The sequence below is a fragment of the Acomys minous genome, assembly GCF_964271855.1.
Source record: "Acomys minous genome assembly, chromosome: 9".
Taxonomy (NCBI): Eukaryota; Metazoa; Chordata; class Mammalia; order Rodentia; family Muridae; genus Acomys; species Acomys minous.
In genome coordinates this window covers 15,572,268-15,632,421 of record NC_140490.1, presented here as the reverse complement: position 1 = coordinate 15,632,421, position 60,154 = coordinate 15,572,268, and the positions used below count along the sequence as shown (strand labels likewise).

The following is a 60,154-nucleotide window of genomic DNA, read 5'->3' as shown; positions in this document are numbered from 1 at the left end:
TTAAAATACACTAGTTGATCAACAATAAAAGACCATGCCTACAGCCAGTATATGCAATCTCAGGAAAAAGTTATGATCACTTGGAAATATGTTCTTGCATTTAATATGTATATGTATATACACACACAGAGAGAGAGAGAGAGAGAGAGAGAGAGAGAGAGAGAGAGAGAAAGAGAGAGGGAGAGAGCACATGGGGATATAAAAATAGGCAATTGTAGAAGCAGAGCTGGGTGAAGGAGCAACTACAGGCTCAGGAAGAGCACAGGATAACTGACATTAACGGAAGATAACTGGTAACTTCATGTGAGAGGAATGAGAACTGTATCATGTTCTTTTCCATTTAGTATTTTCTAAACTGTCTCTTATGGATATGTGCGTTTACTAATTAAGCTAATGTTTCTCTAAGCTGCTTGAAGCTAAACACAATCGGCAGCCTTTCTATGCCTGAGTGACGGACCATGGGAGGCCTCAGAGAAGGATCCTTCAGTGCAGAAGGCTGTCACATTGAAGGGACTTGATGGCACTTGAAGGCTCGTAGCCCAGTGGAGCTGCCTTAGAATGAAGGGGTTGGCTGGTCTCCAAACACTCTCAGCGTGTGGAGTGTTCAATGGACTTTGCTACAGGGCATCCAGAGCCTCAGAATAAGCAGGATGAAGCCATTGGTTGGAGCTTCTCCTTGCTCACTGGTCCTGAAGCCTGACTGTTCCCCAGGGTGCGATAGGCAGAAAATGACCATAATGACCTCATGGCAGAACCCATGGATGGATGGACTGAGACGAGACCAGGAAAATTATATTCTTCTGCCCTGGCCTTATCCACAGAATGTGCACAGAGTTCTCCCCTCAGGGAAACATAAGAGGAAACGGAATTCTGGAACACTGTTGTGCCAAGGACTTGGGTAGGAACCTCTAGACGTGAGCCTCCATGCCCTCTGCCCCCTTTCCATCCACTCCCCGCACTCTGGCAGCCGCATTCCGCCTCCCTGGAGAGTAGATGGGAAAGCAGGGCTGCCCATGACAACAGTAACTGCCATTTGTGGTCTCTGGGAATGACTAGATCTCCTATGATCACATGACCTGGGAAGTCCCATGAAAGGACTAGCCCTGGACACACACACACACACACACACACACACACACACACACACACACACACGCACACACACACACACCTCTGATACTTAGAGTTTCCTATCTTCTTTGCATGGCTCAGTCTGAGTTTTGATTTTATGCCTGGCTTGATTTGACAGACAACTTTGAAATTATCAAACCGTGTGACTTTGAGCACACACACCATTGGTCCATGCAAGCCCCTTTTGTGTTTTAGTCTCTTTTTCTTTTGTAATAATAATCCTGTCCCCTGGCCCCATTAGTAGTCATCATGATGTACTTAATGCCATTCTTTAAGTCATATATCACTATATTACATAAGTGCTGACTCCTAGCTTCCTATATGGCATTGACAAAAATATTTCATTCTACTTTTTAACATCTATATTTTTAGATGTACCATTCTATGGATTTTGATAAGGACACAGAGCCAGGCACAGAGCCATTCCACTTATGTATGAGAAATGCAGTTCAAGGCTGCTGGCAGATGTCTTCAACCTTGGCTATCTGAAGGAAAGCTAACACTTCCTGGTGCAGCACACTATCACCAGACAGAGCACCTTTGCTGTGTCTCCCATCTGTATGTTTAGTTTCTCTTTCCATCTTCACTGCACATTAATCAGGCTCTACAGCTGAGGTGTGACAACACAACGAGCACAGATTTACCTTTTCTTCTTCACCATATTGTGGGTAGAAAATCCATTCTTATGATAAATCTTAGCAACTTTAGCGTGTGATTTTTTTTCCTTCCTTTAGTTTGATAAATTGGGTAGCATTTGCTATTTATTTAAATAAATTTTTTCTTTAGCATCTGCAAATTGCTAACATCTCAACTCTTGAACTTTGGAGCCATATTCAGTGAAGTAAAGGTTCCTTGATATTGAGACAGCTGATCTGATAACCAAGGGGATCTGCCATCTGTAGGCCTAGCAGGCAGGTAGTATATATAAGGCATGGAAACACTGGACAAAAAGGATGAGTTACAATCAGGAGAATGCAAGATCTCATCACACTTCGTATGATTTAAGAGTTACAAAGTATTTATTTTTGACATTGTCTATTCATTTTCGGCTCAGTTGTGCCCAAACCCAAAATTTCCAAATGGGACACTATATATATATATATACAGACACTCTATGGAGTTTCTCACATGCTACCATTATTAAGCCTGTGAACTTAATAATTCTCTCATGAGGCTTTCTTTTGGCCATTCCACCCTCCCCAGCTCTCAAAATGGCTCTTTTTTTTTTAATCTTTATGATTTTATTGTTTTATAGTTCACAAAAGTGAATTCTAACTTTTTAATTTAAGCTATATTTAAAGTCCATTTATATTGTGATGTAAGTCAATTGTTTGTTTCTGACCTGCAGACTTACACCAGGGTTATACCAGAGTTGGTTTAGCCATTGAACCATTAAAGGATACATTCTCTGGTTTGTGGACTCAGCTGCTATGAACATCCACAGCCTTTAGTGTGAAAGGGAGTTTTCCTCTCACCTGGGTAGGTTCCTAAGTGCAAGATGTCTACATTACCTGTGAGGCTCTGTTCAATTTTGTAAGAAATATCTGGGCTTTTTCCAAAACAGCGACACTCTTTTGTACTTGCACCAGTAACTAGTGGGACCCCTATTGTTTCACATCTTCACCAGCATGGGATATTGTTGGTTAATTTTTTTCTTTTTTTTTTTCTATTTTAGTCATTCTAATAGATTTAGAGCATAGTCTCATTTTGGTTTCAATTTTCATTTTTGGCAACTCATTATATTGAGCCTTATCCCACATGCTAAGTTTCCAAGCATCTCTCTTCCTCAGGAAAGCATCTTCTGATCCTATTTGTCTACTTGACTGTTTCTGATACCCAAACTATAAACCTCATAATTCAAGTTGAAAAAACATAACAACTCTGAACAGTCAAACAGACTTATATCTTAAACATTTGCCCCAATCTCCCACTTTACATCTTGTATTTTTCTTTTAGAAAGAAAGTCTTTCTAGAAGTTTCATAGTTTTAGATTTTTCTCCTGTGAGTTGAATCCTTTTTTGTTTACATCTGAATAGATGGTATAGGAACGAATGTTCTTTTTGTGAGTGCTTGTGGATAATTTTCTCAGGACTATGTTTTCTCTACTGAGTCATCTTGGTGCATTTTCAAAATCAATTGCCTTTGTGTATTTGTGGATTCTTGCTCTGTTCCATAAGTGTGTTGTAGTGACGAGAGTGTCAAGCTATTTTCGTTACTGAAGCTAAACTATTTTGGTTACTGAAGCTTTGTATGTTTTTAAATAAGTCCTTTAAACTGGTTCTTTGGCACAGCCTTTTGGTTATTCTAGTTCCTCTGAATTTCCATATCAATGTTATAATTAATTTACATGTTTCCAAAATAAAACCCCATTAGATTTTGATTAGCACTGCATTAGTTTTTATCAACCAAGGGACAAATGAGATAACGCGGAGTTTTTTAATCCATGGATGGTTGGCTCCTCAGTTTTTGGGTCTCTCACTTCTCTCTGTCATGATGCAATCACTAGGATTCTAATCTTTTGCTTCCTATGGAGATCATGGACCCTGGGCAGGAAAAACTATTGTTTCTATTGTTGTCTTGTTAAATGACCAAGTTGTCAAAGCTCTTTAAAAAATGGTGCACTTACGGCTATAAAGTTATATTGCTCTCAACTTTGGTCAGAGAAGCTTTCTGGTTTTTTTGGTTGGTTGGTTTTGTTTGTTTGGTCAGTTGGTTTTGTTTTGTTTTGTTTTGTTTTGTTTTGTTTCTGCATGGGTCAGTGGTTAATGCAGATGCTCATAACTGGACAGAGTGCTGAGAATAATTAACTGTGAGTGGTCCTCTATGGATTGATCAGCTGCATCAAGCCCCCCTGCATCCAAGGCTTGGGGGACACTGGAGAAGAAGCAGCAGAAAGAGTGTAGGAGCTGGCAGGTGGGGAGAAAAGCTGTAGAGTGCTAACTTCTGAGCATGGCATGGCTGTTGCACACATCAGCTCACAGCGACTGTGGTTACCTGCACAAGACTTGCATAGGATTAAGCCAATTAAACTTCCAGCTTAGAGGGGGTAGGGGCTCCTGAGGGCCCTAGTTGAGGAGCCATTGGCAGCTGTGACTTCTGAAGAAGGAAGAGTCACTTTCCTTTGGGGACAGAGCCCCTGTAGGTTGCCTATGCCCTATTGTATAGCACACACCCACATACGTACAGGTAGCACTGATTAGACTCTAAGGGTTATTAACACATAAAAAAAGGAAGACATCACGTTAGGAGGGAGACAAATTGGTGGTGATGGAAGGATCTGATCAAAATACATTGTATAAATGTATGCAGTTTTCAAAGAATAAATAAAAATGATATTAAAAGAAAATATGCATACATCATGAATACCTAAATTGAATTGACTAACATATAAATTGCTTCCCTATGTTACGATTAACTGTAGTCATTATATACACTAGTTCTCTTTAATTCATTGCTTTCATCTAACGCTAGTTATTTTTTTAAATATAGATACCTTCTTTTCAAAATGGACTACTTATTTATAACATCTTACTCCAGATAATTTAATAACCTTTTGTTTAGTTCATCAAAAAGTCTTTCAGAATTTTAATTACACTTGCTTTGGTTGTGTGCATTTAAGTTTGGATCACTAACATGATTAGTTATTTCTAGGTTAGGTTAACTTTCTATATATTGGTCTGCGTGGCTGCTTATTCCAAGAATGATTTTTAAAGCAAGGTCTCATGTAACCCAGGCTGGTCTCACTATGTAGCCAAGGATGGTCTTGAACTCCTGATCCTCTGAATCTGCCTTCTGAGCTCTACAAGCAAACTGAATCATGATTATTTTCATGGTCAAACTTGGCTAGACTTTCCTGGACTGAGGGATACCAGGTAGTTGTTAAAACATTATGTCTATGTATAATGGTGAAGATGGTCTCAGAGGACATCAGCATCTGCATTGGCCAGCTGAGTGATGCAGATGGCCTTCCCCATGTAGATGGGCAGTGATGCAGATGGCCTTCCCCATGTAGATGGGCAGTGATGCAGATGGCCTTCCCCATGTAGATGGGCAGTGATGCCGAGGGCCTTCCCCATGTAGATGGGCAGTGATGCAGATGGCCTTCCCCATGTAGATGGGCAGCATCTAATCCACTGTGGTTCTGAGCAGAGAGGAAAAGAATGATAAATTCATTCTCTTGGCTTGACCCTGAATATCAATCTGATCATGCTCATAATGTAGGAGTTCTTGGTTATTGGCTTCTGGGCTGTGGCTATTGAACTCTTGAATCTTGCATCTGAATTATACCACTGCCTTTCCTGGTTTCTGGCTTGCATGGAAAGTCAGTATATCCAGCTGAACCCATTCCTATTATAAACCTAAATACCTATCTATCTATCATCTATCTATCATCTATCATCTATCCATTACCTAGCCTCTTCATTTTTTTTCTCCCCTACTTCTGGTGAACATTGGCTAGTACAATTGCTCTTCATCATTCCTAAGTCCTTCTCTGTGAATGCCTTCTGATTTTCTGCATTCTCCAAATGAGTATTAACTCAGTCACATCATTATACTTTCCTGTCAGTTCTTTTATGTTTGTTTTATTTTGCTTTCTTTCATTCTGAAATCATTGCTAGTTGTCTTTTCAATTTGAATGAATGGCCGAGCATTTCAGGAAAGCTTGCTGCATGAAAGACAGGTGCCTAGTGAAGCAGAGGTGATGCAAGTAGAAAAATAAAATTCTAAAGACACTATTAAGTTTCTTAGGCACATTAGAGATAAAAATGCATTTCTTCACAATACAATAAGATATAACAATTAAAGGATATCAAGGGGGAATTATTACAAACAAACATATAATATGTAAGAGTTGAGTAAGCTGTCTAGGCATTAATTAAAGTTTTGTAATTCTTTTTAGTGGCCCGGGGTTTATTTAGTTCAGTGACAGAATGCTTGGCTTGTGTGCATGAGGTTGTAAATTCCGTTCTTATCAGTACATAAAACAATAAAGACGTATAGAGGGAGGGAGGAAGGAAGGAAAAAAGACAGCAACAAAACAACAAGAAGTAAGAGACAGAAAATATAAGAGCAGAAGGGGAAACTAAAGGGAGCAATACAAAAGACCTAAAAGAAAAGATCTAGAAAAATGGAAGAGAAAAAAAATAGGAGGAAGGGTAGGCATGACAGGGGAAAAAAGCAAAAACAAAAAAAAAACTTATTTTGGGTTGAAGGATGCTTCTAAGTAAAAGGTCTATCCATGGTCCAACAAAATGGATGGAGAAAAAGATACATTCAGTACACATCAGTGGTGAAGACTCAGAATACAAGGAATCAAAAGAAGATTCTAAACATTTTCTGAGTTCAAAACAAAGCAAAAGAAAAGATACAGAGAAGAGAAGGAAAAAAATCCACAGGACATTGCATTACTCAGCAGGCAGTTTGGAAGCCAAACTGCTTTCAAAGATCAATAGCATCTGAGTGGGTGAGAAAAGGGGGGGGGGTGGCAAGAAGAGATGTGCCAAACTGGGGTTTTAGGGACCCAAACAAAGCAGACAAAGCTCACAAAGCCATCAGACAAGACAGTGATGGGCTTGGTTCAGGCCTGGTTGGATGCTGCTCTGATGGCAATGGGCATTGGGTAGGATTTATACAGAGAGTGGATAAAGCAAGAGGACCTGCACTCACACGTCTCCTTTTAAGTAGGACTTGCTAGGATAAAAATCTAGGAGGGAAAAAAAAAACAGGAAAGGAATTTTGCAACACAGCCCAATAAACACAATTACAAAAAGCATCTCTAGAGCCTTCTTGTCTTCTCTCTTCCTAGGCAACAGGATGACTCTTACTGTGGAAACCTGGCAGAGCACAAGAATGCCAGCCAGCTTCTTCCTCCTTGGATCAGCCTGCCCTGTGACTTGTCACCTCCCACCCTATCACTCTATATGAGCAACCTAGGCATAGAGCCCTTTCCTGACAGGGCCGGGAAACCCCTAGCCTCAGAGGCTCCTCTCTTATTCCAGGTTTATAGAGCTGGGGCAGACTTCTCCTATAGGGACTCTAGTGTGTGCTTCTCCCTCAAGCCCCTACCATCTTGGACCTCTTAGGAGATAAGAGATGTGGAGATCTCAGCATCTGATAACGGGCAGGAAGTTCATGACTTCTATTCACATCACCACTGGCAAGAGCTTCTTTTACAGCCTCAACTCACACCGAGGAAAGGGCACAGAAACTCTAGGAAGGAAACGTCAGCTTTTACAGCCAGGCTCTTCCTCTCTATGAGGTAAGTTTTGGTGTCATGACCTTGGGTTCTTGGCTTCTACCCAGAGACCCCAAGATTCTACCTTGATCGTTCCCAGTGTCTCTTGTGCTTTACATTTGCCTGAGTCCATCCCTTGCTCCCCATATCCATCCTTTCTCTCCATCCTACAGTGTCAGGACAGTTCAGGCTCTGGAAGCTTCCTGCCTGGAACACTGTAACAACTCCCCCTATATGGGAGATGCTCCTCAAAGACTTCTCTGAACTTAAACTTGACCAGAATTTGTATTCTTCTTATCTTCACCTTCCAGGCACACACACACACACACACACACACACACACACACACACACACACACACACACACATCTTTTTTTCTTGCCTCTCTTGTCACAGCCAAACCAGCGTCCATGCAGAACGCCCCACAATTCCCAGGATGTACACGAATCTGGCATTCTCTCTACTGCCTGCCTCATACTGTATGCCTGGAATTACCCACACCTCCAAGAGGCGGAGCTTCGCATTGCTATCTCTCTGGGCATCCATGATTATGCTGGCATATAACTGATCATCCAGACAGGACATACCTGAAAATGACAGGTCAGTGGGTATGGATGGCGATGTCTCAGCACACTGTTGGGTTTTTTTTTTTTTGTTTTTTTTTTTTTGTTTTTGTGTGTGTGTGGTTTTTTTTTTTTTTTTTTTTTTTGCCAATCTAAGCAGAGGTCATCCCTTTAGCCTTTTATACTGTCCAGTTACTCCTACCTTCCAGTAATAGCTCTTTGTTCAAGTGCCTATGAGCCTCAGCAACTGCCAGGGCCTCCTGATTGTCCCCAGTCCACAAAGTGAAGTGCCCAACCTTCACCGAGCTTAGAAAGGCCCCAGAGGAGCCTGGTCTTTCTGTCCCTCTGCCACCTCCTCCTGCTCCACGGTTCTCCTGTAGCCTAGCACACCACTCTCCTGTGTAGCCTCACTGCTCCTTCACTTACTTTTGACAGAATAGTCTCCTTTGCTTTGTCATGTGTTGTCAGTTCAAGTCTCCTGCCTTCCCTGGAGCCCCCGCTGCCAGAAAACACCTTGTTACTTTTTCTTCCTCACAGACTGACTGCCATGACCCTGATCAGAACACCAGTTCTATGGTGAAGCAGAACTCGGCAGCTCACTCCTCACCCTTCAGAGATATGGCTGACACTAACAGGGAAAGGAGAATGTCCAAGAACACGCGGACACATGCACACACATGCACACTCACACATGCATTCACACATGTGTACACACACACACACACACACACACACACACACACACACACACACACTCCCCTTTTTCTATCCTCTGTTTTAGCTCAGCCCTGATCTTTTCACAAACAAAGTATCTCAAGGGTATCAGTGCTTTTTCCAGGGATGGCCTGAATTCCTCTTCTGCGGCTGGACCCAGGAGTGTATCCTCAGGGTAGCCCCATGGGACTCTGCTCTGGAGCAGTCCCAGCCAGTAATACAGATGCCATAGTCACTCACACGCCTCGTCAGACACAGATCCGCCTGGCTCCACCATAAAACATAACTAGGCACATAAAAGCCTCCTGCCGGCATGCCAGGTGCCTCCGCAGGCTCCAGAGAGGCGCAGATCAGCCCCCAATATGTTGAAGGTCTGGGACATGGTGGCACCATAACTGCACTACTGACTTCTCGGCATAAACAGAAGTCACAGGAAGCTATGGGCAGACAGTTTGAATGACACCATCTGTCTGGCCTCTCCCACTGAGAAGGAAGGACCCAGGATCTCTGAGAGTGAGATAAAGAACCATGGCAAAACCTCAGCATGACCCACAAGGCCCAGGCTCCGTGCAGACACTACCCTCTGCTCACAGATTTGAAGCCCTTTACTGTTGACTGGTGATGACACCTCCCTCCATACTCCCCTCCTTAAGCCCAGTCTATAGGGAACAAAAGGCTAGACCCTTCCCCAATGAGGTCAGAGGGCCACTGGCTCCAGGAACCCAGCTCCAATTAGACAATCAGTCCCAGGAGAAGGATGGAGGCAAGACCACAGCTTGTCTCGCTTCATGCATTGCCTTGTTGAGTGCCTCACTTGCAGCTAGGACCGCTTGCCTGTGTATGACGGATTACCCACCGTCAGTGGCAGCAGATGCAGCAGCCTCCTCCCCCTTCCATCATGTCCTCTCTCAGGGGTCCTAGTGGCTGTGGCTGCTTAAAAGTCTACTGAGGCCAGGTTTGACCTTGTTTATATCCGTCCTCAATTACTTGTAAATCCTGGGAAAATGGGTAGTTTCCCCAAAGGGTGTGGGCTAGAAGTGTGTTCTTCAGGGTAACCCTGTGCAGAGGTGCTATGGACCTTTAGGAGGTGAGGTCCAGCAGGAGTACAAACACACACACACACACACACACACACACACACATACACACACACACACCAGCAGGGCTGAAATTATTCTCCTCTTCCTCCTCCTCCTCCTCCTCCTGGCTAGTGGCGTGGGCAGTCCTCACACGCATTCCCTACCAATGCCATCAGGTCTCTCCCCAGAGGCCCAAAGCTATGCACCTGCCTGACCTTGGACAGGGAACTATGAATTAAATGACTCTCTCTCCTTACGTACTGATTCCTTCTGGAATTTCATGGCTGTACAATCATGCCAACAGTCTTTCTTGAGGAGGAGCCTCGCAGCTCCTTACCTCCATCCCGGGCTCACGCTCTCCCTTGTGTGTCTTCTAAGCACTTCCTGCTGCAGCCCCTCTCTGCTGGCCATCCCTTCTCCTAGTTCCAGGCTCCACAGAGGACCCCACCCCGATGCCTAGTATCTCTCTTCCTCCTGAGGACTACCTGCCCCTCTGCTTCACCCAGCATTCCCCACATCCAGCTGTTCAGACCATTGACTTCTGTGAGTATAGCTAAATGTCAGGAACAAGTCAGGCAGGTGCCTGTGCAGTGAAAGGAATTAGGGCCATAAAGGCTGAAGCTGTGTAAAGTAGACTCTGTATGGGGAGAGGATTTCTTTCCTACCTGCTGAAGGCCACACCACAGAAACCTTCCATAGACTTGGATTAACCAATGAATCGGTGTCTCTCAGACTTCTGCACCACTCATCTGAAAATACCCTAATTGTCTAACCAATCAGAACAAGCTTGGAGTTCAGGGTTTCTGCCCAGCCAATAAACTGCCTCCCAAAACAACCGCTAACTGCCATGAAAGTACGGAAACGCCCTATAAAAATTCTTCCTAGTCTACCAAGGCTGCCCTGACTCAATAAAGGCTATTTCTTTTAACACTTGTTTCATTTTGTCAATAGAGGGCACTTCTGAGAGGCAGCCCTTGGCATCCAAAGGCATGTGGATGGAGCTTGAACAGCAATAACCATTACACCAGGTAGCATAAGACTCAGATGTACAGTGAGTGCTCATGAGCCTAAGAGGTAGTAGTCCGAACCCAGTCTCGGGAGTAGCATTGCAGAGCCACAGTCATCATGTCAGGGCATGGCTTTTCCTAGGAGCCAGAGGTGAAGAAGCCAAGGCTGAGGTCAGCATATGGCAGCAGCTGGACTCTGGAGTTACAACTCAGCAGGCTGAGGGACTGTCCTCCACGGAATGGCCACAAGAGCCTTGAAGCCAGAACTAAAACAGTGCAGACATGGCTTGTGCACAGTGGCATCGTGGGATAGGAAGAAACCAGATGTAATGGCCTGTGGAGCACTTACCATGGCCACTGTGTGTTTCTTGGGATGGATGAGGTTTAAGTGCTCAGAGCATCAGGATGATTGCTGAGGGAGCTGGAGAGAGGCACTGTCTGCTCAGTGGTTAAGAGCATTGTCTGCTCTGAGTTCAATTCCTGGTACCACATGGTGGCTCACAGCAATCTACTGTGTGATATATTGCCCTCTTCTGGCATACAGGTGTACATGCAAACAGAACACTCATATACAATAAATAAATAAGATCTCACAATAAACAAACAAACAAAAATCCCCAAAAACCAACAAACGAAAAGCAGCAACAACAACAACTTATGGGAGAAAAGGTTTATTTTATAGCTTATGATTCTATAGTGATGTTTTTACAATTCCATCACTTAGAGAAGTCAAGGTAAGAACTTCAAATAACTAGTCACATCACACCCGCAATCAATTGCAAAGAGAAATAAATACATACATGCCTGCTTGCCACCTGCCTGCCTGCATGCTTGCTTGCTTGCTAGCCTGCTTGCTTCTGCTTGATTTCTCTACTCTTATACAGTTCAGGTCCCCCTTTTAGGGCATGGAGCTGCCCACACTTCACTGGGTCTTCCATATCATCTAACTTAATTAAGACACCTCACACCAGCAGGGGTGTAGCACACCAGCAGTCCTGAGGAAGAGGAGGCACTCAGCACTCATGAGACAGAGGCAGGAGAATCAATGTGAGTCCAAGGCCAGCCTGATCTACAGAGTGAGTTATAAGACAGACAGTGCTAAAGAGAAACCTGTCTCGAAAGAAAGAAAGAAAGAAAAGAAAGAACAAGGAAGGAAGGAAGGAAAGGAGAGAGTGAGGAGAAGAGAGAAAGGAAAACCTCCCACACACATGCATACGTGCCCACACGCCAACACAAAGCAGACAGTCCTTTATTGAGACTCTCTGCCCAAGCTATTCCAGGTTGTGTTGAGGTAGTCATTACAACTAAACGTCACAGTGACCTAGTTCCAAATAAGCAGAGCAAAACACCTGACCCAGTGATCTGCCCTCCAGGGCCAGCCTATGGGGTAAGTTAGTTGCCATCTCAATGGTACAGGAGAGGACTCTACTTGTCCTTGTACTCACTGCAAGATGAAACTAGCCATGGGACTTTGACAGTGGAGGAGCAGTGCTGCCTTAAGGCAGTGAGTATTGAGGATTCTAAAGTCATTAAATGAAGGGGTTCAGCATCTCCCCTAAAGCTGTTTGCTAAGGCCCATGTAGACAGCGAAGTGTACAAAAGCTGGCTAGATCCACAGGAAGAGACTGGGGAGAGGGGCTTCCATCAGAAACAAACAAAAACAGGTCATTGGCCAGCTTTAGCCATGACAGGATCTCATCTTATATGAGTCTGCCAGCATGTCCCAGAGTTGGAGGCAGGATTTGGGTCTTGGAGAAGGGCCACAGGACAGGGTAAAATGTCAACAAGCAGCTAGGCATGTCTGAGAAGGCCGATATTGTGAGTCCCTTTGGGACTGGAGGACACTGCTTGGGAGACACATGCTGTAGCCTGCAATGCGTTTATAAAGATTGAAAGGGGTTGGCAACAGATTGAACACCTAGGTAAGAAACATCTTCTGATGTGACTTCATAAGTGAAAAAAAAACCACTTGTGTTAAAGTCATGGGAATGATCAAAAAATGATTTCACGAAATCTGAGCTCTGGTCAGGGCTGTAGAATGTACTGGTGGTTGAATAGCTCACATGCTCCCAACAGCTCACCCTATGTCAAACAGCATATTTCCATCTCCAAAAGACAGCCAACCCTTTCATGGACACCTCCTGCTAAGCAATCCCAGGGCTGGTTTCATCTTGAGTGTCTACAGACACTCAAACGGTGGACAACTGAGATCATGCCTTTCTGCCTTGGCTATAAGTCACAGCAGAAGGAGCCCAGTGTGGAGGACCCATGATACCCCGCTCCTCCATTCTTTCACAGGCTACGATGATGCTAATTGTGTAATTAAGTTTAATTGGCATGCCCACTTATTGACCTGTTGTCTATTGTTGCTTTACCAAGCAGCCCTGAAAGAACAGGGCTCCCAAGTTCTATAATATTTACCCTCTAACCCACTACAGGGGGAAAATGCTGTCTGTGGTCAAAATAGTGACACAAATATTGATAGGTTTATTTTACACAATTATTTCTAGATGTTAGTACCTTTGAACCACGATTGGCTGAATTGGTGGTTATAAAGCACATGACTACAGAAACCCAGTTATACATCTTCCTCCCTTTTTATAGTAGCTATAACTATAGGAACAATTGACATTTGAACTTTTCATTTTGAAGAGGAAGGAAGGGAAGAAGGAAACTGTAATATTGGGGTCCCCATTCTTGTCCTGAAACCCACTCTTTACCTCCCGGGTATCTTCCATAGGACAGACGCTCAGCAGTCATCTCCCAGAAAAAGGAAAGCACCCATAGGAACTCTGCATAGAGAAGATCATTCCTGGGATGGAGGCCAGGGGTAAGGGTTTTAGAAAGTAGCAGGGCATCACGGTGCAATGAAATTTTGGCCTTGGGAGTTGAAGGTGGTATAATACTGATGCTGGTACCCTACCTTTTCAGGCTAAAAGAAGAGCCTAGAAGAAAGAGTGAGGGGGAGGAAGTAAGTGGTGGGTGGGGCTCATTTGCAAGTGTTTTACACAGAGGCAACCCTAAAGGGGAGAGGAGCAGGGAATGTCATCCTAACCGAATGGGATGGAGGGCAGGGTTAGCTCTGATACCAGGAAATCACCCTGTCTGTGAGGAGAGGAGGGTTAAAGTTTAAGACTGAGATGGGGACAAGTTACAAGAGAAGGCAAAGATGTAGATTTAAAAAGGGGGGGCCAAGGTCAAGTAGGGGGATGGATGGAGGTAACATCACAGACATCAGTTTCTCTGATCAGGCAGCTGGTTAGGGGTATGCCACAAAGCCTCAGATCTAAACCTTGTGCCACCACACAGGATATGCTGGTATGTAAGCAATATCAGGGGTCACTCAGGCAGATTTGACATCCATGAGTCCATGAGGAATACTGGCCTCTGATCTGGATCCAGATCTGGGTCCAGATGCTCATTCATCCCAAAAGAGAAGTGTCAGGGCAGAGCTGGATCACTCATCCTTAAACTAGAGGTGAGTAGTACAGTCTTCTGCTCACGTCACTGCTATGCAAATGATGCAACAATCATGACTTGAGGTGGAAATATCTACCAGGGAAATTCGTTTACTATGGCCAGCCTACTGAATGTCACAGCTCAGCATCACAGCACAGTGAGGAGTCACCCTGTCTCCCTCATGATTGCACGGCTGTCTGGGAAGCTGAGGATCACCACTGGGGGCAGCACTAAAACAGTTTAGAACTACATATTCAAGGCCTATGACAAGCTCAAAATTCAAAACTGGAAGTACTGTATTTACTGAGTGCCTTTCATTGTCACATGCACACCACTGGGAAGTCAAAACAATTTTAAGATGTTGCATCAGAAGCCAAGGTCCATCCAAACTGTGCCAGGCCATCGTATGTTTTCAGTTAGTTTATGACACAACAGTCAATAACTGCTACACTTGCCAATCCCCACTCCCCTTTCTTCTCATTTCTCTTTCTCTTCCTATTCTTCTTCTTCCTTCCTTTTCCTCCTCTGTTTTCTTCCCGCTCCTCCTTCCTCTTCTCTTAGGCCATCTCAGTTTCCTAATAGTACAGTAAGTTTCCTTGTGACACAAGGATCATGGCTGCCACAGCAGGCAGGAACAGGGAGTAAGGATGCTACCATGGTCGGCACACTGACTGACTTACCCCACCTTGGTGAAACATCAGGACCAACTAGTAGGTGGCTTTACATCTTGTTGGTTGGAAGTGGGCCTCATGGCTCAGGGTGGGTAATCGCCATTCTACTGTATTTTGGATCTTGGGTGTCTCCTCAAAGGATGAGTCCCAGAATGAAGCTGTTGGGAAGTGGTGGAGCCTTTAGTGGGTGGAGTCTAGAGGAAGGGATTAAGTCCCTTGGGGCATTGCCCTCGAAGGGAGTGGTAGGACCCCAGCCTCCTCCTCATTCTCTAGGGTCTTTTTTTTTTTCTTTCTGGCCACAAGATGAGCAGGTTTTTGTCATCCCACACTCTCATCATAACGAGTTGCCCCATCATACCCATAATAGCAACGTACACCTGCCATCAAGGTAGTGCTGGGCTGCATTCAGACTTCAGAGTATAATGTTCAAGTTCCTCGTGTCTGCATGACTAGCGATCCTGCCGTTCCCTGCTGTGTGGTCCTCACTCCTTTCATACAGTGCCTTCTTCAAGGTTATCAACAGCAGGCTATTTTCATTGCAAGGCCCAGAATCCCCACCCCACCTCCCTTTAAAAGCTCCCACTGAATTAATCCAGGCCTACCCAAGATAATCTCCATTTTGGTCAATTCAAAACTGAGTAATTTGGAGCCTTCATTAAATTGCCATATAAGGTAAGCTTACCATAGGTCTGACATGGATCATAGGTCAAGGTCTCAGCTCCACTCAGGAGGTGGGGGAGCATTGCCAAATCTTGACCATGATGTCTACTTCGTGTGTGGTTCATGGTGGATGCTGTTGCTGAAAGGCAACATTCAAGATTAAGACTTGGGTACCCAAGGCCCTCACTTGGCAGTTGCAGATTCAGACGTGGAAATCTGCCAATCCACACAGTGGGGCACATTTAATGCGAGGACATAACTATCTTTTCGGGGTTAAAGGCTTTCACAGCACACTGAGTCTTCGAGCTGGCTCCCATACACTCTTTATCCACTGATGCAAAAGGGAGCCATCAGAGAAGAAAAAACTGCTGGGGTGGGTGTTTTGCACATCATCATTTTTTCAGGTAATTACTTTCATGGACCCTCTCTTAACTATCATTTATTTATTGGTTTGTTTGTTTGTTTGTTTGTTTGGCTAAACCAGCTCACCCTGTTTGACTTACACTTATTTTAAACAGAACCTTTACATTTTGAGTGTAAAACAGAAAGCCAGCATTCCTTGTTAAAAATAGAAACTAACCATAAAATAAATAAAAAGAAACATGGGCTCATGAATTTCTTACAATCTAGCAGACTGCTCTTTGTTAAAAGTAGAAACCTATAAGCATGAGAGAGATGTTTAAGGAAATACCAAAGGAAAAAAAAAGACTTTTTTTCATAGAAAGGGTGACAGAGGATTTTAAAAAATGAGCAATTGTCATGTTGCAATGTGTGGACAGTATCAATGCCTGAAAGCTGCTGTCTCACAAAGCGCCCGAGGACCAGCCTGGAGGTGGATTCAGTCTGGCAGTGGATATGCAGGTACTTAGAACACTGTCAGCGAGAGGCAGGCTGCTCAGGGAGGGCACTGAATATGGTGGCTAGACAGGTGCTGAGACAGTTCCATAGGCAGTCCTGAAGCCAGAATGGATCCTCGAACTCATCCCAAATTCTCACAAGAGAGCCTAGGTCTTTCAAGGGCACCAGAGCTGCTCTGACTGGCCACCCAGCAGAGCTGGCCCTGGAACGTAGAGGTATGACCATGGGCTGGGCGCCCCCTTCAGGAAGCTAAGGCAATTCCCAGTAAGTGTCTCAGTCAGGAATCTGTCTCTGGTAACCCTTGGGGGAAAAGGGTGAGACAGACTGGAGGCCTCTCTCCTGAAGGAGCAGCTGAACAGCAGCAGAGTGTCCACTGTAGCCCAACTTCTCTTCAAATCGGGCTAATTTGCTTTGCATGACAACTCTATAGTATCTAGGAATGGCTCACCCAGAATTCTGCCTGTTTTATTCCTGGGAAAACTTACTAGGAGGTTACAAAGACAGATTTAATCCCCTGAAGATTTTGTATACTCATTGCTTCTCTGCCTCCATCACCTATTCTAGAATCTTCTCTATATCTCAGGGAGCTCTTCCTCTGTTCAAGGGGGATTACCTGGAAGGCAAGCCCAGAGTCGCCCCTGGGGATCATCACACACTGCTCAAGCTGTGACCACTGCTCTCGCCTCTTTGCCATGGGAATCTGGCAGGGAAATCAACTGGGACCAGCTAAGGCTCTGAAGTCTCGATGACAAACCTACCTAGAACACGTGATTCCACGGAGGATGACTCACTGGCCCTCCCAGGGCAGAAGCAACCTAACCAAATTCTCTTTCCACCAAGTATTCCACGTGCTCACCCAGGGACAGGGCCAAATTAGGGGCTGGCATTAGTCTCCTTCTGGCTGGCTGGACACTGAGATGACGCAGAGCCAGAGCAGACCTGGTTTCTAGACATGCCGCTGCTCCGTGTGTAGCTCGCATTCCTGACACAGATGCTCCACGGCACGCGCACATCCAGTATGGCTGAAAACAGAAGCCAGATAATGCATCTAATCGAGGCCTTCTATTTTGTCAACCACTGAGTGCATCTCTGGTGAGTGTTGGCATGTCATACAGAGATTTTCTCACTTTCTGCCTGGCCCGTTCATGCTTCCCTACATGCCTTGTTTCCCAGGCCTCTTTTTCTTATGTATTTCATTCAGTCTCTTTTTTTCCCCCAATTCACCATTTCCACTGCTCTTAAGTCCATTTATATCCTTAGCTCAGGTAACATTTTTTTCCATACAAAGTAGATGCCCGTGTGGGCCATCCCTCCACCAACTCAAATCAAAAGCTCCTCCTCCATTCTTCTTTCACTGCCACCCCTGGCAAAGAGGAATGTACGACTGAAGTTCATTTTCTGTTTGTGACAACAAACTACCCATCCATGAAACAAGCATAAATATTATCCTTCCCTGTCAGTTGATCACAGCAGGCCCCCAAGCAGCCACAGCTGTTAAACTCAGCACACAGTGAGTGCACAGTGGCATGTGGTGTGAAGGTCTTCATGCTAGCAACCTCCTAGCATGAAGCTTTTCGTCATACCTTGGAACTACGACTAGTGACACTATGCTATGCCCAACCTTGGTTGGACCCCGTCCTTCTTTGACGAATATTGCTGGGCTTTCCCAGGCCTGTGATGTGGTAAATACAAGTGACAAGCATTTTGGGTTGTACCATCACCTGATGTCCCATGAGCAGGCCGTTGTGCTTTTGTGCCTTTCAAATAAGATAGAGTCCTCTGCCACAGATGGACGGCCTTGCTTCACACACCGGCCAATAGCCTTCTGTGGCTCTCTAGGAAGGGGAGTATCCCTAAGGGTGGAACTCGTAACCTACCAGGGATTGTGTCTTAGGGCTTAGATACAATGAGTCCTCTGTACTGCATGAGATGGCTTAGCATGGTCATGACACTAGTCGCCTAATAGCCTCCCTAATATGGCAAACCCCTAGGTCTTACCAGAGTCTCCAAAGTGCTTGCCACTTCTTGCTCACTCAGGATGTCATATGCACCAATATGATTCTCAGTAAGATACGCACAGGCCATAAACCCATATGTCTCATCAGAGGTGGTAACTAACATAGCCTTAGATGGAAGAATGCATATACTAGTGACTGTGTTCTCATTTCAGGTCTGTGTACAGCCAAATGCTCTACCAGAGCCATTTGAATGACAACTGCTTCTTAGTCCTTCTGGAAAGAGATGAAATCCACACAGGGCCCAAGTCAAAAGCCACCATGCCACATACTCGAGGCCAGTCTGCCTGAGCCAATAGGCCATATCTGGTGTGTTTGCTGCAGCTGGGGCTATCAACGCTGTGCCTGATTGCATTTGCTCTTCCGCTGTGACTCTCTATAGGGTTTCTGTAAGGGTTAGGTTGGGAACTAGACGATGAGACTGGCAATGCCATCCCCGCTGTATACTTGATGTTTCAAAGGATGGCTGGTGGTCAGTTCCCCTGTTCCCCTGGGGAATTGCAGCGCTGATGTTAACACTGATCTGGCTGAAGCAGGGTGAGAGAGCACTTTCAAAGGCTTCCTCTTGGACCCACTCATATAGTATCTCTTACAGCGTTCCATCACCACAAAGCTTCAGCTTGCCTTCCTATGGCCTGGGCTCTTATACTACAGGCCACGAAACCAGTCCAAAGTTCTGATCCCTGCCAAGAATTCTTATTCCAGGTACCCACCTGAGGTATGAGTAAGTGGCTCTGGATGAGACCCCGGGGTTCGGGGTTCGACAAGCTGACTGTGAGAAAACATCCTTTGATATACAACTTTACTCTAACAGGATACTGATAATGATGCCTTAGCAGTGTGTTAACTTGGTCTCTGCATCCCTCTGTCCTTAAAGGACCCAGACGTTCCCTCTGTTCAGTTGCTATTTGAATATGCGACTAGAGGTCCCTTTGAGAGAGCTCATTAGCATCTTTCCCTGCTAAAGTGCTGCTGGTGCCTCCAGGAGCCTGGCCTCATCCCTACCCATTGAGCTCCAGGACCAAAAGCTGGCTCATCTGTCACTGAACAAAAGAATGTAGCTCTCATTGGCATGGCTGCCCTCTGCTTCATTCATTCATCTTTGACTTTAGCATATTTTTGACTGTATAAATGAAGAAATACCCCTGTTGCCTGCCCAGCGGCATGCTCCCTGGGGACTCTGCATTTAATTAAGCATCTTCATAGCTCTGTGCCTGGCTGTACTTCTACTGTGCCTTTTAGCCTGATGATTGTATCTACCTTGATTTGAACGGTTAAGCACTCCTTTGCTTTGGGATGCTTTCACTCTACAGGGACCCCTGTTCCCTTGAGTTTCCACCTACAGGCCATGGCCATCACTGAGCTTCTCATAAAACAAATAATCTCTCCCATGGATTCTGTGTCACTTTTCTGGGTGAAGGATCCTCCTAGATCTTCTGTGGAACATGTAGGCTGGTTAGTTTTCTTGGCTATGTACCCTTTTAAATCTAACCTTTTCACTTCCCTGAACCTCTCTTGTTTATTGTGGCAATGGGCATTTGTGCATTTAGTGCAGGCCATTGCTTTGTCTAAGTGTCCAAGAGCCAGTCCCTAAGCATATCAGCCTCAGTTGTTGGAACCCTGTCCATAGTATAAACCACACATCGCAAGAGAGTGGACATGTATTAAACCACCTCTTCCAGTTCCCCTACCCTTTATCCAGCACCATCCTGATCTGTCTTGATTATATGCTCCTATGCCCTGAAAATGGGAACTGGTCTACAATGCCTATCTCATTGGTGTACTCAATCTAGACTTGGAGGCCATGTGATCCTATGTTTCCCCAGATATAAGTAGTTCTATGAGAAACACACTATAGTTGCATCTTCTCAGTAAAGGAGTATGGTCTTCTTGGGCCCAGAGCACTCATAGATGTATAAAGCTTTAAGATTCCTTGAGAGAATACATCAACCAAAGTGCCCCAACCCTCAAAGAACCCTCCTTCCCAAGCAGACAGGCCCCTGACTTTGATACAACAAACTTGTTAAGGTTAAGAATCAGGAAATGCTGGGTCTCTGTCATCTTCTTATTTAAAACCTATGTCCAACTCTCAGCTGGATCATCTGCAAGAAATGAGCATTTATAGACTTACAGTGAGACCTTCAGATGTCCTTTGCCTTAAGTCAGTCAGTAATCAGACCTTCATATGTCATGATCTCTCTCCAATGTGACCAGGACCTCCAGCAGAGCCTGACATAGCTTCTAAGTTAGCCCTTCCTCCTGGACCTCTGAGAGATAGGTAGACATAGCTTTGCCTGCCATCAGACAAAATCTGCACCAGTCTGAGCAAGTAACACAGGCCAGACACCCTCAGAGTCTATATTCCCAGGTCATCCCTGGCACTAAGTGGAAAAGAATATACAGAGAATTTAAGAAAGTGCTTTGAGGGAGAGGTGGTTCACATCCGTTTGGGACTGGGAGGGACCCAGCATTGGCCAGGAAAAGAAGCCTCACGTGATAGAGCTATGACAACTGTGACTCCTGGAGTGTGGTGGCCCCGGCGCTGTCTGGGACCCTCCAGCCTGCATCTGCCTGTTGTACTTGGCTGACCCTGGGTGAACGAACAAACAAAGCCAGAGAAGAAACTGAGTGCTCCCGTCAGCTCACAGGTTTTCCCAAGGAAGGACTCGGCTCAGAACCCTCAGCGGACAAGACTTGTGGCAGACAGCAATCTCCTAGTAGTTAGTGGCTTGAGAGTCAGGATCGGATCCCAGAGGGACATCAGACGTGTGTGACAGCATCCACTGAAGTCATCTGAAAACAGCAAGAGTGGGACTAGGGGCAGGGGGCGGGGGGTTGGGGGCTGAGAGAAGCAATGTGGCCTCTCTGAATTCTGGGGCATGAGGACAGACAGGAAGAGATTGAAAAAGGCTCACACAGGACACATGGCAAGGGCCCGAATGCCAGCCAGAGGATGTAGGCTTTGTCTCTCTCTCAAAAAAGACCATCAAAGGTTTTGAGGAAGATTATTTGAGGGTTCTGTGGAGGCCGCACAACCCCAAAGGAGTCGCAATTTCCAAAGTGTCTATTTTGCTGCCTCTCCAACAGACTCCTCTTAGCTGGCCCTGGCCAACTCACACACACACACACACACACACACACACACACACACACACACACACACACACACATACACCACCCTCACCACCACCACCACCCCCTTCTCCAAATCGGCTCCCTTCAAATTGTCACTCCCCACAGGGCTGCATTCATGCATTGGTTCTAAATAGTCCCACTGTTCAGCTTTAACGAGAAGTAATACCAATCCCCGTGTTTGCTCAGAGAGCACCATATTTCATCAAACCAGAGCCCATGCAGGCTCAGATTACTGTCCGAGACAATGTTCTGTAATCCTGGTTTATTCACATGTCACGGGTATTTTAGCAAAACAGAAATGAATGGCCCTCGCCACCCTAGGAAGTACCCGGAGAGCTGGGTTCCCGCCCAGGGGAAGTCATGCTTTCCCTGGCTACGGTTCTCAGAGAAACTGACTCTGATCCTCTAAGCTCTCCCCACTTTTAGAAAGAGAATATGGGCTGGGGAGGAGTCACAGACTGGGTAGTTATTTCCCCCATAAAATGCGAACTCCACGGATGGATTTTGCCAGAGCAAAAATAAAATCTGTCATTGATTATAAAGTCCTTTGTGATTGTTATTTCACAGATTTATTACACTCTGGCCTGGCAGCCTGGAGAGGCCCTGAGATTCTTGTCTCTAGCGCCCCACAGCTCCTGCCCCAAATGGGGACAGGGACTTGCTGGCGTTTCTTTTGTCCTTTAAGGGCCAAGAGCTTTGGAAATTTAGATGAAGAGCCGTGAATCATGCCACAGACACACGGATAACAACAGCTCATTCTGGAAGGCTAACACTGCTAACCAAGGAAACATGTCCCTTTCCTCTTCGCTTTTGGCAGTGCGTGCCAACGAAAGTGATTTCTCTGCAGAGCCTCTCACCAAATCTCCCAGTGTCTGGCTCTTCTGCTCTGAATGTGCCATAGCCTCCTTCAAACCCACCACCACAAGAGCAGTGATGATGCCCTCAATGCAATCTCCTACCATCTCCCATTAGAAGATTGCCAGTGAACCTCACAATGCTCTGCTGGTGCCAGTGTATAGAACTGAAGAAACTGAGGCCCAGAGAAATTGATTGCATTGCTTAAGGTCACACAGCTAGGTAATAACTGTAATGCGACACAAGCCTAGTCCTAAAGGGCTTCACAGGGTCACACAGCTGCTCCCACTTCCACTGACTGGGTTCACGTGAAGCCACAGTCACGACACACAGCACTGGAAGAGAGGCAGCCTTTCAGGATTTAGAGGAGCCATGGGGCTGCCCCCAGAGCAACAGAACTGGTTAGAATCACAAACTGACTGACTGACTCACTCACGGAAGAACTGGACAGTGCTATCAAACAAGGACGGGAAGAACGTTTCATTTGCCGTTTACCCCGGGGGAGTGTTTTTTCAGAAACTCAATGGTCCCTGCCTTTTAGAGCCACCCAGATTGTCCCCTGCTAGTTTGAGGTGTGGTCCTTCCAATCACAGGCACTCCTTACCCCTTTCTCACCTTTTTCTGAGCTGAAGACAATCCTCCTCCCCACCCCCCACCCCCAGAATGTGTAGCACGGAGGCTGGGAGGCTGGGTTCCCCTAAACTACCATCCTACCTCTGAAGGGAACATTCCTACATCCCAGTGCATAAGGTTCAAGAGCCTGATCTTAACAGAATGGTCCCCACCCAAGAGCAGAATAACTGTGTGGGAAGTTACAGGAGTAGGAGATCTGAAGACTTAGATGCATAGTCAGCCATCTCCACTCGTATTATTCTGAGCTGCAGCCTGAGCTATTAAAAACAAAACATGTTCGTTGGCAAGCTCCACAATTAGCCTCATTTCCACGCTCAAACACTGTTCAGCGCGAGCTGCGTTTGCACAGATTGCTTCTTGTCTGCGCTGTGCTGCTTGGAGTGCTGTGCCCGGGGAGCTCGCGAGGATGTGACCCAGTGGTAATCTGAATTGCTTCACCAAACACATTTTTATCCCATCATCTCGGCCACATGAAAGGGGGCCACAGTGCTCCAGTGTTCAAAACTTTACAATCCCGCTGTTCGGCAATAAAACGAGGCAAGAAATATTAGCCGTCCCTGGCTGATGCCTTAATTCTTTCGGAACAATGTCAGAGAATCTGTACCCTACAGGTTTTAGTGCCTGCTAAAGCCTGACCCTCTGGCTGCCTTGAATGGAGGCAGAATGAGTTAAGGAGGCTGAGAAGGCTTTAATGGACAAGGGTCCGAATAGCCCAGCTTGTGCCGGCCTCCTGCGGGCTCACCCTCCTTTTCACAGGCCTCGATTGTGTTTGGCCCCAGCGGAGACAAAACTACCCCTGAGCAGAGGTTACCCCCAGCTGGCACAGGTCAGAGGCATTCTGGGGGAGAGGAGGGAGGCAAGGGGAAGTGAGGGCACATCAAGAAGGAGGGAAATGAGGTGGGGGCAGGACATTTATAAGGTCTAGGCTATTTATAAGGAGAGATTTCAGCTACAAAGCTGGGATTTGGTGGACGCACCTCCAGATAAGCCATTTTGGGAAAAAAAAAAACCATTCACAGAGCAAGTGGGAATTATATAGGGATGGCATGTTGAATGCAGTATGAGTTAATCTTCAAAATAACATATATTTGCATACATAATAAACACTACCCCTTAGCACTTCCAAAAACTATAGGACAAAGTTTTAGGGCTCTGGGTAGTACGGACTCTAACCTGACAGTCTGAGGTTTGGGGGTTTGTTTGTTTGTTTGTTTGTTTCTGCAAATGAGTTGTTTTACACAGTGGCAGAAGCTTTTCCTAGAAATTTTCCATTACTGTATCATGATCCCTCCAAGAAAAGTAACTATTTTGGCTCCCAGAGCCCAAAGTTACCAGATAAGAGGAACACTGGGTCCACATGCAGTGACGATATATCCAGCACAGAGAGTGACCATGCACTGGCTTTCTGTGCTGGAAGAGGGGATCCTGTCCTTCCCTCTAAAGCAGTGGTTCTCAGCCTGCAGTGGTTCTCAACCTTTGGGGGCCAACTGACCTTTTCACGTGGTTCTCTTAACAGCATTGGGAAACACAGATATACACATTATGATTCAAACCGGTGGCAAAACTGCGGTTACGGATTAACAGTGAAAATAATTTTGTGGTTGGGGTCACCACAACATGAGGAGCTGTAATAAAGGGCTGCAGCATTAGGAAGGTTGAGAACCACTTTAGATTCTCAAGATCCCTTAGCGTTTATGGTCCTGGATTCCTTTCTCAGCCTGCGGAATTCTCTGGACCTCCCCCCTTAAAGAGTGTTTTCAAACGCACAAAATGAAATGCCCAGGTTAACAAAGGCAACCAACAGCACCGTGATTATAAAAATATCTTAAAGCAATTATCTGCAGCACAATAACAGTAAAGAATGTTCCATTTCATTAATTCCTTAATTATCAGGAGACCCAAGTAACTGTAATTTCAACACAGTTTAGCAAAACCTTTACTTTGGGAAATCTGAAACACCTTTTCTGTAAAATGAAAATAAATGAGTGATGTCTATCTGTGAAAAGCCACACCACTAGCCACTAGGATTGGTTGCTTGGCTGTTTCGGTTAAAATTAGTAAAAATGACCAGATTTCCCCCAGCATGACCCCGAATTCTACCTATGGGGATGTAACTTTGCCAGAATGAAGCACCTTTGGGGCCCTTCTTCCCAGGGACTAAGCTGCCTAGCAGGGGTCAGGGTCACCCTACACCAGCACTGCACTGGAAATTCTTAAGAAAACCATAAGCTGTTTCCCCTGCTTCTCTGACGCTTTGGAACTTTTTATGAAGTAAACTGAAAGCATGTTATTTCGTTTTTTAGCAATCCTGTCCGAAGCTTTATACAGACCTTTGAGGTATTTCTTCAGCAAATGGAAACATTGTTACCAAATAAAAGGTCAGTTAATTCTAATTCTGTATTTTGATCAAGATCTTGCTTCGCTTGCCTTAGGTTGGTTGAGCTTTGGAACCACACCCCTTTTGTTGTTAAATCCAGGAGCTCCTGTTTCCAAGCCTGCACCTTTGCACTTTGAGCAGACACTGGCTCAGAGACAACTAGGCACACATCCCCTCTGGGGTCCTCATGGGGGAGCTGTCATCTTCCAACCACATAGCCATAGCATGCCATTGCAGGGGCAAGCCCTCAGGCTGGCCCCCCCTCCAAAGGCTGCCCAGCCCCCGCGACGCCGAGGCTCAGCTGCAGGCAGCGACACTCCGGAGCCGGCTGCCGGGCTGGGTCTCCGGCTCTCGGTGGGGGAGCAGGGAGCGCGCCCGCCCACACCCACGGCCCCGACACTCGCGAGCGCACACCCCAGCGCGCGCACGCCAGCACACCAAGGCGCACGCACAGCACACCGGGGCCACAGACGGGCTCTCAGCCGCCGCGAGTGTGGACGCAGCCGGATTCCCCACCACCACCGCCCCCGAGGGCGCTGTCGCCACCGTGCCCCGCCCCGCCCCGCCCCGCCCCTCGAACTCTCCAGTCGGGGCGCCGCTCCGTGGGTTGCAAAGTTTGTAGCGCGAGGCAGTCAAGGGAGCGCGCCGGCGCGGTCTCCGCTGGGCTCCACGAGGCTCCGGAGAGCCTTGATCTCTGGCCCGGTGGTGGCGTGGATACCCGGCGCACAGTGCTACAGCCGCGAGCCAGTCCCGCTACCTCGAGTCCCCGTCACCGGAGTGTCCCACACGGATACTCCAGCCGAGAGCGAGGAGCGCAGCCAACATTGAGGCCTCCCTAATCTGTCCTCCTGGGCTCAGACCCTTCACCATCGTCACTCAGCCATGGCTCCAGGTCCTGCTCGGATCAGCTTGGGGTCCCAACTGCTGCCTATGGTGCCACTGCTCCTGCTGCTGCGGGGCGCAGGCTGCGGCCACAGGGGCCCCTCATGGTCCTCACTGCCCTCGACAAATGAAGGTCTTCAGGGGGACAAGGAACCCCAGCAGTCACCCGGGGACGCAGCAACTGAGCTGGGCCCTGGCGCCCAGGACATGGTCGCTGTCCACATGCTCAAACTCTATGAGAAGTACAACCGAAGGGGCGCTCGGCCAGGAGGAGGCAACACCGTCCGAAGCTTCCGTGCCCGGCTGGGTAAGTAGCGGATGCACCAGGACTCCGTGTCCTCCTTATTCAGCAAGGTTGCTTACCTGTCCCCTCTGCTCCTATGCAGCTCTGCTTCTCCCCTCCTTTCTTGTCCTGATTTTCAATTCATCCTTTCCACCGACAATCCACTAAGTCAGAGCTTAGTACCAGGCCAAGAGCTTGCAGTTGGGGACACCAAAGCGGCACTTGGTGGGCAGACCTCCTGACCCCGGGAGCTTCCGCTACTGCTGGACAAAGGTCAGCATATACTCTAGGCTTTAGGCACCAAGTGGAGATGGACAGGGGCTGAGGACGTCATAAGTTGTGGTGGCACTTGCAGTCGGAGGAGGGAGCATAGTCAATGGGTCACAAGGCAGTAATAGTGGAAGTACCAAGCGCTGAGCCCAGAGAGCAAGCCTGATTTGGGTAGCAAGGAAGAAAAGTGCACTGAAAAGGGCCTGTGTCCCCAGGACTGAGGACTTCAGAAGACAGGATTCAGAGAAGAGCCTTGCCCCTCTCCTGGCCCATGGTCCACTTCTCTCTCTTCACACCTAGGATTGAGCTTGACAGAGGCCACTTGACAGAGGCCCTCTTCTTAAGGACAGTCGCTCCAAGCTCCTGCCCACTAACTTTAGGCTGAGCAGCCCTTGCAAGGTGGAGGCTAAGTGCAGAGGAAGTGCAGCCTGGAAAGCAGGTGGCAGGAAGACCCCTGGTTGTCATGATGACCACTCAGGGTCTCAGAATGCTGTTCCAGAAAATGGTGGGTAGGGGTCGCTTGCCGTCCCATCTGGTAAGGAGGCCGTTCCCCCAGGAGAAAAATCCTTCAGTCTGTGGTCTTCTCCCCCAAGATCCATAGAAACTTGACTCAACTTTGAGGCTAAACAGTATAGGCTCAGACTTCCTGGGTTCTAGGGTAACTCGGGCCTCCCAGGAATCTTTTATTCAATACCTGGAGTTCATTTCTTGGAGAAGCATTATTAAATTAAGCCACTTAAGAAGCATTTGGCATGATTGAGTTAAATCACCAAAAAACTACGTGGACTTGTTTGTACTCTATAAAATGAGTGCACAGGAGTATCTACCCTTTCGGGTTAAAGAAAGACAAGATGATGTAATAACATAAGTTCAGAGCCCTGGCCACATTAGGTGGTTCTGCATGTTATAAGCTGGGAACAGAAAGCACTGCGATGGGTGCTTTGTGTTCATATAGGCTTGAACTTGACCTTCGTTGCCCTTTATCTCCTGTCCTTGAAGTGGAGACAGAAAGGTCATCAGGGTCACCAGTGCAGTAAGAAGTGAGCATGTGCACTGGGCACAAGCACCTTCTGCAGCCCAGTCATTGAGGAGTACAGTTCTGTCTGTTTCACCCAACCAAGGTGGTACTCCCTAGTACAGATAATAGTGAGCATTTTAATGGCCTGGGGACTGCACCTAAATCCAGCACTCCTGTTTTACAGATACAGACAAAAGAACTGGAGAGAAAGTTGCTGTACTTACCAGGCAATAACAGCTGTTCTTATTGTCACATACTGTCACCATCTCTCCTTCAGAACTAAGCCTAGAGCCTGGGAGCAGAGCATCAGGGTGGAACAGACAAGTCCAGGAAATCAGAATTCTGGTGCAATCCTGAAGTGTCTCTGGAAACACCCTTCTATCTGGACCCCCTGATACAAACTAAAGAGTGAATTCCAACTTCACCAGTTACTGGCTTGCCTGTTCTGAGCTTGTTTTCTTCTGTGTACGGGGTGAGCACTGAACGTAGATTTGTGCCTGGCATACAGTAAGGGCTTGCTTTCTCGTACCTTGCCAAATTTGTTTCATACTTAACCTCAGATGCTCCTGCCACTTGATCTGGAGATCCATCGGAGGGGCTGGAGCATACCACTGCCGGAAGGCTCCATGGAGGCAGGTTTCTGCCGCCTCCCCAGGTTAGCGCCCACTCCCAAAACCTGTCATAGCTGTTTCACCCTCATCTGCAGAAGGCCCCGGGTTCTGAGCGGGAGTCTGTTAGCAATGCCCTGACCCAGTTTCGGGATCCGGGCCAAGGGAGGAGGGCACTTCTCATGACGTTCTTTCATCTTCTAAATGGCGACTCCCCTCCTAGTCGACAATGGTTTTTAAAGGAACTCAGAAATGGCAAGCACTTTGAACAGCTCTTGGTTTGTGCTCGTTTGCAATTTATTAGCTCTTAACCGAGATTACGCCAGCTTGCTCTGTCCCCCTCCTTTTGCCCCCAAAGTGCACTTTGTTCCCTACTGGTCAGCATCTGTGGAGGGAGAGCCTTTGAGCCTGGCACTAAGGGTTCAGCTTAGACCTCCATAGACCTCCACACTCTCAATGAATAATCTGTGTTTAATCCCAAGCGACATCTGCCAATGTGATACCCAGTCGTTTTCTTGTTCTTCATCTCCCTAAGATGCCCAGCTGTGAAAACTGTCAAGTCAACTCATTTCATTCTCCAGTGAGTTAATCCTAGTTCTGTTACCGTAGCAAAATGCTTGGAGTTTGTAACTCATGGAGAAAAAAAAAAGAGTTATTTAGCTCATGTTCAGAGGCTGAAAGACTAAACCTCATGGTAATGACTCTGGTGATAAACCCTGGGGTTATGTCACAGTGAACTAGAAAGCAGGGGACAGGTAGCCTTTTGCCAGGGAACTGCCTCCCTTGGGAACTAAGGGGGGGGGTTCATGACAGGAGTATCTTCAATGACCCTCTAGGATTACAGATTAGGGTCCACCTTTAAAGGTTCCAGCACCTCTAAATATTACCACACTGAAGACCAAGTGCCCTGTATTTGGAGACAAATCAAATCCAACACATATCATCAGGAATTTCCTGAGCACTTCATTTGGAGGACAGACATGCATAGAGTGTTGGCTTTGCTCCCAAATAGCTCATGAACGGGCAGTGGGATGGGTGGGGTGGGGTAATGATCGCTGAGGGTGCTCTGCAGGATCCCCAAGGGTAGCAACTGACAAGGTGGAGGAAGTGAGGTCTTCACAGCCAAAATGGACCTCATCACGTTGGTGGGCAGGAGGGAGAAAGATGTGAACTGGTCCACTGAGTGTTGGAACTGCTGGGCATTTGGTTAAGAGGAATTGGGGAGGCAGATAAGCAGATTGCAAAGAATCCCAGGGAGCCTTGATTTTGCCTGTTGACAGGGGAACAATACCTAGCATGTATGCTTGATGGAGGTGGGCAGAAACAAAGGGAAGGTGTGGGAAAAAGAAGAGGCAGGGAGATAAGATGTTTGTAAAAACACACATAGTAGCAAACCTAAGTTATTCTTAATCACCCATCCAGGTAAAGCCAGAGTTAAAATAATATTTTGTAGAATCATTTCAGTCCTGCACACACAAAAATGCACATATGTCTACAAATATGTGCTCATATGCATGCACATACCCGTTAATCTAGTGAGGCTGTATTTTCTGTGTGTAGCTATTCTCGTGTGCAAGCATCCCTGAGGCTTCTGACGTACTCTCTGGCCTCTGCAGTTCTTCCCACGGAAATAAGCCCTTCTTGTGTGTTTTGTTGGGGTTCTTGACATGGTGGGGAGATTATCCTTTCATTTCTCCTAGCTGATGCTTTTGGAGCATGTGCGTGACATCGGGGGTTGGCAGTTCTACGGTGACTGATGCAGTTGAGGCATGTGGAGAAGGGAGCTATGGTGAGAAGGATGTGGCATCTACAAAGCCAGTGGTGACTGGGGTTGGCTTGGAGCCCAAAGGGAGGAGGAGAGAGAATTCTCTGCCACTGTTGGAGGGCTAGGTGGCTTGCAAAGCCTCCTACCCTGAAAGACCCTGAGAAAGACACTCAACACAGCCTCCCTTCCCTTCTCACAAGGGACTGGCCTCTGTGTGCTACCCAGCTTGCACAGAAGTGCATGGTCAGCATGCTGTACCTACTCTGTTATCCCTCGTGACTGTTCTGAGGACACTGAGGAAAAAAGGTGCCTTGAAGTCGGCTTGTACAGGACAGAGTGATCTGTCTGAGCTGCTACTCTTAGGCTGAGGCCATCAGGGGTACCTGTCTCATTTCCACTGTCACCAGGGTGAAGCTAAGTGCCCTGCTGAGAGGTTGGGGTCCTAAGAACCCCAAAGATCCATAGAGATTAGAGATTGGATTGTTTAAGTAAAAGCAGTCCTTTTTCCTGGGAAATAGAAAAATTAAAATCACTCCTTTTTTTTTGGTCTTACAGTGGATGATATTTGTTTATGGGCTCTTGGGCACATCCTGACAATAGACAGAGGACAGTGGGGAGCGAAGGGCATGTGTTTCAGGTGAGAACCACTGAAGATGCACCTGACTCTGCCTCTCAGCAGCTGTAGGACATTATGCCTAGTACCTGCTCTCTCTGACATGGCAAGAACTCCCCCTTTGTTTTCTGTTTGTTTGTTTGGACATTTTATTGATTCTTTGTGGGTTTCACATCAGGCACCTCAGTCTGACTGTTTCCCTATCCTTTCATATCTGCCCGTCATTCTTCCAACCCTCCCCTCAAAATAAAACACACAAACCAACAACAAAAAAGAAAGCTGTAATATGTCACAGTGTGTCCCACAGTATATGCATCTGTCCACACATTCTTCACTTGTAAATGTTCATTGCCGTGAGTCATTGGTCTAGCTCAAGATCTTTGGCTTCTGTGACACCATGGATATCGGATCCTTATCAGGATTTCATCTTTGTCATCCTGTTGTTACCCTGTGTCATGGAGATCCTGCAGCTTTGGGCATCAGGACCCGCCCTTTCAGGCATCCCAACCATTCACAGGTGCTATAAATTTGGGCCAGTTCAGAGCCCTGGATCTGAGCTTGGGTGTTAGCTAAGCTGGTAAGCCCACCAGCTCTCTTTCATCTGTACCACCAGGGTAAGCTCTCCAGCACTGCTCTAGCTAGGCTACCCAATGCCACCATCGACAGGAGGCAGGGTCAGCTCTCCTTCTCTCACATCCTTGGGGCTGGCTCACCCACGGCTTCAACATCAAGGTCATCACCACGTGAGGTTTATGGCCTGCTCTCAAGAGTACTGCAGCCAGTGAGGGGGCAGGGCTAACTCTCCCTTTCTCCTGTCCCCAATCCCCCTCCCCCTCTGTTAACTGAAGCAACTCTGTCCCCTGCCCCATCCTCTGTTCTTATAGTGCAGGGCGTGCACAGAGGAGTCCCCTGCTTCACATCTGTTTCTGAGCACCAGCTGTTACCCGGCTTGTGCTAGGTTCTAGAGATACCCCACAAAGTACAGCTGACAAAAAGCCCTAGCCTTCTTGGAAAATATGTTCTGGGGGGATGTATAATAGCAAACAGATACACACCAGGATGCTAGGAATGCCCTGAAGATGAAGTCAGGGTGGACAGGGCTGAGCCACGGGAGCCAAAGGGAGACACCATGTGAGCAGAGACCTGGGAAAGGTCTGAATGATCAGAAGAGCCAGGAGGGCAGAATTACCCTCCCTGACATATGCCACTCACAGGAAGGCCAGGAGAATGGAACCTGAGGGTGGGGATGACAGATGTAGTTGGAGAGGTTGGCAGGAAATTCAGGTGGGGGACTTCGTAAAGGATGTAGTGTTTAGGTATCACGCACCTGAGCAGGAGTTGCATGCAATATGAGTGCTCCCAAAAGAACGGTACCTGTAAAGCCGTAATGTGGCCAGACCCCAAGAATAATTGTGATCATTACCATTTTGGAACCCCAAGAGGCTTTGGAGCACCTTTGACTGCCTTTGCGAGGACTCCAAGCATCCTATCACTTAGCCAGGGTAGACCTTTTGCAAATGTTTATTGGGAAACAGGATGGATAAATGGAAGGAAAAAGGAGGGAGGCAGTCTTCTCCTTGGCTCTGAGACAGGAGCCACGGTGCTCTGGCACACTGGGTAGAACAAAGAGGGTTCTCTTCTTGTTTTCTCCCTGGTGCCCTTTGCCCCGCTTAGCCGGAAACACCAGAGGTAGCCACACTCTCAGCCACAGCCTGGGTCTCTTGCATTGCATGCATATAGGCATATACATGCATGGAACCCCCATTCTGGGGTTGGGGGGTGATCCATCTGGACCTCAACATCTCCCACCAGGCATGGTATTTTGGAGCAAGTTTCCTAGTGAGGCCGTGAGCTCCCTCTAGCCAAATGTATTATCCTTCCTTCTCAGCTGGCCTCTGGAGGTTCCTCCCCACTCTGGACCAACGAGCAGGATAATTGATGAAGCAATACTTGAAGTAGATTAAAGGCAAACACAAGCTGCCAAGTCAGATGTTATAGAAACCAAGTGGTGAGTGAGCATGTCTGGATTTGTATAGGAAACCCTTGCTCTGCATTCCTTGATCCTCTAAAGGAAAATGGGCAGGGAAGTACCTTTGTGGACACCCTTATGTCAAGCATATGGCATGTGCCATTTCCTTAATCTTCCAAGGATCACATAAGCTGAGGGTTCTAGTCTTCCTTTGAGAGTAATGAAAGAATAAGGCTTGGAGTATGATGCTCTTCTCCAGGGCCTGGAGCTTGTTTGCTAGCTTAGGCGTGTGTGCTGCAGATACACACAGATCTGTGTGTGAGCTTCCCTGCACACAATTCAGTGACTGGGAGGCAGAAGACGACACAAGCTTTTCCCTTGATGTCTGCAGGTATGCTGTGCCGGAGCCCCACGCTATAGCCAAGAGCAGAGATACCTCCCTGTAGTTCCCAGCTAAGAAGTTCTGCACATGCGCACACCTCCTTTGAGGGGAGTGCTTCCCCCAACTTCCCCAGGAGTCATAACCCCCAGGCATACATGTTCGGATGTAGGACTCCAACCCATGACACTCAAAGCCACAGAGTTCCAGAAAGCCATGTTTAAGTCCTCAAGACCCAGCATCTATCTCTTCATATGTGGAAGGGTTGATGCACATGTCTGGGGTGGTGCAAGGACCAGGTGAGGTAATATCTTCAGTGTTAACTAGGCCTAGTGTAGATCTTTCCCTCTTTCTTTCCTATTTTTGAGGTCCATTAGGAGAGTATGAATAAGTGGAGGGAAGGGAAACTGCAGTCACGATACAATATATGAGAGGAGAATAAATAAATAAGCAAATAAATAACAAGCATGAATATTCCCAAGAGAGTCATGATTCCTTCCCAACAGAAACAAAATATTAAGCAGGTGGGTTGGTATTTTTTGAGAATTTTTAAATTTTTTATTTATTATTATTATTTTTCTGCTCATTTTCAGCATCTATACATATGCGTGCATGCCTGATGCCCCAGGAAAACAGAGGGGGGCATCAGATCCTCTGGATGTGAAGTTACAGATAGCTGTGAGCTGTTGTGTAGATCCTGGGCCCCAAACCTGGGTCCTCTGCAAGAGCAGCAAGTGTTCTTAACCACTGAACACTTTTCCAGCCCTAAGCCAATGGTTCTCGAAAAATAGTCCCAGCTCATCCTGGATACAGATGTCACATAAACCCACCTATCTCTTGGAGAGTGTAATGCCCCCCTCAGTACACACCTCCCTGGCTTATGTGCTCTGGCCCTTTCCCTCGCTGTACCAAACAGATAGACCTTTGGCTGGAGAAGGAGGAGGAAGCCCACCCAGGCACTTTGGTCTTCTCCAGCTCTACAGTATCCCAAGATGGCAGTAACAAAAGATCTTCTCCCCTTCTAAATCCTAGAGAGGACTTCCTCATTGTTAATAGTTTACCCTGGTGTGGAGGTGATGCAGGTGGCCCTGGGGGAATACCTGGTAGAATCAGGTCACAAGGAAAGGGCTTCCAGCTGCCCCTGGGAAGCATACATGGACACTTTCTCCAAACGCACTGTAGATACGACAGCTGTGTGTGCCTGGTCCTCTCAGCTTGAGGCTTGCATCTCCAAATGACAATGTGAGCCTTGGAGTGGAGTGACATATTGTAATCCCCATATTGCTATCTGTTTGGGAAAAAAAATGTTCTTTTTTTTTTTCAAGACAGGGTCTCACTATGTAGCTCTGACTATCCTGGAATTCATGGTGTAGACCAGGCTAGCCTCGAACTCACAGGGATCTGCCAGCCTCTGCCTCCCAAGTGCTGAAATTAAGGATGTGCACCACTATGCCTGCCTGTAAAAACAAAACAAAACAAATCATTTATAAGTCCTGGGACAGAACAAATACCAAACGACTATACTCTTAACCCTATATTACCTTAAAAGGTTCTAAGTTTGCTGGGGGCAGGGGGAGAGAGCCCCTTATTTCACCTCACTTAGAAGGATGACCACACTTAGCAGAAGTTGCTTTCAAAACCCACATAGCGCAGATGTACAAATAAATACAAGAGGCAGGTCTTGGAGCTAGCCTAAACCATCACGGACTCTTAATGAAGGTGTCAGTGATGTTCGTTTGTTCTTTGAAAGCCAGGGGAAGGCAAGGAGGAAGCAGCCGGAGCTCTAGTGTCCTGTACACCTGACCATCGCCCTCTGTCTGTCCTTCCCTCCCTTTTCTCTCTCTCTCTCTGCCCCCACCCCCCTCCCATTCTACTTCCTTTCCTCACAGTGTCATCGTCATTCCTCTCAATGGGATGGTGACAGTTCCCTGCTTTCGGATCTCAACTGTGCAAGTTGGTTGAGGCTAACAGAGGAGACTCGTGTGAGGACTGCAGTAGGCAGGCCAGGAGATGGGAGTGGGTCCTGCTTGTAGGTGTTGCCTCAGGGAGAATTGTTCTGTTATCCTGGGTCAGGGCGGAAACCCAAGAGCAGGCTGCGCTTCAAGAGAAACACCTAACAGGTTGTGGTCTGGTCTGGTCTTTCCTTTGCAGAAGTGGTCCACCAGAAGCCTGTGTATTTCTTCAACTTGACTTCCATGCAAGATTCCGAAATGATCCTCACCGCCTCCTTCCACTTCTACTCAGAACCCCCGCGGTGGCCCCGGGCACGTGAGGTATCCTGCAAGCCACGAGCCAAGAATGCATCGTGCCGCCTCCTGACCCCAGGTCCGCCGGCGCGCTTGCACCTCATCTTCCGCAGTCTCTCGCAGAACACGGCCACTCAGGGCCTTCTCCGTGGAGCCATGGCTCTGGCACCTCCACCAGGTGGCCTGTGGCAGGCCAAGGACATCTCGTCAATCATCAAGGCTGCCCGAAGAGATGGAGAGCTGCTCCTCTCTGCCCAGCTGGAGTCTGGGGAGAAGGACCCCAGGGTCCCCAGGCCCAGTCCCCACATGCCCTATATCCTTGTTTATGCCAACGACTTGGCCATCTCGGAGCCCAACAGCGTGGCAGTGACGCTACAGAGATACGACCCCTTTCCAGTTGGAGACTTAGAGCCTGGAGCAGCCCCCAACAGCTCCGCGGACCCTCGCGTGCGCCGGGCTGCTCAGGTCTCTAGACCTCTTCAGGACAATGAACTGCCAGGGCTGGATGAGAGACCCGTGCCTGCCCTGCACGCCCCGCACTTCCACAAGCACGAGTTCTGGTCCAGCCCTTTCCGGGCACTGAAACCCCGCACCGGTCGTAAGGACCGGAAGAAGAAGGACCAGGATACGTTCGCCACCTCCTCTCAGGTGCTGGACTTTGATGAGAAGACGATGCAGAAAGCCAGGAGGAGGCAATGGGATGAGCCACGGGTCTGCTCCAGGAGGTACCTGAAGGTGGACTTTGCAGACATCGGGTGGAACGAATGGGTCATCTCACCCAAGTCCTTCGATGCATACTACTGTGCTGGGGCCTGTGAGTTCCCCATGCCCAAGGTACCACCTCTGTGTTCTGGTCTTGCCTCATCCTAACCTAGCTCTATCCCAGTTTGGCCGTCCCTCTAACTGCCTGACCTGTTTCATCATTCGCAAAATGGAGATGATGATATGTCTCCTGTCTGCTGAGGCAGAAACAGGTGGCCCTACAGGCTGTTAGAATTTCTTTCATTTGATGGCACTTCTTAAAATGTTGGCTTTGATTTTGTTGTTGTTGTCGTTGTCGTTGTTTGTTTGTTTGTAAGACAGTCTCTCTGCATGTATGCCAAGCTGGCTTCAGCCCTCCTGTTTAGCCTCCCAGCTTCTGAGATTGGAGACATGTTCCACTATACCTTGCTTGGAATTGGGATTTTAAAAGCAAGGCATCTAGATGCAGGAAAAAGGGCAGCCTCTTCAGAGACTGAGTCAGTGCTGCCTCCCTGTGGGAAAGGCAGGTATCCAAAGTTCCCTGCTGACCAAGGCTCTCATATCTGTTTAGTCTGTGCCAGGAGCACTAATGCTGGAGATCAGACTGCTTTTGGACTCGGTGGCTCTACCAGTGAGCTGCCCCTGGTACGGTACATCCAGCAGTCCAGTCAGACCTCATAGTGCACAGCAGTGTGAAAGATCCACAGCCCTGGACTGACTCACCTTCCCCCTTAACTCCATCCATCCGTCACCCTGAAACCTGTGTCACCCTCAACACCCACAGCAGTTTCCCCCTCAGTTAACTCTATAAAATCCTTCCTTCCTTGGTCTTCCTTCCAAGAAAAAAAAGTCAGTGCATATATTTGATTTGAACCTCAATAAACAGACCGGGTGGGAAAAGCCCAGGCCCAGATGTGGGCCATATAATCCATCTGGAATTAAGGGGCTTCTCCTCACATCCACGCATGCACAAGAGAGAGGAAGGGAGGCGGCTGGCAGAGAGACATGATTTGTTGGTGGGCTTTGCCTGGGCCCAGGACAGATGTGGGCTCCCAGCTGCTAGCTTTCACAGCCTGGCTTGCTGCCTCTCCACTTTCAGAACGTCAGCTGAACCCCACATGTGCAGGTGCTCGTGCCCCTTTCTTGTTCCTCCCCGTCGTCTCCTGCAACAACATAAGGATTCTTGTCAACGACAGCTCTGATCTGAAGCCTAAGACCTATGCTCATCTTTTCAGAAGTGGCCACAGATCCCGAGCCAGGCCACTTTCTAGCATCTTGGTCACATTGCTTAGACATTTTAAGCTGTGGTATCCGTCTACAATGACGGTCGTATTGTCCATATAAATTAATAAGATGTCAAAATGAGAAGATGTCCCAGTGCTGCACCTGTCACCCCAAGTAAAATACATATTGAAATGCCGGTCTGCAGCCCATGCTACACCAAGCACATCCTTTTAGCTTGAACCAGGGTCGCTCTGGATGCACATCTGCTGCCTGAGGCATAGTTCCATCCAGCCTTTTCCCCTGCAAAAGCCTCCTTCCAGTGCCAGTGCTCCTGGGAGGGGACCTACAGGCGCCCCCAAGTGGCCAGTTTCCTGTAGCAGATGTGACATCCCTTTAAGACTACATTATGTGGGCAGACCAAGGGGCACCAGGACTGAGCATGTAACAGTTTCAGAGGAAGCACTTGTCCAGCTCTGGCAGAGGCCTTGTCCTCCAGGCCACCCCCTTCGCATGGCCTCATTCATGAAGCAGCGCTAAACCACAAGCTCTTAGCTAACTGTCTTTTCTCATCTTGCAGATTGTCCGCCCATCCAATCACGCCACCATCCAGAGCATCGTCAGAGCTGTGGGCATCGTCCCTGGCATCCCAGAGCCCTGTTGTGTTCCAGACAAGATGAACTCCCTTGGAGTCCTTTTCCTGGATGAGAACCGAAATGTGGTTCTGAAGGTGTACCCCAATATGTCCGTAGAGACCTGCGCCTGTCGGTAAGACGGCTTCAAGGCAGAAGGCGGTCCGGCTTCATCCCTGTCCCGCAGAGTGGCGTTCTTGGAGCCAGGACCTGACTCGGGGGCAGTTCTGGGTGCTAGACAGAGCTTATAGGCAGCCCTGCTGGGACCTAGAAGGATCTGTCCACCATCATTCTTCCATTTTTCCTCGCTAGTGGTAGCTCTGTAAAGACTTTTTGAGTTCCTGGAAGGAGTTTGGAATTAACTGTGGTCTGCAGCTTCCCATCAGCCCTACATACATTCTTCAAAACCTGGAAATAGCATGTGTCCACCATGTCGACCCCGTGCACCCATCATCTCAAAACCTGGAAAGACTATGCAAAGTTTGGGGTATTCTCCGTCTCCCCCCCCCAAGCAGTTTAAGACCCTCAGGCTGCATACTAGAAACAGGGCTTGAACACGGCATGAATGGGTGTTTTCTCTTACATTTCACTACATAGGCTTTTACTCATGCAATATGCACATGTAATCAAGATTGGTTTCTTCTTTTAATATATGTATTTTTTATTTTAAAACAAAAAGGAGGAGAGCTGACCCCCCTCAACACCCACAGAGGTAATAATAGTGCAGGTTAGGTGTGGGTTGTTTGAACACGCATATGGAAATAATGCCTACAGTAATATGTTGGAATACTAAAAAATAACCAAGATTTTATATTTTTGTAAATTATACTTTGTATACTGTAGATTGTGAGTGTTCTGTGTTTTTATGGAAAGCTAATAAATTAAAGATACAGCAGTGTCTGGAAAAACTGAACGTCACCCATTCCGAAATACCGATTGTTTCCTTATCCAGCCTGTAAATGCCTACCCTGGGCTAAGCATCAAACTGGGAGCTGGCTCCAGGACGGCACAGCTGCCTCCTCAGTCCCCTAGCCACGGTGATTGGCAGGTGCCTACGGCAGCTTTTGGCTTGAGTGACAGGAACAGGCAATAAAAACAGAAGGCGATTTGACCCAAGCAGTTAGGGGATCTCTTAGGAAGTCCACAGTTCAAGAGGGAGTTGAAGGGCCAAATGATCTCCTTCGCATGTCTGTGGAATGTGTAGCTGTCTCCCGCGTCCCTGTCACAAACAGCTACCCTAAAGGACTCCACTATGAACAGCATTGGCATGATCCCTGCTTTCCTTACAGTGGTTATGCCTGAAGCCCGGGGTTGGGAAATTTTAGAGAAAACACAGGTCCATTCTGAGGCAGATGCAACAAGCCCTTCAGCCAGAGTCTGAGGGGTGACGTTGGCTTGAAGCCTCACCAGAGAGACTGTAGGACTGCCAAGGCTTCCCCAAGAGGGGAATGGGCTGCAGCTGCCAGGGTTAGCACTCTTTAAGGTAGTGCTCCAGGAATACAGGTGAGGCAAGGCAGGAGACAAAGGACTGTGCACATCACCCCCACGCAAACACTACATCCGTCTTGGGCTGTGGGGTGCTCTGCCGTCGTCTGCAAGGCCCCTCTGTGAGTCCAGCCTTGGGAAAGGGGAGCTGGATGAGCAGCGACTTCTGCGTCCAGGCTACCCCTCCCTGCGTGGACTGCCAACTCCCAATTCCATGAGCCTCTGCTCAGGCAGCTGCAATGACAGTCGTGTGGTCTCAGTGAACCGCAAGAGCATCCAGAATTGGTGAGTAAGAGAGCTATAAGGGAACTTGATGGAGTCGGCCAGCATCCTCACATCACATCCTCTAAAGTAGTCCGTGCATCCTAGGACAGGTGCATGCACAGGTACCCGGTCAGGTGAGGCATGGCCTTGCCCACCAGCACATGCTACCTTAGCCCTTTATTCCTCGGGGTGCGGGGGGTACACATGAAGCTAATTGAGTCTTTCCAAGCTGTCGTAGATGACGTGGATGCCTTCAACCGACCTGCAGACTTAGTGTTCGGCTTGTCATGTCAAACGCTGTTGAAACATGCTGGAATGTAATTATGTGAATAGCAAAATAAATTAAAATGTTGGGACCTGAAATGACCCCACCATTTCTCCCAAATATTATATCCCGCGGTTGTCTTCCCCACTCAGTTTTCCCCCCCATTGAACTGTTTGCTCTCTTTTCATACCTGCGATGGCATTGTTTAATTCCTTCTGGTATTTACAATTTCTGGGAGACCAATGAGAGTCTCAAAGATCTGCAACCCACCCATGTCTTTGTCTCTAGATTTCTGGGAGCAGTCCGGGCAACTTGAGAGGCTGACAAGGGTCCAGCCATGGGCAGGGAGGGGGTCAGGTAGGTGCAGGGTGTTTAGTGCTCAGGAGGTCTGGTGTCTTGGACATGTAAACGATGACATCGCCACTCTGTAGGGGAAGGAGCTGATGGCGTTGTTGGCCCCTCTAATTCATGACGCAGCCTCTTTTTCAGACGTAGCACCTCAGAACACACCACTCTGAGGACACCTCTCCCCTGCAGTTCTTGAGAGACAAGCCACGTGCAATTGTTCAGAAGAGCAAAAACTACGTCCCCATGGAAGCTGCAAGGAGTAGCCTGAGGCAGGCAGGGCTGAGATGGATTACCTCCCAGTTACAAACAGAGCTGCGCTGAGAACCTGATTCCACTAGGCCCCTGATAGGCACTGAGTCACTGAATGCTCCTGGCCTGTGACAGTGCCCAGAGAGCACACTGCTTAGAACTGCAGTTCTGGAAGTGTGGTTCGTGGGCCAAACCACAGTAGCACCTAAGAGCTGGTAAGAATCACAAAGACTCACATCAGAAAGCTGTGTGAGCCCAGCAGGTGGTTCTGATGGGTGTTTAAATTAAACACTACCTATGCCTTTATTTGCTAGTGATCATGAGCCTTTTGCCTCTCCTCTTCCTCCTCCTCTTCCTCCTCCTCCTCCTCCTCCTCCTCCTCCTCTTCTTCTTCTTCTTCTTCTTCTTCTTCTTTTCTCTCTCTCTCTCTCTCTCTCTCTCTCTCTCTCTCTCTCTCTCTCTCTCTCTCTCGTGTGTGTGTGTGTGTGTGTGTGTGTGTGTGTGTGTGTGTGTGGTGTAGGTGTTGCTAAGCATTTGCTCTAAGCACTTGTTCCTCAGACTTAGTGGGAGATGGGTACCAAGGTTCCTCTCCATATAGCGAAATATGAGGATGCTTAAATCTCTTTTGTGAAACTGCCTGGAGAGAGGGCCCAGCAGATAAGAGCACTTGCTGCTTCTTCAGCTGAATTCAGATTCTATCACCCATCAGACAGCTCTCAATTGCTTATAACTCCAGTTCCAGGGCATCTGACACCCTCTTCTGGTCTCTATGGGCACCTGTACCTACATGGCATATGCACACACACACATATAAAAATAAATTTTTTAAAACATAAAACAAGAACAAAGCAATGCAAAAATAAAACAATGCTTGTTCCAGTTGATAGATAAGGCAATTCTACTGATCAAATCATTATATCATGTATATGAATTAAAATGCTAGGTTGTGTGCACCCCACAGATGTGTGCAGTTTCTATGTGTCCACTGAAAGTGAAAATATATTTTAAAATAAAATAAAATCACACCAAGTTGTTATACTGTGTTGTTTAGAGGAAAAGTCTTACATAAACAGTACATATGCAGTTTTTACCCAAATATTTAGAATCCCAAGGGTTATAGACTCTAAGAATGTAGAATCCACAGATACGGCAGGGTGGAGTGAGGGTGGGGCACAGCTGTATAACAGCATGCTGTTTGACACGACGAATGTTAAATATTTGAATAAATAAACAGAGCTACTTACACCATTTCACTCCCAATCACTTACTCAAGAGTGCTGAGGGAGATGAGCGGGAGTCCAGGGCTAGATTAGACTTAAGTGACAATTACAAGAGGCCAGGAAGGGGAACCAAGCTCAAATGGGCATTGGCAGCTTGGGGAATAGGACAGAAACCTGAGAAGCATCACTATCCGGGGAAGCTTTTGTTTCCAGACATTGGGAAAGTAGAACGGACTGAGCTGACCTCTTGTTTCAGGACTCTGGTGCACAGCTTGTCAGCTAGTTTCCTCCTGGTCCCCCAGCTAGGTCACCTCTTATCTTCCTTGATGCTCCAACATTAAACGCTCAAATGCAGGTGGCACCTGCAATGTTCTCCTCCAGCCAAATCTAGCTCTTCCTTCTCATTTGACCCCATCACTGACCTCCTGTCTTCTGAAAACCTCATGCCCTCCGACCCCTGCCCAGGCATCTAAGCTTCTCCATCACAGCAGTTCCATCTCCATCCTTGCTACAAAAGCAGCATTGTGTGTAGGCATCCATTGGCTCTCATGGTATTTTACGAATGATGCATACATGCAGAGGTGCTTATTAGAATACCGAGGACCAGACTCTTGGTTTCACCAAAATTTTGTTCTTGTACTCTGTAAATCCAGAGCCAAAACTAAACCTTCTCATAGCCTAAATATTGGTCTGATGAACTCTTTAAGATGCTGTAGCCTTCCTTCTAGAGGGTGTATAAGTTCCAGGACATAACCCAGTGACAAGCTATCAAATAACTCTCTCCAGACTGACAGAGTCAACTGAGTGACCTCAGAGACCCATGCATCTCTAGGTAGAATTCTAGAACATTTTGGTTCTTGGGACAATGCACCGTTACATTTTGGTTTTATGGAGAATTAAGTAATTTTGTGCATACACTCCTCTTAGCCCCTGCTTTGCAGTGTTTGTGTTCACTGTCTTTGAGATAAGCCTACTACACACATACAAGGGGCCACTGGCCAGAAAATTCATGAATGGTGCTGGCCATGTTGACATTGACTCAAGCAGCTCTTGGCATCAAACCTGAAGTTGCCTGTGGCCTTCATAAGATACTAGTGAACACATTATACCTTGTATGACCCCTGTGCTCAGCCTTGTGAGTGTGGGAAGGGCTTTTAAACACTGTCCTTGGGCTATCACAAGCAGCCTTTACAGGTTAGAAGCCATCTCTGGGCATGGGATCAGTCTCAGAATTGCCCAAGTGCTCCTGTGGACCCCAACTGCTGTGTGGGTCTCCTTGGAGAGAGCTATGACCCAGGTGGCCTCCCTGCTGACATGAACTAAGTCATCCTCTGAACACATATGCACATGCACATACACACACACCTATACACATATGCATACTTACACACAGTCATACACACATTCATTAATACACACCTATACACACATACATTCACACACACACATCTACACACACATTCACTTACACACACCTACACTCACACACATCTATACACATTCTCACATACATTTACACACACATCTACACGCACTCACACATACATTCCATACATTCATACACACATCTACACACACACACACACACACACTCACACACTCACTCACACATACACACCTACACATGTAGACTTGCAAACAGCAGCACCACCCAGACCAGGGACAGGACCTGAGCTCAGATACATATGTTTCTGGTACTAACCACAAGCAGCTATCCTAGGCACAGAGCTTTCCTCCCCCCCAGATCCAGATCAACCAGCCCCAGTCCTGGGGAGTGGCTTGAACACAACCACCTGCTGGCAGGAGCTGGCAGGGGCCTAAGTGTCTGCAAACACATCTTCTAGGTCTTTACGGCTATGTTCCTGAAAGGGAGGCTCAAAGAGGTGCGGCCACAGCTCAGAAGAGCAAGCAAGGAAGCTGGGACTGGAGCCCTCATTGGTGTTGCCTGTGAAGTCACCAGGTCCACTGAATGTTCTGCCCTGCCCCCCCCACACCCTCTCTTACCCCCACCCCCATTCCCCCTTTCCAGCACACTCCATTCTCAGTAGTCAGGAGCTCTCTCCTCAGATGTCAGGGCCTAATTCCACTGTCAGGCCCTGAAACCACCAGGACTACCCTTCATTCAACCCCAAGGCAATCCTCACTTCACTCCACCTTCCTGACCCCCACAGTTTGTGTCATCCTCTGGGTACTGGGTGAGCTTTCTCTATTTGTGGCACTCCCCAGCCTCACTTCCTGAATTCTTTGTTCCTGCACTCCAAGGGAATGGGGTCTGTGTCTCCCCCCTCCCTTGGTTCAGTCTTCTGAACCAAGCCAACAGGGACATGAACAAAGATCCTAATTAGGGTGGATGACCCCCAGAGAAATGCCGACCCTTTGCAGGACTGCATCCTTCCCACTAGCCCTAGTGCTTGTCAGATGTTTATACAGTCTTCATTAAAGAGAGCTGCCTTAGATAAGAGGTCCGAGCATAGCATCCACACCCAGATAAGAGGGGAGGGAGGGCTGTCGGATTGTTGGACTGTTGGGGAGAACCGGGAGCCAGCCAGGCTCCCCACTGAGCAGTCAGTGGGACAATGTGGACCTGCTCTTCCTGGGTTCCTCGCTGCACCTAGCCCCGCAACCCCCATTCAGGGCCCAAGATGTCCCCTGGGGCCTTGTGGGTGACCCTGCTCACACCGTTCCTCCTGGTGGGTCCCACACGCCAGAAACCGCTGCAGAGCTGGAGGCAGACATCCCCCAGGGGAAACGGCCTCAGCTCTCTGGGATTGTCCGGAGGTGGAGAGGAGGGCATCTTCGACCTCAAGATGTTCCTGGAGAACATGAAAGTGGATTTCCTGCGCAGCCTTAACCTGAGTGCCATTCCCTCCCAGGACAAGACCAGAGTGGATCCACCCCAGTACATGATCGACCTGTACAACAGGTACACTGCGGACAAGTCCTCCACTCCTGCCTCCAACGTCGTGAGGAGCTTCAGCGTGGAAGGTACAGTGCTTCCTTCCTCCAGGGTTCCACGGGTTGGGACACACTGCACCCTGTCCCCACAGTGAAGTGGCTCTGCTAGGTGGGATGGCCACTGACCACAAGCGGATCCTCACGTTTCTATTGAAGTGAATGAATAAAATAGGGCGAAAATGCAAATGTCCACTTGCTAATGGCTTCCCTACAAATCATGGGGCTTGTCCATCAGCACTGAAGGACCAGGTACACAGCCTGGCTCCTCCCCTGGGACACATCCGCGTTTAATGCAGTGACTATCAAGGATTCCAGGCTTCTCCGTCCCCTTCCCTTCTCTCCCGTCTGTTTTTCCCCCCATTTCCTCGTCTTTTGCCTTCAGTTTCCTTTTCTTTCCTTCTTGGTTCTCCTACTTCCCCTTCTGTCCTCCTTCACTATCTTCTCCTCTTCCGCTTCCCTCTCCTCCCTCTCCTTCCCTCTTGACTTCTCTTCCTCTTCCCTTCCTGCCTTCCTCTCCCTTCCTGTCCCCCTTCTGACTTAGAAATAGGTCATTCTGTTACCAACAGAAACTTGTATCTTTTTTCCGCTTTGAAGGAAAGCCAGTTTCTCTCTTATAAAGTGCTTTTTAAGGCCAGATTTAAAACTGTTAACAGAGTTGTGCTAGGAGAGACCCTCATCGTGTTCTGGATGTAGTCTTCCTTAGCACAGTAGGCAGTGTGCCGATCCAGTATGTTTTCAATGTCCTTGATTTAGGGAGGCCAGAGGACAAACATGGAGGTGACGTCTGTAATGGGTAACTCAGAGAATGCCAGAATCTGGGTACAGTGAGTTACTGAACAGAAAGCAGGGGTTAGCAAGGCTGAGCAGCCCAGGCCAGGCACCCTTGCAAGGTCATGTCACTGACCCTACATCCTGCCCAGAACCAGCAGCTCCCTTTACCCTGTTTCCGCATCTCACTCTGAAGGACCAGGAGCCCAGTTCCTCTCCCTTTCTGATCCAGAGACTTATAAATGCCCAGGTTCAGGGCCATGGCCAGTCCTGCCCGCCTGCATACACATCACTGACCACACATTTACTACATGTACTCAGAGGCAGCACAACATCAGCAGCATCCACACCTGACCTAGGAGATATCTAATCCCAGGGGGCTTCTGTCATTTCTCGTGTCTGGCAGTGGTTCAACAGCCACTGTGGAGGTACACAGACGAAAGAGCGCCTTAGGCCATGAAAGCAAGGCACAGTACAGTTCGCGCTGTCTGATATGCTGTAGCGTTCACCGTATTACTCAAGAGCATCCTCGATGAATGAGGAGACGGAGTCAGGAATGACACCTCCACCCTTCAGACCACTTGCTAGGTTTCTGTGCAGCATGGGTCTCCGTGCACGCTGGCACACACAGGATCCCCCACGCTTACCCCAGGAGCCTCCCTAGTTTGAGAGAACTCAGGCCTGTTTCTGAGGTTCTACTGTGGTCCATAACTATTAAAAACAAATCCAGAAACAAACAACTCATAATGTCTAAGTTACTTTTATCACAGGTATGTGTTTCTTAAATTCCCATTTTCCTTACGCACTGTTAGGCTCCTGCTGGGTCTGCTTTACACACTGCACTTTAGCACACGCATGCATACAGAAGGAACACTGTCCTTCCAGGCATCCACTGGGTGTATCAGAACGTGTCTCCCAAGGACAAGGCAGTGATGGAGTGTGGGCAAGGATTCACCAATAGCAGTGTCTGTGGTCAAGCCTCAGCCCAGAAGAAGTGGAAAACAGACATGAGGCTAAGAGAAAAACCCCAGTTTTTGCCTAACATGCCAAAGCTGTTAAGAAGATACTTTTTCCTCTAAAAAAAAAAAAGTCCACATCCACTTTCACTTTCTAAATTATCCAAACACTCCAATGCTGCAGTGTTTCACTTTATCTAAATATGGACTTTTATTGCCCACAGCCAGCTCTGTAGCATCTTCGCTCTAAAGCTGACAACGTATTTCATAGCTTTCCTTAGGTGAGGATGCCGAATACCTGTGTGCACTCTGACAGTTAAATGCTGTGAATATCAGTTTCCTCATGTGTAAAGTTGGGATAATAACTAGATGCTCCAAACTCACAGTGTAATGCCAGGCACACAGTAGGTGCTCAATAAATAGTAGATGTTGTTAACCCTAGCCAAAGGTGCCTGTCTCTGCTCTTCCCAGAACAATCCTGAGAGACCTTTTCCAAGGGCTCCTCTGCTAAGGCTCTAAGTGACACGGAGTGAAGGCAATAGTGGCAAAATCTGTCATCTTAGATGTCCCTCAAAGCAAGCCATGATGTTTGGCTTTGGTATCATAAAAATGAACTCCAGGAAGACGCCCTTCTTCGTGTGCTTGCATTTCAGATGCTGTATCGGCAGCTGCTACAGAGGAATTCCCCGTCCAGAAACACATCCTGATCTTCAACATCTCCATCCCTAGGCACGAGCAGATCACCAGGGCTGAGCTCCGTCTCCATGTCTCCTGCCAAAATCACGTGGGCTCCACTCATGGGCTGGAAGGAAAGATGGTCATTTACGATGTTCTGGATGTAGATGAGACTTGGGATGGTGCCTCGAGGACCAAGACCTTCTTGGTATCTCAGGACATTCAGGATGAAGGCTGGAAGACCTTGGAGGTATCAGGTGCCGTGAAGCGGTGGGTCAGGGCGGACTCTGCGACAAACAAAAATAAGCTAGAAGTGACAGTGGAGAGCCATAGTAAAGGCTGTGACACACTGGATATCACTGTCCCTCCAGGCTCCAAAAACCTGCCCTTCTTCGTTGTCTTCTCCAATGATCGCAGCAATGGGACCAAGGAGACCAGACTGGAGCTGAAGGAGATGATTGGGCATGAGCAGGAGACCGTGTTTATAAAGACATCCAAAAGTGGTTACCAGAAGGTAGGTGAGAGCCATGAGGAGGAGGAGGAGGAGGAGGAGAAGGAGGAGGAGGAGGAGGAGGAGGAAGCAGATGAGCACACAGCTGTGGGACCACTTTTAACCAGAAGGAAGAGGAGCACAGGGACCAGCAAGCACTGCCAGAAGACGTCTCTCAGGGTGAATTTCGAGGACATTGGCTGGGATAGCTGGATCATTGCACCCAAGGAGTATGACGCCTATGAGTGTAAAGGAGGTTGCTTCTTCCCACTGGCTGATGACGTCACACCCACAAAACATGCCATCGTGCAGACCCTGGTGCATCTCAAGTTCCCCAAGAAAGTGGGCAAAGCCTGCTGTGTCCCCACAAAACTGAGTTCCATCTCCATCCTCTACAAGGATGACATGGGGGTGCCAACCCTCAAGTACCACTATGAGGGAATGAGTGTGGCAGAGTGTGGGTGCAGGTAGTCCCTGCAGCCACCCAGCGTGGGGATGCAGGATAAAGGCCCTGCATCCTCCTGGCCATGGCAGGGGCTATGTTGACCTGAAACCATGCTGAAGAAGGAAAGAAGCCATTTGCCCTTCTTGTGACCAGTGGGTTCCTCTGCTGAGTTGACAGTGACTCGGGTATGCGGGTCTGTGGTCAGAGTCCCTGGAAGGGTTAATCGATAGAAAGGAAATGATGGAAAAAGAAATTGGAGAAAAGATGATTTGGAGACAGCAGAAACTAGCAGAAGATACAGGTGATGTGTAGAGAGCCATAGAAGTTACAGGGTCCAGGAAGCCAGCTCACTCCAATACCCTCACTGAGATGTGCATCATAACTTCTGATTGTCAGTTATAGAAGCCAAAGCTCAGCAAGCCAATTCCTATGACTCAGTAGGAGGATTCTTCCCCGAGTCTGTGGGGCCCCAAAGGCTGGGACCTTCCCGAGTACCCCATATATATAGTTTAGCAAGTCACAGTGTTCTGAAGGAGTCACAAGAAGGCCCAGCATGAGGGCAGGCAGGGCTTGTTCCAGATCCATACTCACCACTTTGAATAGGCTGATTGCTGAGCTCCAGCAAGAGCTCCTTGCTCCACGCACATGCTCACTCTGTGGCCATGTGATTTATGATAAAACCCCTCCCCTGAATAAAGATCCCCCAAGCAACCGCAGAATGGAGAGGGGCCGTTCAGGACCTCAGCCCTCTGACGCTCGCTGTGATCTGATCCACTTTGACCACTGGTAGAGTCCTCGTGTTTCGGGAGTCATACAAGGCCTCTTGCAACCCTTTGTTCTAGTTCTGTGACCATGTGGGAGGGACTGCCTATGGCGTGCGGGCCTCTGAAATTATCTACTCTCTGGCGATCTCCCCAGGCAGGCACATCCCCTGCCTAGGGCTAGGGTTCAAATTTGTTGAGATCAAATGTGCTCTTGGTTAACTACGAAACTTGCCCATTTTCCTTCCTTGGTGACCTGCACTCAAGTGATTAGAAGTCCAGCCTTACTGAGTGAGGGCTCCTGGCGTCTGAAGAGAGCTCTGTTGCTCACCTACCACCATTGACTCTGCCTGCATGTGCCAGCTTCCTTGAGGAGTGTGTCTCCCAGGGAGGACAATGGTTCCATTCTCTTCAACCTCTCACATGACTCTCCCAGTGGCTCATGGGATTGCATGGGGTGAGTAAGAGCGTACACCCAGAAGGACTTGGAGAGATCCGGATCACTCACATTGATTGACACTCCCACATAATTTTTTAAAAAATGATCTGCTTTAAATGTTTACATGGAACCAATGACGAACTCTAACACCAAACACTGTGGAGCATTGTTGTGGAATTGGTGGGGTTGGAGAAAAGATAAATTCCTAATGAGTGGCACAGCAGCTCTGGGCACAGATGGAAGTGGATAGAGATGTCTTCTTCAGGCCCAACTGATGCTTCTGTGAGTGAGAGAGAGAGAGAGAGAGCGAGCTTTGCTTAGAAATAAAGTCTAATGCCTTGTATGTGCTTTTCCTGAATGTAGGGTCAGTGCTGAAGGCTCTCCAGTTCCACAGCCCTGCCCCCACCAGCTCTGGTTAGCCCCTAGGCAATGTGCCATTATTTCCCCTGGGGTAGGGGAGTGGAGGGGAAAAGGCATGAAACCTCTATAGGGTGATGGTGTATGGCTTCTGCACACTGGGTCAGTGAACACATTTGTATGTGGTGTGCGTGTGTGCATATGTATGTGTGTGTGCATGCGTGCGTGTGTGTGTGTGTGCGCGCGCGTGCGCGCGCGCTCGAGCGAGTGTGTGTTGCCATGAGCAATTATGTGGACAGAAGTTTGCTGGATGTTAGCTGCCCCACTTTATTCCCCCCTTCCCCACATACACACATCAGAGCAGAATGTCCCTTTCCGGGAGACAGATAACCTTAGGTTATGTCCACCTGCCTCCCCTCACTGTCCAAGGGGGTCTCTGCCAGTGTCTGTCCACTGTCTGTCATCTGTCCCCATCTGAAATGGTGGGTTTAATTAGCTACTACTGAACTTCCAGGAAATAAAATATATGACACTTGTTATCGAGAACTCACCAGTAACTTCCAGACACTGCAATGCTTTGTGAAAACTTCCATATTTAATCTACCCAATAACCCACATAGTAATAACCGAATAAATAAGATGCTTTCCTAAGTCTATGAATAAGCAGTATCAGCATCAGACCTCCAACTGCATCTGCCTAATTCCAGAGCCATGGGTCACCCACAGCAGTGGGGGGAAATGATACTTATTTGTAAATTAACAATCTCATTTGCAAGCCTCTAATAAAAGCTGTGAGTGCAGACTGGATATCGCGGGGCCTCCTATGTGGCAGGAACCCAAAATAAACAAAATTGTTTGTGTTATTCTATGCAGACATGGCTCAGCAAGAAGAGATGCAATGCTCCTTCTGGGTCAAACCACCCTGGCCTCTTCTTCATAGTCCCCTGGCTCATGTGCTTGAATTAGACAGGATTAAAGGCTTAACAGAGCTGGAAGCCTCACATCCAACTCCCAAGTTGAGCCCCCGACCTTCTGTCTGCCTGCTAAGAAGGACAAGGGGGAAAGGCGGCTGCGGAAGCAGGAGAAGAGCACTGTTTTATACACAGTCAAGGGAGCGCCAACCCGGGAGCCAGGACTCCCGGGATCCCGATGATGAGAGGATGGGTCCTGCTTTTTTGGTCCCCACTGCTTTGTGCTCTCGCTGGCCCGATGCACCTCTTCCAGCCAAACCTGGTGATGGATATGGCCAAGGTCCTCCTGGATAACTACTGCTTCCCTGAGAATCTGATGGGAATGCAAGCAACCATTGAGCAGGCTATGAAGAGTCGTGAGATTCTGGGCATCTCAGACCCTCAGACGCTGGCCCAGGTGCTGACAGCTGGAGTGCAGAGTTCCTTGAACGACCCACGGCTCCTCATCTCCTATGAGCCCAGTACCCTGGAGGCTCCCCAGCAAGTACCAGAGCTCACCAACCTCACCCGAGAAGACCTGCTGGCCCGGATACAGAGAAATATCCACCACGAGGTTCTGGAGGGCAACGTGGGTTACCTACGAGTGGATGACCTCCCAGGCCAAGAGGTGCTGAGTGAGCTGGGGGAGTTCTTGGTGACCCACGTGTGGAGGCAGCTCATGAGTACCTCCTCCTTGGTGCTAGATCTCCGGCACTGCGCAGGTGGTCATGTCTCTGGGATCCCTTATGTCGTCTCCTACTTGCACCCCGGGAACACTGTCATGCACGTAGATACTATCTACGATCGTCCCTCCAATACCACCACAGAGATCTGGACCTTGCCCAGGGTCCTGGGGGAGAGATACAGTGCTGACAAGGATGTGGTAGTCCTCACCAGTGGACGTACTGGGGGAGTGGCTGAGGATATCGCCTACATCCTCAAGCAGATGCGCAGGGCCATCGTGGTGGGCGAGAGGACAGAGGGCGGTGCCCTGGACCTCCAGAAGCTGAGAATAGGCAAGTCTAACTTCTTCCTCACAGTGCCCGTGTCCAGGTCCCTGGGACCCCTGGGTGGAGGTGGCCAGACATGGGAAGGCAGTGGAGTGCTGCCCTGCGTGGGGACACCTGCAGAGCAGGCCCTGGAAAAGGCCCTGGCCATCCTCACCCTGCGCCGTGCCCTGCCGGGGGTTGTCCTCAGGCTGCAGGAAGCCTTGCAGGACTATTACACACTGGTGGACCGAGTGCCAGGCCTACTACACCACCTGGCTAGCATGGACTACTCAGCTGTGGTCTCTGAAGAGGACCTAGTGACAAAGCTTAACGCTGGCTTGCAGGCTGTGTCGGAGGACCCCAGGCTCCTGGTAAGAGCCACTGGACCCAGAGAAACTTCCTGTAGGCCTGAGACTGGGTCTAATGAGCCTCCAGCAGCCGTGTCTGAGGTGCCCGAGGAGGAAGCTGCCCGGAGGTCCCTGGTGGACTCTGTGTTTCAGGTGTCCGTACTGCCAGGCAACGTGGGCTACCTGCGCTTTGACAGATTTGCAGACGCCCCTGTGCTGAGGGCACTGGGCCCTTACGTGTTGCACCAGGTGTGGGAGCCCTTGCAGGATACAGAGAACCTCATCATGGATCTGCGTCACAACCCCGGGGGTCCGTCCTCCGCTGTGCCTCTGCTGCTGTCCTACTTTCAGGGTCCTGAGGCTGGCCCTGTGCGTCTCTTCACCACCTATGACCGCCGCACCAACATCACCCAGGAGCACTTCAGCCACAGGGAGCTGCTGGGCCAGCGCTATGGCAACCAGCGTGGGGTGTACCTGCTTACCAGCCACAGAACCGCCACCGCTGCTGAGGAGTTTGCCTTCCTCATGCAGTCGCTGGGCTGGGCCACCCTGGTCGGCGAAATCACTGCGGGTAGCCTGCTACACACCTGCACGGTGCCACTGCTGGACTCGTCAGCGGGTGGCCTGACGCTCACCGTACCTGTGCTCACCTTCATTGACAACCATGGTGAGGCCTGGCTCGGGGGCGGTGTGGTGCCTGATGCCATTGTGCTGGCTGAGGAGGCTTTAGAGAGAGCTCAGGAGGTACTGGACTTCCATCGCAGCCTGGGTGCCTTGGTAGAGGGCACCGGTCGCTTGCTGGAAGCTCACTATGCCCGGCCAGAGATAGCAGGGCAGGCCAGAGCTCTCCTGCAATCCAAGCTGGCCCAAGGAGCCTACCGCACGGCTGTGGACTTGGAGTCACTGGCCTCACAACTCACTGCTGACCTACAGGAGATATCTGAGGACCACCGCCTGCTGGTCTTCCACAGTCCTGGTGAGCTGGTGGCAGAGGAAGTCCCCCTGCCGCCTCCTGCTGTTCCCTCCCCAGAGGAACTCTCCTATCTCATCGAGGCCCTGTTCAAAACAGATGTGCTCCCAGGCCAGCTGGGCTACTTGCGTTTTGATGCCATGGCTGAGCTGGAGACGGTAAAGGCTATTGGGCCTCAGCTAGTCCGGCTGGTGTGGCAGAGGCTGGTAGACACAGCTGCACTGGTTGTTGATCTGCGCTACAACCCTGGCAGCTACTCTTCCACTGTGCCTCTACTCTGCTCCTATTTTTTTGAGGCCGAGCCCCGTCAGCACCTCTACTCTGTTTTTGACAGGGCGACATCTAAGGTCACGGAGATATGGACCCTGCCACTGGTTGCTGGGCAGCGCTATGGTCCCCACAAGGACCTGTACATCCTCATGAGCCACACAAGTGGCTCTGCAGCTGAGGCCTTCGCTCATACCATGCAGGACCTACAGCGGGCCACAGTTATAGGAGAGCCTACAGCCGGAGGGGCACTCTCTGTGGGCATCTACCAGGTGGGCAACAGCCCCTTATATGCCTCCATGCCTACGCAGATGGCCCTGAGTGCCACCACCGGTGAGGCCTGGGACTTGGCTGGTGTGGAACCTGACATCACTGTGCCCATGAGTGAGGCACTTTCCACAGCCCAGGACATAGTGGCCCTGCGTGCCAAGGTACCCACTGTACTGCAGACAGCTGGGAAACTAGTGGCTGATAACTACGCATCTCCGGAGTTGGGGGCCAAGATGGCTGCCAAGCTAAGCCGTCTGCAGAGCCGATATGCAAGGGTGACTTCAGAAGGGGCCTTGGCTGAGATGCTGGGGGCAGACCTACAAATGCTCTCTGGGGACCCACACCTGAAGACAGCGCACATCCCAGAGGATGCCAAGGACCGAATTCCTGGAATTGTGCCCATGCAGGTAAGTTACAAGAGAGAGCTAGCCTGGGCCGATCCTGGGGTGAGTTGTCCATTTGTCAGCATGTGTGTGGATCTATGCACAAAACAAGACTTGCTTCTGTGTTTATGTTTTTACTAGTCATGTCTTTTCTTCCCCATCACCCTGCTGTCTCATCTACTCTCTGGGTCTATGGTCCCTGAACCTATAGAATACTCAACAAATCTAATGTGAAACCTTGCAATGGATGGTCTTTCTGGCTCAGCCATATAGAAGGCAAGAATTTTCATAAGTCCCTATTATCAGTACTGGGGAAGGGGGGTCATCAAGTTATCTGAGGTTCATGAGATTTTTTTCCTTCCCCCCAAAATATGAAGTTTACATTACCTGGATCCACAGTGTCCTTAGAAGTAAAATATGGAGACTGGGCACAGGTCCTGGAGCAGTTGGGTGCTAAGGCACAGCCCAAAGGCCTGTGCTGGGAGCCAACTTGTCATCTCTTTCCAAACGAGCACACTGTGCATCCTGACTGGGTTGAGGTGTGTGCGTATAAGTCTGATCCAAGGACCAGCTTGATGGCGGGTGGCTTCAGTCAGAATGCTTGAAAGCCAGCACCAAAGCGCCAGAGAGCACTGTAAGCGGAGTATGGCGGCTGGGAGGGCATGAAAAGGCAAGTTGCCCTGCCAGGACCAAAGTGGACGGCATGCATGGAGGCCCCCTGCTACCTACACATCCTGTCACAGAGCACTTCCACCCCCACTCCACCTACTTTGTCACCAGTGACCTTGCTGCAAGGCCACAGTGAGTAGGCAAGGCTTTGCTTTGGCCTGAGGTGAGGACTAGGGTATGGGTAGCTTATCTGGGAGATTAATCACAGAGCAAGAAGTGGGCAAGCACGAAGTAAGGGTGTGGGAGATCCCACTGGGACCCTGGCAAGGATGGGCAATACCGTCCTTAACTAGCCCCCCCCCCCCAGGTGGAAGGCTTCTATCAGCTTTGGTCTTCTAGCAGTGGGAGGCCATACCAGGAACATGGCTCCTGCACAGTAGTGCTATATAGACTTGTGCCACATAGAGGTCTGGAGGCAGAGAGGACCAAGATGCAAGACTCAGGTTTCTGCGGGGAGCCTGGTCACAGGACAATTACCTACAGTCAGACAAGAGCTAAAGGAAAAGAAAGGCTACAGGCCAGTGTCTAATCCACACAGACCTCTTCGCCCCCTCTCTAGCTCAGTGAATCCCACCACTCGCAGCAGCGATTGGGACAGAAAGACAAGTGGGGTCCTGTTGGGCAAGTCTGTACTAAGTTTTCAGAACCCCGACTTCCAAAATTGTCATGTCGGGTTTTTTTCCCCCTCTGGCAGAGCGAAGCTTATGGGGTAAAGGAGAGTGGGCTGAGTTTTGGAGAGGATCCCTTGTCTGGCTTCACCTGTCCCTGCCTGTGAGGGGCCTGGACAAGTTAAGTCACTTTGTCCATGCTTCTGAAATGTCCTGGAAAGATGAGAATAGCAGCGTCTTCTATTCAGGGTGGATGTCAATGTGATGAGGGCTGCAAAGTGTCTCTGCCAGGGCCAGGCCCCTGGGAAGGAGTGCTAATATCTTTCCTTCCTGGCCAAGGAGAGGAAAATGATTGGCACAAGGATGTTAAGAAGCATCTGGTGAGGCTGGAAGCACCAGAAAGGCACCATAGCTGGGCCTTTCATCATCATACCTGGGCCTTTCATCTCCAGACAGCAAAGAGGTTGGGGTCGGCCGACCTAAGCATCTGCTGCTAGGATGTCTCTGATCACCTGACTCACGCACCACCCAGAGTCCCCATCCCAGGGCCATCACCCATGTGCCACCCTCCCAGACACCACTAACTCCTTTCATTTCCTTAGAAGCCCATGGTACCCACCTCTGTCCTGGGCACCGTCATTTGCTGCTCTCCTGAGACTGAGCTAGGCTTAACGACTCTTCCAGATCCCCTCCCCAGAAGCCTTTGAAGAGCTGATCAAGTTTTCCTTCCACACAAACGTCCTGGAGGACAACATTGGCTACTTGAGGTTCGACATGTTTGGGGACTGTGAGCTGCTTACCCAGGTCTCTGAGCTGCTTGTGGAGCACATCTGGAAGAAGATTGTACACACAGATGCGCTGATCATCGACATGAGGTCAGTGGGCTGGGCAGGGATGCCAGGTTGAGCCATAGCACTGGATAAGGACAGTCAGAGCTACAGGCCAAAACAGAGGGAAGGACCCCCATGGAACACTCAAAGGGCTGAGAGGAACCAGGCAACCAACCTATCTGCCGTGGATCTAGCCAGCTAGCCCAGAGGTCCAGATCTGATTGGCTGGTAGGGCCTCTGCACTGGGAGCCTTTTAAGCGCCTCTGATGATGCCATTGTATATTTGAGGAGAAGAGTTACCCTCCATCTTTTGCCTGGAAAAACAAGAGAAATCAAACAGGGGATGGGCAGGGGCGGGAAAGATAAAAATGGCTCATCCTTGACCTCATGTCAGGCCTGTCTCAGTAGCTCTCAAGGAAACTGTATATAATATATAGCCCTGGTACTCAGCCCTCTACTGTGGCTGTACTTCTGCAAAATGACCGCCCCCACCCACCCAGGCAGACATTCTCGTGGGCATCACAAAGCCAGGGTCCCAGGGACAGTCCGGAAATGAACAGATGCTATTGTAGCAAGAGCACTTTTGCATAACAAAATGGTTGTTGGATATCTTCACCCGTTCATATCTACCTCTGCTTCAGCGGAAGAGAGAGGAGAGGGACCTTGTAAATTTATATGTGGTGATTCCCCACCATAGGGCCCTTTGACTACTCCCTCTCCCCCATGCAGACGAGTCCTCAGGCAGTGGCCCCACTCAGGCCTCCCTCCAATCCTAGGTCTATTGCTGGGTATGTCCTGGGCACCATCCATGAGTATGAGAAAGGTGAGGCTGCTTCTCCTCCATGGAAACCTTTTCCACTTCTCTGTTGCAAGAAAAAGACCCTAAGCACCCGGGCCTGCTGTTAATTGTAGCTCTTGCATGACTCTTAACAGTCACTAGGTGGCGCTAGATCATGGCGAGGCTGGCCTCCCTTCCTGGGAGATTATTTCTAACATGTGCCCAGAATCTTAGCTGGTTGCTTTATTCCTAAGACACCTTTAAAAACACCAGAGCTGCCAGGACATTTTTAAAGGGAAGCCCCAGCTACAGTCACGCTTGGCTTAGACTCTCCTGTCCCTGGGGCTGGGGGTCAGGTGCTGAGGTCAAGGGCTCTGATGGCTCATGGCCCTCAGCTGGAAGAGTCTTGTGATACCTGCCAGCCCCAGTCGGAGAGGCAAGGTCCACGTAGGGTTGAGTGCAGGCTTTCTCCCTCCCAGTGTACCTTCACACCAAGAGTCACTATAACTTGTGTGACTACACTTGATGAACCCTGTGTTCTATCCATAGACAGTATGAACATGGAGGCTCAGTCCATGGTTGATGCATGGGAAAACAACACCAACAAAGGCCCAATTGCAGGACCTGTCAGGACCCTTAATACTGTAATATATATGATCAGGACCCAAATCCAGTACTTTTCTTCTCTTTTGATTTTTTCTTTCTTTCTTTCTTTCTTTCTTTTCTTTTTTGTTTTTGTTTTTGTTTTTGTTTTTTGTTGTTGTTGTTGTTGTTATTGTAGTTTTGAGACAGACTACTACATAGTCCCAGATGACCTGAACCTCACAATGTAGACCACATTGTCCTTGAACTCACAGAGCTCTGTCAGCCTCTTCCTCTCAAGTGTTGGGGTTAAAGGTGCGAGCCACCATGCCCAGCCAGTATTTTCTGAAGGCATTTGCCCAAAGACTCTTTTAGTCTCCAGAGGCTAGTGCTCCATGGGATTCTCTGGATAATCGTGTTACCTGTGGAAAACTGTGCAGGAGACCCAGGGCTGAGGCATCCTGAAATCAGAACCTTTCTTCACAGGATGAAGATGCAAGCCCTAGCAAGGCTCCAAGTGCTTGCCTCTCAGTGAGCTCAGCCTCTCTTTGGCTCCACTTCCCTTAGGTTCAACATTGGTGGCCCCACCTCCTCCATCTCAGCCCTGTGTTCCTACTTCTTTGATGAGGCGCCCCCCATTCTGCTGGACAAGATCTACAGCAGGCCCAATGACTCCGTCACTGAACTCTGGACCCACACTCAGCTCACAGGTACATTGAAGCTGTCTTCTCTCTGTTCCCATTCCAAAACCTTCTGGAAAAAAATCAGAGAAAGACAGCTTGAGAGTATATAAAAATAACAATAGCAGATCATCAGGTCTGTGTTCTGGTCCACTGGACACAGTACTAGAACAACCTTCAGTGTCTGAAAACACATGTATAAAGAAGAAACCTGGGCTTTAGATGGCTTGAACGTCTTGTCTAGTGTCACTCAGCTATAGGTCAAAGAGCCAAGATTCAATCATTGCTCTGCCTGATTCCTGCATGTCACCGGCTCTCGACAGCATAGCTAGCAGCCTGGTAGACCCAGCACGCTCCCCTCCCCTTGCTAATCAAGTGGGTGTTTTTTAAGAGATCATCTTGTTTGAACTCTTATCATCAGATCATTGCAATCACCTAAAGAAATGCACAGGTGCTAACAGGCCTTACTTTACTTGCCTGCACCCGAGCACATCCACAGAGTAGCGGAGGCAACCGTGAGCATCATAGACCCTTGACTCTCCAAATCTTATTTCTTGGTGAATGGCCTCCCTCCCTCTGGCCAGCATACACAACCAAGGACCCTGTGTGGAGGCCAACAGGTAACTCTGACCAGAGGTGCATCTGGCCAATTTCATTTCTACACTTCCTCATGACATAAGTGTTTGCCACAATGGCTTCCAGGATTTATCCAATAACATCAAAAACTGTAAAGGGGAAAAAGTCAGAATCAAGTGAATTCTAAATTTAAACAGATATTCAAAACCAGAAGGTTAGAACAGTCTCAGATTTAAGGATCCTAGAACCAATGTGGGATCCATCAACCACCTTTGGCCACTAAGACCTTAAACGTGAATGGTGCTTAATCATTGTGTAATCATTGTAAAACTCCTCTCCGGATTTAGAAAACCTATTGTGGAAATCAGAGAAAGAAAGTGGGGTGGAAAGCAGACACAGGGAGGTGGGCCTCAGTGCTTCAGTGTAATAATTTCATTTTAAACGAATGTACCTTTGATATATTGTTTAATCGAAGCATGGGTTAAAGTTAATTCCATCTGTTTTCATTTATACTTGTAGCTATTCAAAAATTTCAAGCAACAACCAAGTCATGAAGTGTTAAATGTTGTTCTTCTGGGAGCCCAAAGCCAAAAGGGCCAGAGTTGGGGGTACCATTAATCAGGGCATGGTTGCATGCCCCATTCCTTAGGAAAAGCCAAGCCTCCCTTTTGTTTGACCACAAGCAGCACACAGCAGTGCTTGGGCGTCTGCATGCAGTCCCTGTATGATACAGGCAGACTGAGGCCAGTAGCTCACATATTGACACAAATGAGCAATACTAAACCTGTGGCCCTTCCTCGTCCCATCTTAGCAGCGTAGAAAAGGTAGGGTGCTGATTTGACCCCATGCTGAACAACCTCTGTTCTCCAGGTGAACGGTATGGCTCCAAGAAAAATGTGGCCATCCTGACCAGTGGCGTGACAGCTGGTGCTGCTGAGGAATTTACTTACATCATGAAGAGGCTGGGCCGGGCGCTGGTCATCGGAGAAGTGACGAGTGGAGGCTGTCAGCCGCCACAGACCTACCATGTGGATGACACCCACCTCTATATCACCATCCCCACGGCTCGCTCTGTGGGTGCCACAGATGGCAGTTCCTGGGAAGGAGTGGGTGTGACACCTAACGTGCTTGTTCCTTCAGAATTGGCCCTTACCAGAGCCAAGGAGACGCTCCAGCAGGCCCTGAGAGGGTAAAGCAGAGCCCGAGGGCTCCGAGAAGGGTCTCCATGGCCAGAGCTGCTATGTCAGGCTCTCTGGACCACTACCGGGGATCCAACATGGGATCCTGCTTAAGTCCCCAGGCATCCCAGGACCTGCTAAGCTGGGGCATCCTCAGAAGCTCATCTGGCTGTCCCCACTACAGCCATCCTCTCTCCACAACTTTAAAATGGGAGCTCTGCCATCTCAGAGGCACCCCCCCATAGCAGTTATTCTGGGGAGATTGAAGTTCGTCTCTCTTTTACCCGAACTTCCTAGCTGCCAATCTCTAGTCCCTTTACTGTCACCGAGACCAGTTCTGTCAGGAGAGTGATGTGAGTCACAGATGTAAGGCACATGTGA

General features: G+C 48.6%; 3 protein-coding genes and 1 long non-coding RNA gene across 4 annotated transcripts; all 4 read left to right on the top strand.

Annotated features, from left to right (window-relative positions):
• Window positions 1–7,060: 7,060 nt before the first annotated feature.
• On the top strand, window positions 7,061–9,764 carry LOC311604514. Its single transcript, XR_014781530.1, has 3 exons — window positions 7,061–7,390; window positions 7,763–7,966; window positions 8,467–9,764. It is a non-coding gene; the product is annotated as an uncharacterized lncRNA (long non-coding RNA).
• A 15,974-nt stretch (window positions 9,765–25,738) lies between these two features.
• Window positions 25,739–38,916, top strand: GDF10 (growth differentiation factor 10). Its single transcript, XM_084797090.1, has 3 exons — window positions 25,739–26,581; window positions 35,331–36,259; window positions 37,968–38,916. The coding sequence occupies exons 1-3, from the start codon at window positions 26,275–26,277 to the stop codon at window positions 38,157–38,159; spliced, it is 1,428 nt and encodes a 475-aa protein (XP_084653216.1). The 5' UTR covers window positions 25,739–26,274; the 3' UTR covers window positions 38,160–38,916.
• Window positions 38,917–44,414: 5,498 nt separating this feature from the next.
• GDF2 (growth differentiation factor 2) lies at window positions 44,415–48,165 on the top strand (the record flags this gene model as incomplete). Its single annotated transcript, XM_084794465.1, has 2 exons — window positions 44,415–44,835; window positions 47,183–48,165. Exons 1-2 carry the CDS (start codon window positions 44,493–44,495, stop codon window positions 48,163–48,165), a joined length of 1,326 nt encoding a protein of 441 aa, XP_084650591.1. The 5' UTR covers window positions 44,415–44,492.
• A 2,680-nt stretch (window positions 48,166–50,845) lies between these two features.
• Window positions 50,846–59,947, top strand: RBP3 (retinol binding protein 3; the record flags this gene model as incomplete). The annotated part of the gene is made up of 4 exons (XM_084796352.1): window positions 50,846–53,896; window positions 55,834–56,024; window positions 57,907–58,049; window positions 59,466–59,947. The coding sequence occupies 4 exons, from the start codon at window positions 50,846–50,848 to the stop codon at window positions 59,786–59,788; spliced, it is 3,708 nt and encodes a 1,235-aa protein (XP_084652478.1). The 3' UTR covers window positions 59,789–59,947.
• Window positions 59,948–60,154: the final 207 nt, after the last annotated feature.

Coding starts and splice junctions, on each gene's coding strand:
- GDF10 (XM_084797090.1), top strand. CDS start 26,275: ATGGCTCCAGGTCCTGCTCGGATCAGCTTGGGGTCCCAACTGCTGCCT. Junction 26,582..35,330: donor AAGCTTCCGTGCCCGGCTGG/GTAAGTAGCGGA, acceptor TTTCCTTTGCAG/AAGTGGTCCACCAGAAGCCT. Junction 36,260..37,967: donor GTGAGTTCCCCATGCCCAAG/GTACCACCTCTG, acceptor CTCATCTTGCAG/ATTGTCCGCCCATCCAATCA.